At 37.6% G+C, this 72,089-nt stretch overlaps 2 protein-coding genes across 2 annotated transcripts; both read right to left on the bottom strand.

The window, feature by feature from the left end:
* Nucleotides 1-24,547: 24,547 nt before the first annotated feature.
* On the bottom strand, nt 24,548-43,037 carry LOC139733566 (carbohydrate sulfotransferase 15-like). Its single transcript, XM_071644376.1, has 8 exons — nt 42,656-43,037; nt 36,849-36,986; nt 36,199-36,374; nt 33,896-34,115; nt 28,358-28,453; nt 27,258-27,411; nt 25,843-26,005; nt 24,548-24,712 (listed from the first exon to the last, which is right to left on the bottom strand). The coding sequence occupies exons 2-8, from the start codon at nt 36,970-36,972 to the stop codon at nt 24,548-24,550; spliced, it is 1,098 nt and encodes a 365-aa protein (XP_071500477.1). The 5' UTR covers nt 36,973-36,986; nt 42,656-43,037.
* Nucleotides 43,038-52,429: 9,392 nt separating this feature from the next.
* On the bottom strand, nt 52,430-68,055 carry LOC139733564 (membrane-associated transporter protein-like). Its single transcript, XM_071644375.1, has 6 exons — nt 67,578-68,055; nt 62,298-62,453; nt 58,033-58,321; nt 57,302-57,477; nt 53,636-53,844; nt 52,430-52,642 (listed from the first exon to the last, which is right to left on the bottom strand). Exons 1-6 carry the CDS (start codon nt 68,053-68,055, stop codon nt 52,430-52,432), a joined length of 1,521 nt encoding a protein of 506 aa, XP_071500476.1.
* Nucleotides 68,056-72,089: the final 4,034 nt, after the last annotated feature.

The raw sequence follows: 72,089 nt of genomic DNA, 5'->3' as shown, positions 1-72,089 counted from the left end.
AGTTGTTGGAAAGCTGAAGGGTTGTGAGATCACAATTCCTGTTGGATATTTCCGTCTCGAATCAGGTGCTCAGGATGAGTTGTCCGTCCCGTCCCATTTATTCTTGGATATCTGTGCGCTGATAAATGAGGGCAGTTCTTTATTTTTCAATCTTAATTTTCAGGAAGGCGCTACCAATCATAACTTGAGATTTGAGTGGTGCCATCACCATCTCTTGTCAGAGGACTGCACGGTGTTGCTGCGCAAAAATGTAAAGATTATTTTCTTCAGGATCAGTATCCCATACAACATCAATAGGTGTTCAGTTTCCCTAGTCTTTTGCGCTTTCAGTAAAGAAACGGTTCCGTTTGATGAGAAGAGAATAAAAAGAGATGAGAAAAAACCTTCAGCTGAATTGTCTTCACCTACTCTGATGATATACTGCCATTAAAGGACTTTAATGATCGAATTTAGTGAACTGCCCCTAGAATACTGGTCTGACCTGGATTGAGGAGCTCGATTCCTTGGAAGCTTCGGCCATTGCTTCCTTCACTGAAGAAGCAGACGCTGTCTTGTCAAGGGAGAGCAGGCGTACACCAATTTCAGCAGGAGGAGAATCATATCGCTTGCCAGCTGGAAAGTTATGTAATTGACCATGAAAGGTGACGAGGTGGCTCAGTCGGTAGCGTATGGCTTGCGGTCCAATTGTGTTCCGGCGCGGGTTCGAATCCCACTTATCTCAAGTCTAGCTGAGCAATGGTGTGTGTAGTAGAGGCACAACACTTTGCACCTCATCACTTGGATATAAAAAGGTGGAAGTCCCTTGTGTGAAAGAATCACAAACCCAGACACATGAAAAGGTCCCGAATCGGCATTTCATTATTGGAAAACTCAAGGTGCATAAATCGGTAAAGTGGTCCACCCCATAATACATACAACTGACCAGCTAGTTGTATACGGGCTATCCAGCTATCTCGTCAGAAGGAAAAACGAAGACAAAATAAGATTAGGCATGCTATTACCCTCTTTACCATTGCACCTTGATTCGGCACCTTGGAATAGGGTGGCGACCGTATTTAAGCATGTATATATATATATATATATATATATATATATATATATATATATACTTCACGTACAAAACGAGAGAAGAGAATACGAGCGAGGAGAGGGAGAATGGGAGAGTGGGGAGAAACTGGTAAAAGATGACAGAACCCAACCTTAATATTTTAGTCCATTGACAATACTCCACACTTGAAGATGATTAAAGATTCGTTGTAGGCCCTAATATTCGCATTGCTCACCTTGACAGATATAATTTTAATCTCCGAACAAGATGCATGAAAATTCTTCTCATGTTGAGTTTGTATTACTGGCCATGCTTCCTTATGTCAACGCAGGCTAAACACCGATCTTCTTAACAATCCATACATCCTCTATTGAAATACGCCACCACCTCCAGATAACAGGTACCCTGCAGTTTGGTACCCGTGAAAAAACGGTCCAAGTAACCCTTAGCTGTGCCTCTCCCTTCATTGCCGTCTACGTGTGCAAACACAACAGCGCTATTAAGTTTCAGTGATGTGCTCTAGAATAATAAGTGTATGAACTTGCAATACAATTCCCTAGGAAAGACTCTGAGCTCGTTTGAAGCAAGGCTCACTATTACCAATTACGCATAGCCAGCTCTGTTATTTACGTTGAATCAGGAAATCCCTGCACCTCCTTGGTGTATACTAAACATAGTGCTCTGAAGGACTCAAAACTTATCTTCCACCATTTTTAATTCTTTAACTTTTTCGAAATGCTGCCTTGGCACGGCGATTTCCGTTAGTGCGCCCTCTATGCCAATACATGTCTGGGCTATACACCACGCGTTCAAAATGTTGAGACATTGACCTTAAAATTCTCACGTTGTCCCTTGCCATAACTACACTGAAGATTTCATATTTCCTGACGCAAAATTTCAGAAAACTGGCAACCACCTCCTGTCATAAAGTCATCAATCTTTCAAAATTTCCCACAGAAATCATAATGTTTCATTGCATCTTACGCTTTGCAAGTAGTAATAAAATGATAATAGATTTGGTAATGACAGAAATATGATTGGAATAATGGCCATTATAATAATGACGACGATGATGATGAAATGGTAAAAAGTGATGATAATAATAATGATAACAATAATAATGATGATGATAAAAAATCTGTATTCTACAAACCAACATTCTTGTACATAATCTTTACGCTGAAACTACAAATTAGATATACACAACCAGCAATATCTTTGTGAATTTGCAGCTTTCCCTAATGTCTTAAATTCTTCAGAAATATTCCAACTGAACAACTGTAAGTCTAAGCAATTGAACAGGGCTAGTTTTTTGTAAAGTTTAGCAGAATTATTTGCAATTCGACTGTACATGCGTTTGTACAGACACAACCACGACAACAGCGGGTTACAATAGCAGTGTGTTATACCAAGGAGGTTTTATACGGGGAGTTCCAACTGGCTGTAATTATCCAAACAGTTGTCAGATTTCTATTGATGTACAAAAGAATTCCACAGGTGCACTTGTGCCTTTGATGATCGATGTTCCACACCGCCGTCTAGCTGAGCAATCTGAAGATTTACTTTGAACGTTATCATAATGTTGGCCATATATTGCTTATTTGTCTATCAAATGAAATGAAATTTCATTTAATGATGAAGCATGTAAAACAAAAGTCAATCCCGTACAGAAATTTGTGCAAAAGTGTAAATCCGAGCTGTATATGGGGAAATGTTTAAAACTGTACCATCATGGAAAGCTGGTTTTATCATTTTTCCGCTTAATTTCCACAAATGAAACTAATATGGAATAATCTTCAAGTATAATTCTTTATTGATAGATATATCAGATTAGTGCCCGGGTATGCCCAGTCGAATAATTTTCATCTTTATTTCAGCATTTTTTGCTCAATTTCTATTCGAGCATCCTCGTGTCTGTACCACCTACCTTTTATAAAAAGGGATAGCGAAAAGTAATTACCATCACAAAGACATGTCTTCCTTTGAAAATGGCTGGCGATTATGAAATGAGACACGAGTGAATTGTCTTCCTATCTGCGTGGCAGATCCTGTTTGGCACATGCTTCAAATATTTTTGAGCGGCGGCATCGAACATCTAGCAAAGGAAACAAGACAGTTGTGACTCCATTCTATTGGACCTCCTTGGTTATACTAATCAGTAGCGCTGTCCGCAATCAAAACTTCGGGTAACAATAGTCTTGTAGATCAAGCCCTCAATCACCACTGTGACAGCCTGCATTCAAACATCATTTCAGAATTTAGCCCACCTATAGTATAAAGCTGGAATTGGTCGGAATTTATCTATACCAAGTACACAAAGGTGATCAATGAAATAGTACTATATCCCATGCACGGTTCCATAACACTTACTCCTGCAACAATTGCCTCCGTGCATGAAATATCTGCACGCTAATAAAGCCAAATATGAATTCTACCCAGCACAAACATAACCCTAGTCCTAATCCTTATCTTCATCCTCACATCAAACTAAATCTTAGACCTTGCCAATACCCTAACCCTAACACTAAGTCCTTGGAGAAAATAAGACCGGAGAGATTATTGTGTAACCACCATGTACATACGCCACAAGCACTTAACTTAGATTATGATGGAACGCAATGACTATAACATAGTACATGAATAACCATGGTCTTATTCCAGAATGGACTGAAAATATTGTGACTATACTATACGTACACAATCTATACATAACGTGAGTACAGGCAATCCTTTATGGCGTGGAAAATTTCCGAAATCCTCGCCTTTGATTTCCATATTTTAAGTAGATTACTAGTATACGCCTATACGGTAACATGTTATGCATTTTATTACCAAAATGGGATCTCTGAAGATTACAATCATTGTGTAGGAAGAACAGTCTTTACAATGTAAGAGTCCGATATCCAGTATAGACCAGTTCGAATTCCACTCTGCGCATGAGCAGAAAAAGGTCATTTGTACAAACAGGGCACATTGGTTTGTTAATTCACCTAGACCCCGTTTACAGTGCGGGGCTGGGCCGAGCCCCGCAATTTTGTCCGTTTATACTGCCGGGCTCAGCCCGCTTTTAATTCAAACCTTTCAATTTTGTCGTAGTGGCGCTCTGCTTGTAAACAAACGCAATTTGGTATAACCTGGTTTTCAGACCCTTTGCCAACTGGATTCCGTGGCGACGAAGTCGCCGTTCGGGCAAAGGCCTTTGCCGAAGGAAAAATCCTTTGCAGGACAAAACCACCTTAAACTATACTAGTTTTCGACGTTGAGGGGGTTAATATCGTGAATAGCGAAATAGTGCGGGCAGAGGGTCTGGAAGCCAGACTAAAATTGGCCGCGGATTTGGCCCAGTTTGCGTTTACACCAAGAAGAGGCCGGGCTCGGCCGCGGCCGAGCCGCGGCCGAGACCACCTCCAGAGCGTGGCCAAATGCGCGGCCAATTTGGGCCTCGCATTTGGCCTTTTGCGCGTTTACACTGAAATGAAGGAGGGCTCGGCCGCGGCCGAGCCTCGCACTGTAAACGGGGTCGGAGTTAAGCATCTGTGACGGGATGATTATTCATGTGATCCTTATCTAAATGGTGCTTGCCAGCGCATCCACCTGACTGGTATTTGGCAATATCAAAAGAAATGGGTCGTTGCTGTGTTAAATACAAAACAATGAAATGAATACCTGCTAAAATGTCAACTGAAGGGACATTCTAGTCACCTGGTCTAAACGTTAATTCAGTCTTTGTTTGAACACGAATTCCATAAATTGTTAATTACGGTGGGCAAGCTTATGTATTATGCCACTTTGATAACAAGTGAAGTGCCTAACCAACTGAGGAAAAAGAAAGGTCATTTGTACCAATAGGCGTTTTCACATCAGCCCGATAAAAATCCAAGCTCGAGATATTTTCCAATTTCCCAAGTCAGAAAATAGCGCGCTATTTCGAAACATCGGGCTTATGTGAAAACGCCTTTTGTGTACATGAGCTAATTACGAACTCAGGGCTGCCAACTCTCAGTCATTGAGAGTGAGACTCAATCATTTCGGTCCTTTGTCACTCTAAAACTTTATCTCATTGGTAATCGTGTAGAAATGCACACCATGCACACCTACCATTTCCTTCCTTAATTTGTCAATGAAAACTTCTTGTGGCTATCAGAAATGTCAAGATGGACCATATCTGACGGTTTCATGAAATTTCATAGTCAATTGCAGAAGAAACGTAGCTAATTTTGACTCAAAAGTACGCCGATCGACGGCCGTGTCAGCGTAGCATGATGGATGATCGATTATGTGGAAGAGCGATATAACGATGATAATCGATTGTTGTAGTCTGTAATACAGCCGCTTGTTTGGTGTTTAACCACAATAATTACGTCGGCTCGACAGTAAGATGTGGAAGAAAGAAAGTGATCTTGATGCGTCTGTTTTTTATCGTTTTATGTAATTTTCTCCTGCGTGTGACTGTATATCTGTCAACATTTTTTGCTGAGTAAATGTTGGACAGGTAATATGTGTACAAAACAGTAAAAGATATATGAAAAAATGGGAATTATCCATCATGAATATTGCACAATAAAATTGATTTTTACCACAAAACAAAAACAAGTACTGGGGTTGCAGTTTTTGTATACATAATTAAGAAAATGAAATGGAAAAATAAATACTATCATAAAAACAATTACTTTCTACTAGATCTATAAGTTGAACTTATCAATCAAAAACATATTACCATTTCAATTGATATTCTGTTTCTTTTTAGGTAAAATGAGCACTTAAAGAAGTCCACAATATCAATACATGATTGTATAACATACAGTTTTTGTAATACTATTCTCATTAATTTATTAATTTAATTAGGCCTATAAATTATGAGGATACTAGAAACAAACCCCCTTTGAATTCAACTTCCTTCTCATCTTCTTTTCTCTCTCTTTCTCTCTCCCTCGTAATAGCCTAACCTTTTTCTTCCACTTTCCCTTCAACCTCATTCTACTCCCTTCAACACTATTCAATTTGAATTATTATCAACTTTTGTCATGATAAAATCAATACATTTGTACTTGCCACAATTTTTAAAGAAAGGATCGAATCATATCAATAATTTGAATAGTGATAATCATGAAAGTGGCAATGAAAACAAACAACTATCACAATAGCTCACTTGAGCCTTTGACTCAGGTGAGCTAACAATAAGGAAAAAAATACGAAAAAGAAAGTAGGGGCTACACGTATTGCACGAGTCAAGTTCGATATTGTTAGTAAGCGGCTGATTAGAGACTACCAGAATCGATTATAATCGTTGACATCGTTCTCTGCGAAATCGGTGCACTACTTACGTTGGAGACTATGTTCGCGACCGACGTACTTTTCAACTCTGATTTCTCATTTTTCTTACCTTTTCGGCTTTCTAATTCCATGGAAACTCTCTGATATGGTTCAATTTAGCATCTCCAATAGCTGCACAAAATTTGATTGATAAACAGCGAAGCGAACGGTAGGTGTGCATTTCTACATGATTACCCGCCGATCGACGTCGGCGTAGCGTGATGGATGATCGATTATGTGGAAAAGCGATATAACGATGATAATCGATCCTTGTAGTCTGTGATACAGCCGCTTGCTTGGTGTTTAACCAAAATAATTACGTCGGCTCGACAGTAAAATGTGGAAGAAAGAAAGTGATCTTGATGCGTCTGTTTTTTATCGTTTTAGTTCATTTTCTCCTGCGTGTGACTGTATATCTGTCAACATTTTTTGCTGACTAAATGATGGATGGATAATATGTGTACAAAACAGTAAAAGATATATGAAAAAATGGGAATTCAAATATCCATCATGAATATTGCACAATAAAATGGATTTTTGATACAAAACAAAAGCAAATACTGGGGTTGCAGTTTTTGCGATGTATACATAATTAAAAGAAAATGAAATGGAAAAATAAACACTGTCATTAAAACAATTACTTTCTACTACAAGTTGAACTATCAATCAAAGGTATACGAATTATTACCATTTCAATTTCAATATTCTTTTTCTTTTTAGGTAAAATGAGCACTTTATGAGAAGTCCACAATTCTATTAAATACATGATTGTATAACATACGCTTTTTGTAATACTATTCTCATTAATTTATTAAATTTGGCCTATAGATTATGTAGATTACTAGAAACAAATCTCCTTTGAATTCAACTTCCTTCTCATCTTCTTTTCTCTCTCTTTCTCTCTCCCTCCTAATATAACCTAATTCACCATTTTCTTCCACTTTTCCTTCAACCTCATTCCATTCTCTTCGACACTATATTCAAATTATATTATTATTATCAACTTTTGTCATGATAAAATCAATACTTGCCACAATTTTTAAGGAAAGGACCGATGTCTTAATCCTGGTATGAATAATGGTATCAATAATTTGAATAGTGATAATCATGATAGAGGCAATGGAAACAAAGAACTATCACAATAGCTCGCTTGAGCCTTCGACTCAGGTGAGCTAACAATAAGAAAAAAAAAATACGAAAAAGAAAGTAGGGGCTACACGTATTGCACAAGTCAAGTTCGATATTGTTAGTAAGCGGCTAATTAGAGACTACCAGAATCGATTATAATCGTTGACATCGTTCTCTGCGAATCGGCGGTGCACTACTTACGTCGGAGACTATGTTCGCGACCGACGTACTTTTCAACTCCGATTTCTCATTTTTCTTACCTTTTCGGCTTTCTAATTCCATGAAAACTCTCTGATATGGTTCAATTTAGCATCTCCAATAGCTGCACAAAATTTGATTGACAAAGGGCGAAGCGAACGGTAGGTGCAATGTGCATTTCTACATGATTACCATTTCATTTGCATGCATTTCTATTGATCTCACTCATTTTGACTCCGAAATTATAGCATTGGCATATGGGAGTCTCACTCTCAAGTAGTTTCCAATGTTGGCAGCCCTGCGAACTGGCTTAATCATATCAATATGTGCAAACAGCTTGTCGTTTACAGTGATGTATACCAAGCCGTTTAATAATTGAGCTTATGTTATTGTGCACGCACGAGTGTAGTGGCGAAACTGCAGAATGATCCCTATATACATCACTGAAACATTGTCAGAGGTAGAATCAAGAATAATACGTATAGAACGTATACTCACCTTGTACTTAGTCGTGCTTTGCCAGAGTACAAAGTGGTCCAACTGGTGATAGCTGTCAAACCCAGTCCGTGTACTAAAATGTCTCGCAATGCTATTGCGATTAGGAGACAGAGGTACCGGTTGGATAGTTGGTCGCGAGGTTGGGGAATTCCAAGGAGTGGTATGTAGGCATTCAGCAGTCTTCAGTTTGTCGATCCAGGTGGGGAATCCCCGAACATCTGCGCTGCACATACAGTGCAGTGTGTTTCTCGTGTCTGTGTATATCATTCATAAAATTACAGTAATGCAAGCAACGATGATTCTCACTTATTATACTATGTAGTGTTTCAAAAAAATTCCCAATTTTTATCCTTAATATTTCAAAAAACTATATATCAGATAACACTGGCATTGATATGAGCAATAGTTGAATAGTGTACAATTTTGTTGAAGGCAATTTCAAAATGACAGCATAATTCAGTCTCATTAAATTAACCATTAACTTTTCAGTTAGGTTTCAGATTTGGCTCTATTTTCAACCTTCTGTACAAACTTTAACTTTGCACAGAAGTCAGTTGGTGTGTATGGGAGTGTGTAGTTGACACCCAGACAGTGGTCCTGGGCAATGCCCAAGTTTTGAATGCTCATTGTTTATTCATGAGAAATTCCTCTATCACAGTTAGTCTTTGTTCATTCTGAAGTGTGGTGTATGCAAGGACGTCGAAACATGTGTTTACTTTTTTTCATGTGCATGCATTTCACCCTTTAATTGCTATAGGAATTCAGACTAACAGTGCCCAGGCAATCCATCATGAATGATCAATAAAATATTCATGTGCCTTGGAGCAGAGCTCCGAACAGGTGGTATCAAGGTCCATTGTTCAGGGTCATTGTAAGTACGCACTCATTATACACACCATAAGTTCCTGTGTAAAGTTCAGGTTTTGTACAGAGGATTAAGATTTGATTAAAATCTGGAACCTAACTTTGAAATTAATCATGGATTTCATTAAACTGATCTATAGGTTCATATCACCTCCAACTACAAAGTTGTACACTATTCAGCTGTTACTCATATGTAAATATATATGGGTGAGAATTTTGAACAATGTACAATTGCCAATTTTCGCACCTTATGACATTGTTTCCCTTCGAACACGCCAGAATGATCTAAGAAACCAGATTTTTTCGTGTCATCTCAAAGATTGGTAAATTTCCTTTCAGGAAATGTATGGTTTGGTTGACTTTTGACTGATATTTTTCATTTGACAAGGACTTAAATCGCAAAAATACGGTAAAAACGCTATTTTCACAATAATTTTTGTTTTTGAAACTAATGATGTGCCTTTTTTATGGTACGTAACATGTAATATCTAACCATGTTCTGGATCTGACATATCATGGGAACGTACCACAAAATTATAAGAACTTTATGAGCACGTATGAAATTACAGAGAACAATTGAAATATCAAAGCCCTAAACAGACGAACGTCCGGGATGCTTTTATTTCTATCGCTGCTGCAAATTCTACTTTGTTGTCCCAACTGTAATATATACGAAAATTTGGTGTTCCACGTAATGAACATATCCTGCAAAAATTGCACGTCTGCTGCCTGTACATGGAACGTAACATTCTTTTATGCAAAATTATACTCAGTTTTCGTCACGGACGTGCTTCCGCTATTTCTTCTAATAAAGATCGTAGCCCATTAAACGTTCTTGGCGATATTGTTCTGAGTCGTAATCAACTAAGATCTAGCCACACGATAATATGTTTGTTTTGAGTTTCTGTCCATCCTTTGTCAAATAGGAACCGAAATTATATTTTTAATCGAACCTCCGAGAAAAACAGAACGTCCGTGATGATGTAAACGTTTTCGAGTGGGACACCATCTTGCTTTGATGGCGGAGGTACATTTTACCTTTGGCTCTCCAGCCGAGGAGCTGCATATCATTTCTTGGAGCGGACTGAGGCTCGTCCGCAGTTTTTGGACCATGCAATTCACCGAAAACCAAGCAAATAATCTACATCTTCTCTGAAAATTCACCTCCTGATCCCCCTCTGAGCAATACATATGTTGTAAGGATGTCAAATTTCTTATTATTTTGCATTGACAGTACCTTTTCAAAATTTTGAAAGAGTTGGGAAGGCTAGGTACTCTATGCCGATTAGTTATCCGTCCTGGAACATGACCCTTGTAGTACAACGAACGTCCGAGACAATTCCAGCGAACGTCCGTGACGTATGCAATCCCATCGATAGGAATAACTTGTCCCGAAAGTGTCCTGTATTCTTTAAAACTTTTGGCTCCAATAGCGACAAATAAAGTTTTACAAAGCAAACAATGAGTTTAGAGCAGTAGTTTCAGAATTTTTAAGGCGTTATGTAATTATGATGAACAAATAGTTTAAAATTTACTCACAATTTTACGCTTGTTTTACATCTAATTATACAAAAACAGCTTAACACTGAACAAAGTTATAGAAAAATGGAATGTTGCGAATCTGTAATTTCTGTGCATTTAAATTTCTTTCTAATGAGGTTCTGGAGACAATTTGTACTGTTAAAGGTTCTGAACGTTTCGCTCACGGACGTTCTGTCCGAGAAAGGAAATTTCTGATCATTACAAATACTGTATATCACTGCACATTAAGTTAATGTTACTTGAAAATATTTCCAAATCACCTAATCGCTCATTCCCAAAAGTGAATAAAGTTCAACACTCAATTTACCTGTAATAACAAACGGAGAACGTTTTGGTCACGGATTTTCGTTGGTAGAATAAATCAATGGATTACACAGTAGGAGAAAGAAGAACAGTGCCACTTTTTAGTGACAGATGCTCCAAGTGTTTATCTTTTGAGTATAATTGATGGTATAGCTGCCGTCTCAAACAGATCTCAAATCTAGTTTTGGTCTCCACAGCGGACGTTCGCTGTAATTGTCATGATATTAAATGCCTTAATTTATTCTTATTCTTCTCTTTACGACGATTTTTCTCTCATTCCCTAAGTAGCCTGAGCATGAACATGCTGCGACCAAACAGAAAACAAAAATAAAACAAAACAAAACAAAACAAATTAGAAAAGTGCTAAGCAATCACATTCAGGATTATGACGGAAGGACTCTGTAATGGGCATGTGTTGAAGAAGAAACGGAAAACTTTTAAAAGGACGTGGAGGCAGTTGAATGAAAATGAGAAGAAACAGAGAAGGGATCGAGCTCCAACACACAGAATTGCCAGTGCACTCCCGTTATACCAAATTCCTCTGCAGAAGTGTTTTTTTTTTTTATTCATCGAAATGCCGTCACAAGCGAACAAAAATGAAGCAGTATACAATTATTGTCTAATGAAAACACGCAAATCCTCCGTTTATCATGACATGGTGCTTTATCATACTCATCAATGAAAAGCAATGTTAATTTGTAATTCTTTCCAAGATTTTTTTTTCATTTTACATTTAAGAGACAGAGAGATCGTCAATTTGTTTGTGCTTTTATGCTTACTTTGAAAATACATGCTAAAAAGTAATGATTAAGAATAGGTTTAAGGTTGCACTTTGATACGTTCGCTCTTCCAAAGATTCGTTACTCCGAATGTCAAAGGTTTGTTATTCCGAAAATGAAAAAAAAAATCGTAGTTAATTCAGGAGGTTTCTTATTAAAAATGTTCTTATTCCGAAAGTTTATTAGTCCGAAAATTAAATATCAAGGTTCATTATTTTTAGGTCCGTTCTTCTAAAAGTGGAATGGGCCTGATATTCGTTTAGGTGAAAACGGTTATCATGAGGTTTTGAAATTTGGAGGATTTGGTTGTTAACTTATTTCTCCACATTTGGATAAGCGAACCTGATTTTTCATGTTCCAATTAATAAACTTTTCGATTAACCTTCGGAGATTCCTATCATTTAACGAATAAAACAGCTTCATGATTATACGAACTCTATCAATTTTCGGATTGACAAACTGTATGAATAACGAGCCTCCGAAATGACGCGCTACGAAATGTTTGTTATAACAAACCATGTTGTATAATATCGAAGTCACAAACATCCATCCAAGTTATATGGACTTATTGTGTCTTGTTATGACGAAACTTCGCAGTATCGAACCTAATATCATTTCGGACTAATATATATTAACACAAATTCTCCTCGGTAACAGTGTGTAACACAAGGAGCAAATGCAGAGGGATTTCTTCCTAACGTATTCGTTTGCCCTCCCCAGCTAAACTTCGTATTTCTATAAGGGAGCACATTTATTTTGTTTTTCCATGTTAATTCTTTGTCATATTTAGCTGTGACCATTTTCGTTATAAGCAAATTTTGCATTGTAGACTTTAAATAACAAATTTAGGACCTGAATCTTTACTTCGTGACAACGAAATTTTGATAACAAGTCGAAGAAATGTGCACTTTATTCAAAAAGTAAAGTTTTTTGAAATTCTCTTTTTATTTTCTTTATATGGTTCTACGCATATGTCATCATACACTGTAGTAGTCTTTTCATTCAGCAGTGACTACGCAGATACTTTAAAAATTCATAACTTTTGAACGCATTGTCCAATTTTTCCCCAAACTTTCACTGATGTGTTCTACTAATATTGCTGCATTCACTCAATCCACATGTATATGAAGGTGGACTTGTCCTTTAAGATTGTACACTCTTTAACATCATTTATAAAGTGGTTCCTAAGTATCTTGCAAAAAAGTTAAAGGCTGAATCCTCATCTCAACCAATAAGCCAGTTCGGAGTTCCACTTTGCGCATGAGCAGAAACAAGGTTATTCGGACCAACAGGCATAATGGTTTTTAAATTCACTGGGATAAGCATCTGTAATGTAATGATTATTCATGAGATACTTATAAATGCTGATTGCCAGCACATCCACCTGACAGCAAAAGTGGTATTTGGCAATATCAATAGAAAGAGATTGTCAATACATTCAATGCAAAATAATGAAATGGATGCTTTCCCAAGTGTAAATTGACGGATCGTTTTGCTCATCTGGTCTACGCAACTCTATTCTTTGTTCGAACAGGATTGTGAATCCCATAAATTGTTATGTAAAGCTTATGCATTATGTCGCTCTAAAACGAGTGAAGTGCCCTTAACCGACTGAGAAAAGAGAAAGGACATTCGTATCAATGCGCCCATGAGCTAATTCCGAACTAGCTTATACTATAAGCCAGTTCGCAGTTCCACTTAGCGCGTGAGCAGAAGAAAGTCATTTAGTCAAGGCGCAGGGACCCAGAAAAAATGACTTCGTTCAACCCACCAAGCAGAAAAGGTTTGACTGCATGGGGTGGTCGGTTGGACCCTCTGGAACACCCCTAGGTATGTGCAAATTGTGGTATCAATAAAATTTTACAGGCCACTTTAGTTGCGACAAGACCTTATTCTTTGAAAAAGAGTCTGCGCGCGCTAAGACTACTACACGCACCACTAGCACTTCTACAGGCGCCAGTGCCAGTGGTGCATGTAGTAGTCTTAGCGCACGCAGACTTGTTCTTCGACAAACAAGGGTTTTTGACTGCAAACTAACTTTTCATGCCAAGCTGGGGTCGGTGTAGTGTAGTTTCTAGCCGTTTTTATTTCGTCTTTATTTCTCCGAGTTGCAGCAAGCCGAGTGAGAGCGCATACCCAGTGATTGCGACGCCAGAACCGTTTTTTGTCGCAATCACTGGGTATGCGCCCTCACTCGGCTTAGCGTAATACAGCGGGCTTCTGCACAATACACAAGCTGCAACTCAGAGAAATAAAGACGAAATAAAAACGGCTAGAAACTAGACTAGGGTCGGTGACGCTTGTCGCTATTGGGGCACTGAAAATGACAAAATTATCACAGTTTTTGCATTTATTTCATGAAGAATTCATCAAAACGCCATAATTATGTACATGTTGCTAGAGATGTCAGCAATACAATGGGATACATAGTAAGGTATAATATTGTGCATGGTTACCATGGTAACCGGATGCCTACAGGGGATTGGTAACCCCCTCCCCCCCCCCCCCCAAAAAAAAAAAAAATATCTGGAATCTAGACAGGTTTGTTTCTTTTGCCTTTCGTGCACATCACCCATTGTATATCGGATCTTAAAGTACTTATCTCAACACTATAAAATTAGCCTGGATAAAAGGGAAAGGACGCCCAAGATTTTTCCTTCATTCTCTCCCTAGCATGAATTCCTTACTGCACGTTTTAATACAAATTTACATATCATGATTTTTCATTTTAGTCTATTATTTTTTTTTACAATAGCTAACGAACACAAAAGTATGCTTAATTCTTTGATGGATAATACAGCGTGCGTGCTTATTCCTTCTTTAGAAAGGAATTTATCTGCATTCTTGAATAAACTTCCTTTAAAGGGGATGGCTAGTAACTGATCAGTGGGAATCAGTGGAAATGCTGAGGGATGATTGTTCCAATCCTTGTGGGATTCATTTAACAGTACATTATATATCTATTCTTGTGTGAAAATAATTTGCTTCAGAATGGTCTCATATTCAAGTAATGTGCAGTTTAATGTTTCCTGGTAAGCGTCCCTGGTCAGTGACGGGGCATTAATCTGCACATTACTTGAATATGAGACAGTTCTGAAGCAAATAATTTTCACAAACAGTAGATATATAATGTACTCTTAAATGAATCCTACAAGGATTGGAACAATCATCCCTCAGCATACCCACTGATTCCCACTGATCGGTTACTAGCCATCCCCTTTAAGAACATGAACAATCAATTGTTTTCCTCTGCTCTTTTCCAGGATTGATTCGAATAATCATCGCTCTGTAAATACTCAAAAGAGCTAACATTAGAATATAATTGGCTTTGCTTTCTGTATTCACCTATATTTTTAAGGGAAATTTGTGTCCGTACATTACTAAAAACTACATTTGCCTATACTTTGAAGTCAAATTTGTGTTGAAAGTACGACGGATGCAACTTTTTCATGCATTTTACTATTCAAAAATGATATCTTTCTTTCAATGGCCGTTTATCATGCCTTTGTTTACAAATTTTGCTGTAACTTGAGAATGTTTCAATATATTCTTCACATACTTATGTGGTACACTTATGCAGAAGGAAGGACATGCTTATTGAGCTTTTTGAAATTATGGGCTTTAGTTTTTAAGTTATTGACAGCTGAATCCTGATTGGATAATACTGGTTGCCATGGTAACAGGACAAACCTTTTCTTACGATGATCAATAAAAATATTTTTTTTATTGCATCTATAAAGTAAAAAAATATCAAAGTTTGCAGCAGTAGGAGGCATTTTCTTTTTTTTTTGGGGGGGGGTTACCAATCACCTGTAGGCATCCAGTTACCATGGTAACCATGCACAATTTTATACCTTACAATGTATCCCACTGTATTGCTGACATCTCTAGCAACATGTACATATATAGTTTTATGGAGTTTTGATGAATTTTCGGTGAAATAAATGCAAAAACTGTGATAATTTTGTCATTTTCAGTTCCCCAATAGCGACAAGCGTCACCGACCCTAGTCTAATTTCTAGCCGTTTTTATTTCGTCTCTATTTCTCTGAGTTGCAGCTTGTGTATTGTGCAGAAGCCCGCTGTATTACGCTAAGCCGAGTGAGGGCACATACCCAGTGATTGCGGCAAAAAACGGTTCGGGCGTCGCAATCACTGGGTGTGCGCTCTCACTCGTTTTGCTGCAACTTGGAGAAATAAAGACAAAATAAAAACGGCTACAAACTACACTACACCGACCCCAGTTTGGCGTGAAAAGTTAGTTTGCGGGCAAAAACCCTTGTTTGTCGAAGAAAAAGTCTGCGTGTGCTAAGACTACTATACGCAACGCACCACTGGCACTGGCGCGCCAGTGCCAGGGGCGCCTGTAAGTCCCGCAGAGCTAGTGGTGCGTGTAGTAGTCTTGGCACGCGCAGACTCTTTTACGTTTGTTCCAACAAATAATGATGAAAAGTGGCCTCTAAAATTCTGATACTACTGATACCACAATTGGAAGCACATACTACATGGGGATGTTCATGGAGGTCCCATCTACCACCCTGTCTGGTCAAACCTTTTCTGCGGGATGGATTGAACGAACTCCTTAATTAAGCCCTTTACAGGAATTAGCGCCTTGACTAATTCGGTAAAGGCCGTGTCACACCTTTCCCGATAGATTTTTAGTTTCCCCAATCTGTGCCGTCTAAAAAAAAACACGCATCCGGGGCGATACGACACCTTCTCTGAACGCGACTCGAAGTTTCGCGTCCACCCGAACCGACGTATAGCGATACGTCGGTTCGGATGAACGCCTTCAGCCAATTCGCGTTCAGGCAAAATGACGTATATCAAATTTCTCTGTTAAAAACACAAAATCCGGTTCCAAAATTTTGTGAGTAGAAAGAGTGTGTGCTGGGCTTTCTTAAAACGGCAAAATCTGAAATTCGAAAAATTTACCGAATTTTGACATATACGACGGTTCGGATGGTCGTCGACGATATGTATACATATATATATATATATATATATATATATATATATATATATACATATATATATATATATATATATATATATATATATATACATACAGCTGTATATAAAGTTATAGCATTACGTATGTATATTACATGATTATGATAGCCGATCGGTGTCTGTAGAAATGAAGTTGAAATTAATAGTTGCTGCCCTCTCTGGCCAGAATGATAAAGAGTTGAAACATGGGAATTTATTTTGCCATCCTACCAGCTGTTTATTATTGCATTTCGTTTACTGCATAAACAAGTAATCTGCCGACTGTCTGATACCAACGCTCTTATTTTTGTGGTTGCATATTAGGTGACCATGCATCACAAAACGAACAAAAAGTCGCACTCCTTGATTTTACACGAGGACTCAAAAAAGGTGAAATTGGTCAACCGAGTCAATTTTGAATTTTTCATATTTTCTGAAAGCGCTATCCTTCTACATTATTATTAAATTTGGGATCATGACATGAGTGGGAAAGTGTGTTTTGAGCAGTTTTTCTACAACTCTTTTTGAGGGGAAAGTAGAATGATCAGATATGTTTTAGAGGCCCCCTTTCATTTCTTGAAATCCTTTGCATACTCTTCATTTTCAAGTCAAATAACTTTTGAAAGGATAACGCTACTGCTTTGAAAGTATGCATTTATTATGGACAGAATATGTCAATAGAGCATGCGTAATTTCAGCTTAATTTGAGAATTCCATCATTGTTGTTGATCTGGTTGTTAACATCCTGTTTTTTGTCCCATTCATCGCACAGCCAGCACGGCTTTGTAAAGATTAAGCGCTTGAATAGACACTGTATTTCAGAGCCTCTTTTCTCAGTTCACACTTTTTCAGAGTGTGTGCCTACTTTCCAGTATTTACATAGGTTAGAGGAGTCAATTTAAATTGAGTTATGCATTATTTTAAAGCTTAGAATCTGGTCTTTTAGAATCTGCCTTTAACTAAAAATCCATGTCTGGCCACTTTTTGTGGTTTTGTGATGCAGGGTTACATATGATAATCCAACCGTAATTTTCTTTAATGAAGAACTTTGAATACGCTCTGGTTGAGTTTCTGTGATGTAACCTCCGTTTAAAGACGTCAGGCACATACTTTCATTTTTATTGTTTATGCAAAACTAATTTAGTGCTCCATAAACTTATTTGCCTGATATATAAATATAAATATATATATATATATATATATATATATATATAATTATGATGTAATCTTGATATTGCTGTCGGATTTGTTTTTGTTTTTATTATTTCTTCATTTGGATAGATTTGTTATTTGCTAAGGACGTTTATGAAAGGCACATTAACCAGTTCAATGGATTGTGAAAGACTCATTATCAAGTCAAGAAGATAGAAATAGCTATTTCGTTGTTTATTTCTTATTCATATGTTAGAAGAAGAATTCTCATTTACAAGGGAGATGTACTGAAATTCCGTCGTGTTGTCAACATTATATAATGAAATGTTGCTAGCATATTAAATTATATTTTTTCTTCTTGATTTAATAATGAAATGAGGGACGAATACTTTTTCAATATTTTCTTCGGCATCTTGAACTTGTATCAACAAAATGTGATATGGGTGATAAAATATTTGAATTTGAATTTTAATCTTATGACTCTTAAACACTGAATATCTCAGTTCAGTTGCAGTCATTGAGAATGGTGGAAGACGAGAGATTCATTAAATTCTGCTTCATTCTACATCCTTTTTCATTCTATTTGGGTTTCTTGTTGTTGTTGTTCAACCTGACATGGGTAATAGGCCCTATTTTCAAAAAATGATAAAAATATTAATGTCAATATCCATTTCCGTTCAAGACTGACTAAATATACTAGGTGTTACAAAAAAAAAAACCATTTCCCACTTTTGATCCTAACTAGTTCAAAAGCGATACATCAGATAACACTGATATGAGCAATAGCTGAATAGTGTACAATTTCGTTGGAGGTAATTTAAGAATGTTAGCATAAACTAGTTTCATTAAATTCAAGATTTATTTTGAAGTTAGGTTTGACATTTTGCTGTGTTTTCAACCCTCTGTACAAAATCTTAATTTTGCGCAGGGGTCAATTGGTGTGTATGACAGTGTGTGGCTAACACCCTGACAATGGTCCTGAACAATGACCACGATTGGAATGCTCTATACCTATTCATGACATGAAAAATTCCACCATCACATCCAGTCTTTATTCATCCTGAAATGTAGTGTATGCAAGCACATGAAAACATGTCTTTATTTTTTTATACATGCAATTTACCCTTTACAATGAATTCAGACTAGCAGTGCCCTGGACAATCCATCATGAATTATTAATAAAGCATTCATGTGTCTTTGAGCAAGAGTCCAGAAGCCTAGTCAGCAGAGCTCTGAAAAGGATGTATTCGTGGTATCCATGTCTATTGTTCAGGGTCATTGTATGCACACACTCAAATACACATCATTGGCTCTTGCGTAAAGTTCAATTTTGTACAGAGTGTTCAAATTTGACCAAAATCTGGAACTTAACTTTAAAAGTAATCATGAATTTAAAGAAAATGATTCAGGCTCTCATATTTAAATAACCCCCAACTGAATTGTACACTATTCAGCTATTACTCATATCAATGACAGTGTTATCTGATGTATAGTTTTTGAAAATTAAGGATCAAAAGTGGGATTTTTTTTGTAATATCTAGTACTATAGGCCTAGATTGATCCACCTTAGAAGAAAATCCATCATTAACTGCCGTGTCCTCAGCGCTCACGTGTATGCTGAATGCATGATTATAATTGGTGGCGTACGAAAGCCGGTCGCCGTAATTATCATCAGATCATGCAGTAGTTACGTGGCACATTTTCTTAGTACGTGTATCTTGTCACGATCAGCTCGATAATTAACCTCACATCTACAAATGTAGTCAAATATTTTCATCGGACTGCTACAACTTGAGTATCAGCAGACGACCTAATTCCTTTCGCTTTACAAAGCAGGATTTTCTTTGTTTTGCTAAACTCCTGTTTCTTTGTTTACGCGGGAGGTTGACATTTTTTACCTCGACTTAACACTCCTCGCGCTCCAATTTAACATCGCGGTGAGTTTTTAGCATTCCACATTTCACATGTTTGCTCCACCTTACCCTGGATTTTTAAGCCTACAATCAGAGCTCACCTTTTCTCACCTTCTTAATCAAACCAGGGAGGTGTTACAGAGATGGAGTGGCAACTCTTCGTAATTCAGGCAAACACATGTTTGGGTTCAAGGCGTTACAACGGCATGTCTAGCATTCCATTACGCTTTGAAGTAATGCTCGGCACCGCTCTAGCATGTGTGTAGTTGCAAGACGAAGTTCGGAGAAGAAGAACGCATTTCACCTTTCATTGAATTACAATCTTTATTTCACCGCAAAATTTTATATGAAATACTCAAATTGATTTAGAATAGTTTAGAAAAGAATGCAGTATTATTAACATGTATTTCTAGATTCTTCGTAATTCGCAAATCGAAAGGAAATGAAAATTAGGCCCTCTTAAAAACCTAATTTTTTCTATAATGCGCACATTTCCGCATGTTAATTTTCTATCTTTTAATAAGGGATATTTTGATCTTTCAAATAAAGTACTCCGTTAAAGCGTGTTCCTGCGTGTTTTTAAACTATTTGCTGTTACAATTGTGAGTTTTACACTGCATTTAGATTCGCTGCTCCAATTCAAGGTACACAAATTCATTGTTGCCATCACATTGAAAGAGAGATCGAACTGCAGTAGGAACAAATATTTCTAGATGTGAGAGCGCTAGTCCCGATTATTGATGCTCTCTTTTGTCAAAGCACATGGGTAACACCTGTAGTTGAACGCATAACTTCTTGGCGGTGCCGCACATGACTTCAAAGGAGAGCTTTAGTTGCCTCTCCTTCTCTAGCACCTGCCTGGTGGAAGGAAAAAGCGCCATTCTGCATTGTTTACTCAGTATATTACCGGGGTTGTGCAATAACCATGGACACAGCCTTCGTAGTTATTTAGCAAGAGTCGCGACTCTAATCCTGAGGACACTTGGCTACCTCAGCGGTAACCCAGCGGTTCGCTCCTCGGGACTTTCGGCGGATAGCTTCCGACATTTAGCATTCGTTCTAGCAGTCCTGTATACCTGATATTTTGACATCATTTCTAGCTACACCGAGATACATTTTTGGTAAGTACAAGTAAGTTAACTCTACCTACAGAGTATAATTATAGTCATGCATTCAAAATTGCGTGCGCGCATGGGACACGGCGGTAATGGCGGATTTTGTACTAGAAAGGTCGGATAGGTCTAGAATCTATAATTATATAAGTTGTCATCCAATGTGATAAAAAAAAATTCTGCGGTCTGTCTATGGAATTGTTGCACATATGTCTAACTCGTGTTAATCAACATGACCGGATCAATGGCCATGATGACAGGCTAGGAAAGAGTTCCATTCTTTCTTTTTTTTTACATGATACATGCGCATCTCAAATGGGTGTCTAGAACTATACGTTCTAAATAAAACACGTCAAGAGAGGACTCACGATAATGAATAATAATAGCACTATAAATATATTATCAAAATCACTAATAACTAGATTCAATTCAGCCCAAATAACCACATCAAATAATGCTCAAGATGGATTCCTCTGCCATGAGGCAATTGAAATACGTCCCGTTGAAAATAGTTGTTAGTTTTTCAGGATTTTAACGTTCGTACATATAAAGTAAAATACCCTGTCGTGTTTGTGGCAGGCTTTGTACAGGGTGCCTATTTGCGGCAAGGGCCATTTCATTCATTGATGAAAAGGCCCAATCACGTGTCACTTTCCATAACACTTGCGAGTAACTCCTGCTTGTGTTCTAAAGTGGGACTAAGCACACATGATGTTCATTAGCTGTTTTATTGATGATGATGAAAGTGCCCATGCCAGAAATAGGCACCCTGCCGCATATTGAGTATTTTACTCTACACCTCTGCAACTTCTCCAGTCATCGGGTTGGGTGGGCTAAGGTGGTCCATGGACGTACTTACTACACATGGCCATTCGTCATTTCGTTGATTAATGCATGCCTCTGTCTACGTCAAAAGTGTCACAAAGGACATTCTTCGCTGCGTTTGATCTTATAATCTCCCCCGCCAGCAAGCCAGAGCAAAACACAACGCAGCTTTAAAAATCTATAAACTAAATGCACAGAAGATAACTGTCTTAAATCAGGAAAAATGCATGTGCAGTTGAGGTGTTGGGATATTACTGCTCCGACACTTATTAGCGAAGTGCAGGTACTTTCAAATAGAAAGCCGACCTTTAAGTTTACTGATTATGATTTGTTATCTCGTTTTCCGCACATTTTTTCCAGAGTAAAAAAAGATAGCAAGGGAAAGGGCTATATAATATGTTAACCCCGGGGCGCTCCTTGTACATAGTTCGCGTTCGGCGTTTGGGCTGTGTTTCGCAGTTATGGCTATGTATGTCTTACTGATTAGGCTAGGTCATACAATGATGATAATAATAATAAGGTCATATTTACCCAGGGTAGCCTCTCCACTATTACCACTGCTCTACCAGAGGCCCCTGCTATTATCATTACCCTAGCGTTGCCAAGTACCCACCCATTCATACACCTGGGTCGAGAGGGACATGGTGGGTAAAACATCTTGTCCAAGGACGTTTAAGCGCTGGGCGGGATTCGAACTCGGGTCCTCCGATCGGGAGTCGGGAGTCTTATCCACTCTGCCAAAGCGCCCCCACATGATATGATTGTGAGCGATAGCCAGCAAATCGGTAATTTCGCATCCAATGACACGAATAAATTCATGTTCTGACTGTGTCTGTGGTTTGCTGCTTCTCATCATTGGCGTTTATTCAAAAGCATTTCCATCTAAAAAGGCGCATCAGCCAACTAAGACTGAGATTAGAGAAACTGTTCCTTTGTCAGTGGCATTGCATGATAATAATCGTTATTTTTATACATCTGTATGTACTCATGAAGATGCGCATAGTCCGGTGGCGGTTAATCTCGTACTTCAAAATGGTTGAATTTGTTGAAAATCCATCGTTAAGTATATGGGTCCATTTATGGTCGTATCGTTTTCCACATAAAGAGAGTAATATGGAATATGTGTCGCTCAGTTCCATGTTCCAGTACTCATAGAAATCCCTCAGCACACGGTCTGTCTTTGGTAGTTTAAAGTTATTCTCTCTGCAGCTTCATCTTCGGTCTTGTAATTGGTTTTGACAATTCCAACGCGCATATTGCCTATTTGAGTGTTTTAAACACCCATACACCTCCGCAACCTCTCCCCAGTGTGGGTGGGGAGTGCTGAGAAGTTTGTATCATTACCACATAGAGAGATTGTTATTGAGTAACTCGCTTAGTTCCCTGTTCCAAATACTCATAGGAAATCCCTCAGCACACAAGTTTATCTTTGCTGCTTTAATACTTCAACTTTGTTCTTGTTGTTTTATTCATCTTGGCTTCGACATGTTCGACACGCAGAGTTCCTATCGGAGTGTTTTAAACACCCGCACCTCTCCGTAAGCTCTTCTTCAGCCTGGGTTGGAAAGGTTGAGAAGACGGTATCATTGCCACATATAGAGATTGTTATCGAGTAACTGGCTTAGTTCCCTGTTCCAGTTCGCATAGAAATCCCTCAATATTCGCTCTGTCTTTGGGAACATTGGCCCTACAGCTTCGACCTTCTTCTTGTTCGAGTTTCTTGGCTTCGATGCGCAGATTTCTTGCACACGACGACTGGACAAACGCTCTATTAGAGAGAGAGAAAAAATACTGACACCATAGTGTATATTCAACCAGGGGGATGTTCTCTTCCCACCTCCCTGTTTCAACCAAAACGGTACTACATTGCACTCCCGTAATAACGAACGCGTTATAACGAAATCCGGTTACAACGAAATGAATATCCAATATAATTTTTTTTTTAACTGTTTATTTGTTCGGTTACACAGAAGAAAACTTCCGGTCCCGAGGACTTCGTTATAACGGGAGTCTACTGTAGAACCTCCTTACTTCAACATGTTTTGTTTGTGTGTGTGTGTGTGTGTGTGTGTTTGTTTTTTTACTCTTCGATACAATGTAATCATTGTTTTGTGGGGACATGGGTCACCCGTGATGTTAAAACCTTTTTCAACCTGGAACAAATATAACAATTATGATAACATTCTACCGTGACTCCTTTCCGCAGACCTGTCATCGCATAATAAATACGTTCTGCTTACGAGGAATGTGGCGCATCCTTGTTTAGTTATTCGATTTAAAGGTTCAAAGGGAACTGCTTGAAATAGGCAGGTTGTATATTACATTAAGTAGTCTACCGAGGAGCTTTTTTGGTGTTACTCATGCATATCAATACTATAACTTCATCACTCATAATGTGAGAAATCGTGGCTAGAACGTATGGAGCACATATATCGAAAATAACATATGAAAATGAAATCATGCGTCGAGCAATTTTGAACATTGTCATAAGCTCATTTGCGCAAAACAAATAAACAAAAAAATAAAACAAGAAAGAACGTATTACTGCGGTTGTAATTGTATTTTGCCTTTGCCTTTCTCTTCGTCTAGCCATTACATGAGATTTTAAGAGAGTATTGACGACACCATGCTGAGGAATAATTAGTCTCTACATGTGAGAAGTCTAACGTCATTACATTCTTTACAAATTAGAAATTTCAGTATGTAATTTGTAATATTGACTATTCATCAGGGCTCTCACCGTGTAGTAAACAAAAAATGTATAGGCCTATGTTTTCTCTCCTTTGAAAATTCGTGCTTATTACTATCATTATCATCTTACAGCGACTTATTCTATCATCTTGGATGTAAACGATGATAAATGTGACGATTTTATAAAATCTCAGGGAATGAAGCACGCACCTAACTGAAGAAATTCAAAGATGTCGGGTAAAAGGTTCGTGCAGTTGACATGCCAGTCATCGAGGCGTAGGATCATCAGCTGGTGTTGGGGGAACACCCGCAACCAATCTCGGATGTATACAACGTAGATTCCTAAAAGAAGTCGCTGTTACAATATGGAAGGAAAAATAAAAATAGGAACATAGCTAAGAGGCGGGCCGATGAAGTGATGAGTGCTTTAAAGACCACATTCCAAGCTTAAGATAAAGAGCAGTGTGAAAAGTATTAATTGGATAATGGAATCAAATCAAATATCTTAAAGTTAAGGCGGATCTCTTTTTTTTTTTTTTTTTTTTTTTTTGGGGGGGGGGGTCATCTTCTCCGAAGCAGTCTATGAAATATGACTTCTTCCGAAACTTCTATGATTTCCCCTGACAAAATATCATACAATAAAGAATAAAACTCTCACTGCGATCCACTTTCGACAAGTTTGCGAATTGTGCGCGGTTAAGAAGGAAGAAACAGGCACAAGTTTCCGAAGAAAGAGTTGTTTTATCAAAACAACAATATCTACGGTTGAATGTATTTTCTTTTGGATAGTGGAAGGCGTTATAACGATTCGATGAGTCACAATCAGATCTTGTTCACAGAGGACGACTCATTTTCAAAACGACGATACAGTCCCCTTTCTCTGTGGTTTTGCTATAAACTGTTTTACTGGATGCAATACACTTTCCCTTTTATACTCCTTTCTTAGCTCTTTTGTCATGGACCGAGAACAATGGTTATAAACACACAGGGAATAAAATCAATCGGTTGTGCAAAATTCAATCAATGTCGCTTGGATTATCATGTCTTTTTAAGGTGTTATTTTGTTCATTATCAACACCATCACTCATAACAAGTAAATCACGTAGGATATGTCACAAAAATAATTTGTTCATTACATATAGGCCTACTATTGCAAGATTAACATAATTGGTATTTATTACACGACCTTCACTGTTTTCGTTATAGTGCAGGGTTGTGAATTGTAGTAAGGATTCTTTCCTAAGGAAATCAATGTGATAAGTGCCCTACAAAACACCTCCTGCACGCCAGTCTTGCATGATTTCAGACAAGGTATTATGTACCCCACATGCAGAAATAGCCTCCGTTTCGTTCTTCTCATTTAAACTATGAGATATTGCTGCGAGTGCGACAGTAAACGTATGCGTTAGCTGTATCTCAACTACAATGCATTCAAAGTCACGCCCACTGTAATACTAGCACATTCTCATTGGCTGAAAGTATTACCACGTGGATTTGTTTTCTCCAAGACAACTGCCCATCGTACACACATGCTCGCGCACTCGCGTACGTCGTACAGTTTCGGAATAACGAAACCGCCGTCACTATGCAGTGATGAAATTCTTCGGGACTGGTGTGGCGATTGAAGAACAAATAGTCGGAATATAATCTAGAAATAGGGGGAAAAACATAACAAAAAAATGACTTCTTGTTGCAAAAGATTTAAGTTAATAAAACGTAGTTCAAATTGTCTTTTTCCACAGAAAGTTAGGATTGTTATACAATCATCGATTAAATTGAAAAGTGCACATTCATGCGCACACGCACAGACAGAAGGGCACACACACACACAAATACACGCGCGCGCGCATGCACACACACTCAAACGCACCCAACAACTAAAGCAGTAAACTGTAAGATTTCAAATGCACATTCCAAGGACATATAAAACAAGTAGGCCTACATCGCAATTGGTTATGTCAGCGTTTAGCTTTCATCGAACACAATAAATCACCTTGACTTAATGATCGTTTCATCATCACCATGTTCAGAACTGGTTTACCATTTTTTTTTTTTCAGACGCGTCGCCATCGGCTGGAAGAGATTTAGCGCGCCTAAGACTACGATGCACCACCTCGAACTGGATGAGGATGTAAGACCTATATACAGCTCACTTAGTAGCATCGTGTTAAGACGCCACTGACATTACAATAAACTGATTGATTGATTGATTGATTGATTGATTGATTGATTGACTGAGGCCAATTAGGTCATTTATTCGGCAAATAAAACACAAAAGCATATAGTAGTGGCGTTATACAATATGGCAACGCTGGGGTAATAATAATGTCAGGGCCCTCTGGTAGAGCAGTGGCAACACTGAAGAGGCTACCCTGGATGAATGAGACCTTATTATTATCATTATAATATGATAATATACAAATATACTATAATGATATACAAATTCGCATACTTAAAGGGGAAGACCACGTTTGAAATAAGATTGTTGAATAGAACCAGAAAAAAAAAAGAATGAGAGGTAAAAGAGAATGAAAGTTTGGCCAATAGAGTCTGATAAAATACAAGACAATACTTGCATGTTTGCATAATGCATAGGAACATGGGGTCTAACTACCCCCCCCCCCCCCCCCACACACACACACACACTTTCTTGCACCAGAAAATGCTGTTAAGCCTTTTTTTTGGGGGGGAGGGGGGTGATTATCAGCTGATTGAACTCAGAAGTAACATTAGAAACGTGCGTTAAGCCTTGTCTTGTGCATGTCAGCTGATTAAACCCGGAAGTGCCACCAGAAATATAAACTGCCCACCCCCCTTAAAAAAAACAAAAAAAACAAAAAAAAAAACCGCAACGCCAGTCATGCTTTAATACAGTAAACGGCTCAATTGTGATGCACAACCTCGACACTGGGTCGCGGAGAATCGCAATCAGTCGAGCCTCAGGCTGCACTGCCCGTATGACGTCAGCCATCACATGTGGCGGTCCTTCATACAGGTCCCCGAACAGCGCCCTCCATTTTCTATTGTCCCACATGGTTGAGGCGGACCCATCACCTGTTAGGTCCAAAAGCGAGAACAAATTTGTCACACGTGACCGACCACATAATATCCTGACACTGTTGGATGTGATTTGGGTTGCTGGCCAAACGTCAAAAATCCAATGCGTGTCGCAATTGTTTGACTCCAATTGTTTAATATCTAACTCTGATATCACAAAAATTAGGCCTGATTATTGTTTCACACGCAGCTTTCTGCGAAAGGATTCAGGGCCAGTATTCAATTAACCAATTAAAGCAAGGTATGTCAATGTATGTTGGGAAATATAAATTCTTTGTAGGGTACACCAACCTGTCATTATATATTCAGAACTTTAAGTAAAGTTGGGTTAAAAGGACCACTTGAGTAAGACATACCCACCCATCTCCTTGAATAGCCTAGCTGCACTGTATCTATTGTGCAATTCGTCTTTTATTCTTTTTCAATTTTTATTTTAGCAAAACGTTCATCTCCAGGTGAGAAAAATGTGTTGTTTTTGCAGTGGCAATAGCAAAATGAAGGGTACTTGATGTTATTTCATTGTCTGTATACCTCGAGGATTGTGTGTGTGTGTGTGTGTGTGTGTGTGTGAATCATGCACCCTTCTCACGCGTTGTGTGATGAATGGCTTCGCGGCAAGGAAAATTTAAAAAGGGTACGTAAAGTTTTAAAGACTTGTTAGTAGGGGTTACGCACCTTTCTTTCATTTTCAGATCTACGAACCTTCATGATAATGCCACAAATCTTCGGATTAACAGACCTATGTCATCGTCGGATTACGGACATTTAGGCATTCGAAATTGGTGTGTTTCGGCATGACGAACCTCCGGAAAAAGAAATTAACTTATTTGCATTTTTCTGATGTACGAAACTTCGGAAGAAGGAACATCACCCAGCCATCAATATTGTTCATACAAAATTTGTTGTCAAACCTGTTGTTGCATGTAACCTTACTAATTCTCACCTATCATTAGTTCGCCTTTCAGAGACTGGTTTTTCAGAATCCGGGTTACCATTTCTCTGGACCGTTCTAGATATCGTTCAAATGGGATTCCGTCATCTGTCGAAAGAAAAAACTGTGCATTCACAACATCAAATATTTCTCATAAGCTGTTGTTGGCATTGTTATAAAATGGGCTTTAGAATCTCTGCAGTCTTATTGATCAAATATCATGCATCGATTTTCACTGATCCACACTTAGCCATGCGTCCGGTAAAATCCGAATGCAAAAGCGTTCCGGAGGCATTATTTGAGGGGGGGGGGTTGAATTTCATGAATTTACGGGCCCATTATACAACCAAGACCCCGTTTACAGTGCGAGGCGAGGCCGCGGCTCGGCCCAGCCCCGCTTCAGTGTAAACGCGCAAAAGGCCAAAATTGGCCTCGCATTTGGCTCGCTCTGGAGGTGGTCTCGGCAGCGGCCCAGCCGCGGCCGGGCCCGGCCTTTTCTCAAGGTAAACGCAAACTGGGCCAAATACGCGGCCAATTTTAGTCTATAGCTTCCAAACCCTCTGCCCGTACTATTTCGCTATTCAGGATATTAACCCCCTCAACGTCGAAAGCTAGTATAGTTTAAGGTGGTTTTGTCCTGCAAAGGATTTTTCCTTCGGCAAAGGCCTTTGCCCGAACGGCGACTTCCTAGCCACGGAATCCAGATGGCAAAGGGTCTGAAAACTAGACTATACCAAATTGCGTTTGTTTACAAGCAGAGCGCCACTACGACAAAATATGGAAAGGTTTGAATTAAAAGCGCGGCCGAGCCAGGCAGTGTAAACGGACAAAATTGCGGGGCTCGGCCCCGCAATTGAAGCTGGGTTCGGCCCAGCCCCACACTGTAAACGGGGTCCAATGATGCACAGGTCTATTTCGTGGAACGAAGAGCGTTGGATGCTCTTGTTTAACTTTGGAACAATCTAAATCCCACTTGCTGCGCTCGTAGGTTTAGCAGTTCAAAAGTTGAACTCGTGCATCCAGTATTGCCACCGAACCACTCTGTCCTGTGCATCATTTTGTATAATATTATCATCACACGACTGAATATAACGCATAGCAGAATGACGAGCTAGAATTGTCATCCAAAGTCAGAAAAATGCAAGATTTTAACCATTAGAATTCTAATGGACCATTAAAAACTATGAGGCCAGTGGTCTCTATGTGACAAGTGACACACTGGACCACTAGAAAACCATTAGAAAACGATCTAGTTAATGGACCATTACAAATCATTTGTAATGGAGAATAAGAAACCCGCAGAGCAATTACACAGTACAAAATTAATGTGTAATACATTCTACATAATGACTTATATTATCAGATTCCAATAAGAGTGTTTAGAGTCACATGCAAACCTAATGACATTAGTAATGGTAACGATATTTCGATTGATATTAATGAGCATATTAATAACGATGATAATGTATTAGTAATATGTACATGAAAAAATATCTCTCGTTACATAATGTACAATATAATATGAATGAATATGTATACATGTATGTATGTAATATATAGTATAATGATTGTGTACGCGCATGTGTGTATGTGTGTGTGTGTGTATGAACATTATGCATTCCTGCGTTTATATTGTTTTTGTGCAATGTTCTGTTTTGTGGGGTTTTTTGCGTGTGTGAATGTGAATTTTGTGGCATTAAACGAAATTCGAATAAAGAATTAATATATATATATATATATATATATGTCTTATATATATACATATTATATATATATTATATATATGATATATCGTGTCCATCTAGCCACCTCTGTATCTTATCTATCTTCATAATCTTATCTCCCTCTCTCTCTAATAATAATAATAATAACCAATATTTATATAGCGCTTTTTCTAAACAGACACAAAGCGCTTCAACAATTGTAACAAAATGCAAAAAAATCAACAGTATTTACAAAACAAAACAGAGAAAGTACAAAGCAAATCAAATAAACAATGATCACTAGCAGTGAAGGCCTTACTTCTGGAACAAACAAGTTTTCAACAGTTTTTTGAATTAATCTGTGTTAACTGCTGATTGGACATTTGTAGGGAGACTGTTCCAGGATTTAGGTGCTGCAGTACTGAAGGCGCGACTTCCGGCTTTAGTTCGGGTTCTTGGGGTAGTTAGCACAATACGTGTGGTGGACCTAAGGTTATAAGTTGACTGGCGGATGTGGAGGAGCTCAGAAAGATACACTGGTACTTCATTATGGAGGGCTTTGTATGCAAGTGTAGCAGTCTTGAATTCAATTCTCTTAGAGATAGAAAGCCAATGCAGATCATTCATGAGGGGTGTCACACGGGCAAACTAGGACTTATTGTACACTAATTTAGCAGCATGATTTTGGAGAAGCTGTAAACGTTGGATATTTTGTGATGTAGTGCCATAAGATAAACTATTACAGTAATCTAGTCTGGAGAGTACGAGTGCTCTCACTGCGTCATGAGCAGAAGACTTATCAAGGTATTTTCAAATGCGACCCAGGTTGCTCAAACGATATCTGATATTGCACGACATATTGGTGACCTGGTCATCGGCAGTCACAACACCCAGTATGCGAACTGATGGCGAGGGCTTTAGCACTATCTCATCCAGTGAAATTCTCACATTTTGCAGATGTTTTTGGTATGATCTAGAAGATATGACACAGAACTGCGTCTTCTCTTGGTTCAATTTCAACTTATTCGGCAGCATCCACTTCCTAACCTCAGACATATCAGTTGACATCTTCCTTGATGTCTGGTTTACATCGTCTCTTTGAGATGGGTCACAAGTCGGGTAGATTTGTATGTCATCTGCATACATGTGATAACGAACGTTATGCCTATCATAAATATCAGCTACGGGTTTGAGATACAACGTAAACAGGAGAGGACCCATCACCGAGCCCTGTGGGACTCCAAATTCAAGTGGAACATCTACTGATGACTCGCCATCAATTCGCACGTGGGACCTTCTATGAGCGAGATACGTCTTGAGCCAATTCAAAGCAAGGTCTGTTACACCATAAACTTCTTCCATTCTGGACAACAACAATGAATGATCCAGCGTGTCGAAGGCTGACGACAGGTCATGGGAGAGAACAAATACTGCCTTCCGGTTGTCAAGTGCCTGTAAGAAGTCATTTTGGAGATACAGGAGCGCTGTCTCCGTGCTATGATTTAACTTATATGCTGACTGCAAGGGAAGGTTGAGATTGTGTTCATCAATGTACCCTGTCAATTGCTTGGACACTGCTTTCTCGATTAGCTTCGCCAGAAACCGAATATTGAGGAGAGGCCTGTAGTTCTTTAGCTCATTTTTGTCCAAGTTTGGTTTCTTCAGAATTGGGGTGATAGATGCTGATCCAAGACATGATGGAAATAGTCCTGATGTCAGCGACTCATTGATGATTTCTGTCAGTCTTGGTAGTAGAATCTCGAGATGATGCTTCAGGAGTCAAGTTGGTATAGGATCAAGATGGCAAGTCTTGTTCGAGGAGTTGGTGGCGAACTTCTTGACTTCATCCGGCGTTACAGGATGAAACTGTGGTAGACTCACATCAGGTGAACGCAGACCTGACATATCAGATTGATCAGACGATATATTCAGGTCATCAATGTAATTCTGAATGTGTTTGATTTTGTTTGAGCAGAATATTGCAAATGATCTAGCCAACTGTTCAGAAGAGTCAACATCAGGAAGAAAGCGTTGTTCCTTATTCAAAAGGCCTTGAAGTGTTCTAAATACCTCCTCAGGGGAACTGCTTCCAAACACACTTCTGTAGTATGATACCTTTGCCTCCAGGAGTGTTTTTGCCATATGTGATTTAGCTTCCAAATATGGTGTCTTATCACAATGTGGATTAGACTTTAATGATTTGCGGAGTTTCCTTTCTTGTCTCCTCTGTTCTCTCTTAGCCTGCTGCACATCAACATTGTACCACTTTGGCTTGTGACGGACAGTAACTTTACTCTCACAAACAGGAGCATGAGCATCCAGAACAGAGACAAGGATCTTATCGAATGACTGGATGTTGTCATTGAGGTCTTTGATGTCACTTGACCCCTCTAATCCTGAGCTTAAGTCTTGCGCAAAAGACATCTGATCTATACGAGCGAATTTGCGATACTGTTTTGTCTTTTGTTGCACAGGCGGTTTGTCGCAATTTATTTTGCAACTGATTGCCGCATGGTCGGACATGAGATCTGGATCAACAGAAAGAGACTTTATGAGGTTATCATCATCTCTAGCAATCACTATATCAAGAATGTGTCCTCGTCTGTGTGTTGCTTTGGTAACATACTGTCTTAGTCAAGTTGACTGCAGAGAGCGTTTGATGCGAAGAACATCAGATCTTGATGGGCAGTCAAAGTGAACATTCATGTCGCCAAGCAGCAACGATTTTCCTGGGAGATGGTCAAATATGTCAATGAAATCGTCAAGATCAGCCAGAAATTCAGAAGTGTTTAGACCATTTTGGCGGGAAGGGGAAGGTCGATAGACAACTATGAAATTCATAGATCTGCATTTATTTGTTATTATGCAGCATTCCAGAGTGTCATACTCCTTTTCCAAAGGGACACGACGAAGTCCGAGTTGTGACCTACAAATAGCACCAACTCCACCTCCTCTACCAACCTGACGCGGAACATTGAAGTATACGTATCCTGGTGGTGTTATCTCCTGTATTATGGCATCGTCTTCATCTGTCAGCCACGTTTTAGTGAGGAGCATAATATCTACGTCATGACTAATAACATAGTCAGCCAGGATTAGTGATTTGTTTTTCAGCGACCGTGCATTCCAGTGGCATACTGTCAGCAACTTTGTGTCATCACAGTTTTCATCAATAATCACTCGCAATGGCTCAACTCCAGTGGAACATGCAAATTTCTTTCGTCGAGTAACTTCTTTGTCCCGCACGCCGCCCTCGGCATTTAAAAATGCCATATTCCTTCAACACAGACACCACACTGGGTAGCAGTGCAAGTTTAGAGTCATTATGTCTCAAAGCGATGAGGCTTGACCTTGAGTACTGTAGCCCACAGCCATGATCATCAGCCATTGTGAGGGGGCAATGAAGTACAGCATACCTCCTGCAGCAAACAAAAGTTCCTGGGTACAGCTCTTTGTTGAGATGGTCAGTCAAGTTGTATACTCCTATTGTTGCTTGTGACTGCTGTCCCAGAGAAGCTGCTGAGCTACTGCCATGCAGCACTTGCAAGCCAAGTAGGCAAGTGAAGAAATGCACCAAAAACTTTGCGAAGATACAACATTATCCACTCATGAAAATGTCTGAATTCGGTCTAGCAGGTTGACAACCTCACCACAACAACCTTGGTAGTGAAACAGTCCAAGTACAAGTACATAAAACACATAATCAGGAGGCAAGGTGAGAGCCCCCTGATACAGTGGCAGCAGCTAATGACAGCGCTCTAAAAAAAAAATGCAAAAATAATCCAATCTTGCTTTGGCACTGCATGAGGTTGCTGCCTCAAATATTGAGCTCCATAATTTAACTTACATCGCCTTCTTGTCCACCAATGAGGCTCCTTGACTACTCTGTATGACACGACTTGGGGATGATGGACTATCTTCATCCAAAGGTCGCTTGTCCCACACTTGGGCATGCCCACAATGTAGAAATAGGGCAAGCATCTGATAGTATTCTGTCTAGCGCCCTCTACCTTCCAGCAGGAACTCTTGTAACCAGGCAGGTACTCGTCTGGCAATTTATCGAACACCTTCGTTTTCAGAGAAAAAGGAAGGAGAGAAAAAAAACCCTGAAAATTTCATCCAAAACTGAAAGTGAAAGAAAAAAACATTCGTGTCATTCTTCGTGTTCGATCTCTCCCAAAGTTTTGAAATTACAGTCGTGTATCCACTGTGCGGGATGTTGAATGGATTTGAATTGAATTGAATTGTATTCAATTGAATTGAATTGAATTGAATTGAATTGAATTGAATTGAATTGAAGTGGTTTATTGATAAGGAAACACACACAGTAAATCATAGCAGCCAGCCGGCTGAATTGCTGTTTATACTTCACAATTATTTAAAATTACACTGGATAACTCACTGAAAACTTTGAGGTATATGAAACAATTGATGGACTTACCCGTAAGTACAAGCTAAAATTAATCAATAAATAAATTATGTCAAAACATCAGATACACAGAAAAATGAAACATAAATCTGGCTTCTGACTTCCTTTAATGTTTCAAAACAGAAAAAAAAATATTCACTCTCATTGTGATAAGAACCAAAAAGTAAACAAAATCTCATTCACTTCATCCTAACATTTCCCATTCTACATTAGTTGTATAACGACAACAACAAAAAAGCAAAAATAGCAACAAACAATGAGAACGACGAAGGGAGAGTAAAAGAATAGACAATAGAAGTGTGAGAGCAGTAGAGAGGAGAGAGAAGGGAGAGAGAGAGAAAGTAGAAAACTTATTGACAGATATAGAAGGAGCGATGAATGAAAGTGCGAGAAGAGAGAAAGAGGGATACAAAATGAAAAAAAAAAAACCAAACAAACATTGAATTAAAAGTAGACTCTCAATTTCTGGTTATAGCACAAAAGTACATTAACTCCTGCCTCCAGTTTATTTAGGTATCAATAAACAATGCATGAAGTAAGAAAAGCAAATAAAATATCAAAATGAATAATGTGGTATGTGCTATTTCATAATATGCCTATGCTTACTAGTAAAAAATATATCAATATAAACATCGATAATAATAATATCATACGTATTAAATGAAGATCAAAATCGCTATACATCGTAATTGCTTGATTGTTGCGAAAACATCACACTATGTTATTGCAAATATTACTATCATATTTGTTTTGACCAAAAAAAAAAAATTAATCACCATGTGAGAGGGAGGAGATAAAGCGAGAGGAAGTCTGGCAGAAAGAGGGGATAAAAGAGTGAGGTTGCATCATTGGTATAACAATCAGTCATGGCTGTTGAAATACAAAAAACATCAATATATCAGAGAGTTAAAATATGAGAGGGGGTGAATGGCGATTACCCTCCCCCCCCCCCCCAAAAAAAAAAAAAAAAAAAAAAAACTCAACAAAAGAAACAGAAAAGGGGGAGATTGAAAGCTAAAACAATGTATAAATTACATTCACACATTCTATCTTCACATTATATCACATTAGAAATAATGAAACATATCAATTGCAGGTACTAATAAAAGGACCCTCACAAAAACATAAATATACGTGCCTTTATGACAACAATTTCAACACGATAGAATTCAGAATAGAAATGCACATAGTATTTTCTTCACAGATGTATTCAGATTTGTTTCAAGTTGCCCCAACGACTACAAACCAGCATCTCTTCTACAGGGTTGTCACTCAAATTGATATTATGATAAAATATGATATGATATATGACATGACATGACTATGGGGTGATATACATGATATGATATGATATGATATGACTATAATATATGATTGATATGAAATATGAATGATATGCTTTCAACGAGACCTGATGTAAACATTTTGAAATACAGCCGTCTATCCACTGTCCGGTATGTTGTCATTCAAGCTTATGTACTTTGATTTGATTTGATTTGATTTGATTTATTGAAAGTTTCAAAGTGTGAGAGACCTGACGTATATTTTGTGAAAAACGAAAACACAACACGACTTGTGTTTCATGACAGTTGAAAAGAGTGCAGTGAGCTTTGGTTAACCCGAACTTTAGCCACTGTCTGTTAACTGTACAAACATTCCCTCCAGTAGGTAGACACAATGAATTCATCATTGATTAATGCGATGGATATTTCAAAACTTACTGGTTTCGCCATCTTGTAGACGGCAGGGGACAATGAAGTGACGTTTGGTTTCCTTCGAACCACTCGATTCGTACGCCCTAGAGAGTCCCGCGGGAACGGGATTCTTTTTGTGCTTACGTCAGTCTGAAAATCACTGCCATCAACTTCGTCTGTTCTAACCAAAGGACGGTAATCAACTGTGTGTAGGGGGAGAGAGAAACATGAAGAAAACGCATATTTTACAGTGGATGAGTGGTTATGAAGGGTATGAAATGAATGGACTGACACACCACATTCATAGACCGCTGGTTTGTTTTTTTTTTTTTGTTTTTTATTGTCATTATCATTGGGGGGGGGGGGGGGGAGTACTGAGTGAAGGGTCAATGTACAAGTATACGTAACCGCCCCGCTGTAATTCACAATGCATTCAATGTCTTTAAACCACACAGTAAACTGCATGTCTTGTTAAGACTAGAGTGTGAAAAGAATGTCGTAGAGGATGTCAACAATTCTCAGCAAGTTGGAAATTCATCTCTATCTCCAGGTATTTCTAAATCAATTTGTTAATAATTCTGTTGACAATCTATATGTCTAACTAATGTGGAAATGCAGAAAATCTGGAGTAAAGACAACAGAGATCAATGTATACATGTAACTTCATGTCAACTTACATTTAAATTTAGGTTGTTCTTGTTTGAAATCATAGCTCTTGGGTACAAACGCGCTGTAGAAGATGATCGCGACTATAAAAACACAGCCAACTCTCAGTGCGATGTCCCTGGCACTATCGGCCATGATGACGTCACGACCTGTAAGGGTGAGATGGAAATTATTATTATTATTATTATCATATTATTATTATTACTATTAATATCATCATCATTATCATTATCATTTATTTGCATTTCAACATAAAACTCAAGAAGAAAATCATGATATAAAGAATGTGGTGATTTTTAGGTGCATATACTTTTGGTTGCAAGGGAAGGGAAAGGCAAACTTGATCACCGAGGCTCGAGGCCTTTTTCCCCGACAAGTGCATGCTCCCAGAATCAGCTATCAATGTGAAACAGTTACACACAAAAAACAATGCACAAACAAAAACAACTAAGGAAAAAGATTCTGTGGTCAGGTCGACGTGTCAGTCATTATAGTTACCGTCAAAAAGAAATAGATGGCGAATGATGACCTTCTAATTCTAGATGATATTTTTTTCTAACAGTATTCATGTAAATAATTTCATCAGTGGTATACTTTATCATGATATGTTGTCATAATTTATGCGCACCCTTGCCAGCTCACAACATTTAGAATCAAAGCAGAACGATAAAAAAAAATATAACAACGAGGTTATACAGGAAGGAAACGAATGACAATATTAAATTATTAAAATCCTATTTAATTCAGGAAGGTTTTGGTAAGGATTTCGTAAATTGTATGAGATGCACATAAGGCAAACCATGATGTATTTTATAATATTAAGAATGTTTACTAATACATTCAAGAATACCATTAGCTAAAAATGAATTTCGTAGAAGGTCACAAAGTGAATCGTGCGTTCAATAAAAATAGGCAATGAAATGTAAAGAATAGCAGTCAACACTCAGCATGTTCCAAATTTTGACAAGTTTAAATGATACAGAAATAAATGGAATAGTTTAATTCGTTTGCCATAAAAATGTATCATTCTCAAATATTTCAGAACAATACAAATAACGTGAATAGTTATGTCAAACCGTGAATATAACCACATAGAAAAATGACAGTAAACCACTTTTTATAGTATATTCTATAATAAAAACAAAGAACACAATGGTACATCTAACGCATTAAACACTTAACACGTTACCGATATAGACCCTGAATTACCATGGAAAAGGTAAACAATTCTAAAACAGATTTCACAAAGTCTCTTCCACCACACTTTTACAAAATAATCATTCTGTTTTCTTGTTTTCTTTACGTACAACAAAAGGTGATGGAGACAGATCAGTAGAAGGCTGAAGTATAGTAAATCAACCTGCTATAAAGGACCGATAGAATGTATTTTTAGAGAAAATTATTGCTAGTTTAATCGCACCTCTTACATATATTTACAGTTATTTATTTCTACATGTAAATGTTCCAATTCCTTTGAAATAGCTAAAGTGATTCCAACTGAAAAAAGACGACCCTTCACTGCTTTCAATTTACCGACCGTTATCTATATCAAACAGATTTTCTAAGTCCGTGGAGAAACATGTTCATATATTTTCATCTTACCCTTTATAATTGGTTTGTTCCTAATCAATTCGATTTTTAGATGCAAACATTCTGCTGAGTATGGTATTGTTCAAGTGTTAGATAAGGTGACAGAATATTGTCGGATCTTGCGGTCTGTCGTGGAGAAACATTTTCATATATTTTTTATCTTACCCTTATAATTGGTTTGTTCCTAATCGATTTGATTTTTAGAAGCAAAATTCTGCTGAGTACTATGCTTTTGTTCAAGTATTAGATAAGGTGACAGAATGTTGTCGGATCTTGCGGTCTGTCGGGGCAATTGCGTTACTATAAGTAATCGTTATAGACAAGTTTTGGACGTTTCAAAAGTTGTCTACGATCAACGTGATTGCCACGACTGACCTTAAGATCTGATAAGATCACCACGACTACTCCACGATTAAGACCACGATTTCAAATGTGGAGCAAATTGTGACAGACATACACTAAAATTCTGCAATGAACTAATAATGGTCTGTCATAGCATTCATAGCGGATCGCCCAAAATAGTGGGAACGTCGCATTAAATAGACATCGCAGCCCATCAGATTCCAGATCTGTTTGATCTACAAGCACACCAGCGCTTCATGCGCTTATATTGACATAAAAATATGCCTCAGTAAATGTTAGTCCTCTGCATAATTTACAATTTAAGTGCAATTAAACACCAGAAAGGGCACTTGAATGTTTGATTTTTGTAGAGATTTACAAAGCTGTAGGCCTACACACTTCACTTTAGTGATGTTGATGAATAATATACCATGCTTAAGTGTAGATTCGAGGTAAACAATAAACTTTAGCAAATACAACGCTTATTATATGAATGATTCTTCACCCTGCAGCTTAAAGGTCGTGTATTCCCTATTGCAAACTTCACGAAATTTGCATGGTTGAGGAATAATGTCTATCGACGTCATGTATGAAATCTTACAATATTTCACCTCAGAGTGTGTTAAAAAGATTAGAGAAGCTATATAACCTCACATCAATCCCTTCCCCTTTGTACCGAGAACAACGGTTGGAATTTTGATTTTTTTTTTCTTGGTCGAATAGATTCAGGGGAAATCAATAGAATTGTTTTCCCTTACTCTCTAAAAAAAAAATCGAGTGAAAATATTCACTCTTAAAGGAGTGAATACAAAAAAGAGAGAATTTAGAGTGAAATTGGAGTGAATTTTGAGTGAAAATGCTCATTTTCACTCATTCTGGAGTGACCTCAGGGATCACTCAAAGATTTTGGAGGTACACCTGATCACGGCAATCGCGAATCTTGAGCTGATTACGGTAGGTTTTGTGCTTTTCAAACGTCGTATTTCCGTAAATTTATGGGTGTAAAAATGATTTCCAATCACTTACAGCTCTTTGACTTAGTTATCATCCTTCATGAGTATGTAAGATTACCTCAGCTATACGCAATTCCCCCACAATGTTCGATTTGTTGTGTCAATAATAACAGCAAGTTGTGGTTGTACGAAGGAGCAGCTGATCACGGCAATCGTGAATCTTGAGCTGACGATAGGCTTTGTGCTTATAAAACTTTGTTTTTCCGTAAATTTATGGGTGGAAAATATGATTCCAATGAACACAAACAAACAAACATTTCACGACGTGAATATATAGTTTTGGCGGACGATTTATTCTAGATTGACAACAAATTACACACCAATTTCCTGAAAAGTACACACAGTTTGCCTATAGATACGTAAATCCCACTGGGTTGCATACACACGTGGTGACGTCACAGATTTGGCACTTTTCGTAGCCGCATCGAACTTCTTCCAGGGCTCAAATCTGATGAAAATAAAGATTCTTATATTCACAGCAGAGACAACTTTATTGCATGATTTATGTCAGAAATTAATCAAAATAACATTGAATGTTGGAAAACAGTCAATTTATATGATATTATTTCCTATGAATTTCTTCTTTAAGTCTCTACAGTAGTACTCTTTCACTTTCATTCAGTTGTCATTCATGTCTCTATACGTTCCTTTTTATCAGCAATTATTCTTGACGATGATCATATAGGATTACTGGACATTTTATTAATCAAGTAAGTTTTTGTTTTTCTAATGACCCATTGAATTTGTGGCTATTTATTTACGTAAACGTGTATACTACATATTGAATAAGTATACGTTGGCAGAGATGGTTTTAATAACATGGATTTGAATCTGAATAGGATTACATCGACTTCCATGTCAGGTGCCAAAACAAAACGGTACCACATAAGAAGTGCCGATCACTTGTGCCTGGCGAACAAACCAAAGTACATGGATAGGCAACATAACGTCAATGCATGGTGAAATACACATAAAAACGTTGTAGAATTAGATGAAGGGGAATGAAAATCACGACTTTCAATATTTATTCATGATCGCGATGATGGTCTTGTAGTATCTTGAATTATCGTAGAATTTACGTAGATTCACAACCCATCCAGTTATCAAATTGTGTGTTTTTGCAAAGGAAAACCACCCTATCCTCAAATTGACTTTAATAACATCACAGAGCAGAATCAAGCAAGCAAGCAAGCAAAATAGAATATACATAGGTCTGTGCATTTTTTTTTGAAAATACCTACAATCTTTAAAACCTTTTCTATCCTACTTTGCAATTACCCATGTAAATTATATTGGGAAAAATTTCATCAGCTATCAAATCCTCTTATTATTTCAGACAAGCAATGAAATGCGCTAGCTTGAAAAAAAGCAAGGAATTGTACTTTGGTTGTTAAGAACGCTAAAATACAGGTGGATTTACTCATTCTAAACAATTCTGATACTGGGTCGATCGAACTCTATCCATCAATATCCCTTTAACCGTTCTGTAATCATGATCAAACACATATATTTACTCTATCCATCAAAATCACTTTGAGTGCTGGAGTGACCTATATTTAAAGGGGAAGGCTAGTAACTGATCAGTGGGAATCAGTGGAAATGCTGGGAGATGATTGTTCCAATTCTTATGGGATTCATTCAAGAGTTCATTGTATATCTATTGTTGTGTGAAAATGATTTGCTTCAGAATGGTCTCATGTTCAAGTAATGTGCAGTTTAATGCTTCCAGGTTAGCGTCCCTGGTCAGTGACGGAGCATTAATCTGCACATTACTTGAATATGAGATCGTTCTGAAGCAAATCATTTTCACACAACAATACATATACAATGAACTCTTGAATGAATCCCATAAGGATTGGAACAATCATCTCCCAGCATTTCCACTGATTCCCACTGATCAGTTACTAGCCTTCCCCTTTAAGAATGTTCCATGATAATAGCAGCATTAATGGCGGTTTTGCTGCAACGCTACACTGCAAAAAGTCCGGTGTTAAATAGTGAACACCGAGCTGGTGCTAAATTTTCGGTGCTCATTTATGGTGTTAAATTAACACCTCCGGGTGTCATTTCCTAACATAAAACTATTTTTGAAGAGTTTCTTAGTAACTGCACTCCTTGTTGATTTTTAATTTAAACAAGACGATCAAGAATTTTACATTAAAATAGTAGATTTTTGAAAAAATGTGAAAATAAATTTACACCACAGTAACACCAGCTGGTGTGGTCTCTTATTGAAGCTGGACGGGTGTTAAACCATTGATATTAACACCAACAAATATCAAATCAACACCAAGTGGTGTCAGTTTTGAATTAACACCAGTACAGTGTCAAAATAACACCAGGTACAGTGTCAAATTAACACCACGAAGTGTCAGGTGAACACTTTTCAACACCATCACAGTGCATTTTCTACACCTGTGGGTGTAGTCCTCTATTGAAGTTTGATCGGTGTTAGATTTAACACCCATGGTGTTAAATCTAACACCGATGTTTTTACAGTGTATATTTCCCATATGTTTACGAAGCTACACTAAGATTTGAACAATAATGTGTTGCGTATCGATCATATCGATTTTTAGTTTAATAAAGATACATTAATGAGTCCGCCTTCTGTATGGTCTTACGTGACATGTAAAGCCATATTGCAAAACGTAATCTGGCTTCAGTAATAAGTGGCATCGAGTAGTCTATGTCACTATTGCCTTCAGAATTCGTTATCGAATAGTCTAGACTATGTCTCATTGTACCAATCTGATAAACTCTTGTATCGAACGATATCTAAAATCGCACGCAAGCTTTATGGAGTGTCTTCCTGATCACTTTATGTTTTAAAACTTAGCCAAGTATCTGCGTCTGGTGTACAAATTACTTACAATCTGATAGCAGGTCTACTTATTGGCCAGACACACATAGATTTCGCGTTGATATCTTCTTAGTTGCTCTTCTGTCCTTTCTCTGCTGGGTCTGACGCAGGCAGGGACGATAAAAACTTCAATCTTGAATGGAGGAAATATGAAGAGCATCAGGCCTATCCGATCGTAACACTGCAGTGCGAAGCCCCCGAGAAATCCATGAACGAAATTTGCGCAAAATAACACTCCGTCTATTTGAGGTATCCAAGAGTTTGTCCGGCGAGAGCGTCTGCGCTGTAGAATTCAATTAGGGTCGTAATATCTAGTGTTCATACCGCATTTCAGCACCACCATTTCAAACACTCCTTTGAAGTAATTACGTCCGCCAGCTCTGTTACGCTTGCTATGAATGAAGTGCCTATACTAAAGATGAAAACGCCATCAGAGCACTGTAACTTATGGCGGTCATAAGGGGGGGGGGGGGGGGGGGGGCTTCCAGAGAAGAACAAAAGCACTTTCAATGGGTTATGCAATGAGCTAGATTCGTTGCTATGTCTGCGCATAAATTATCTTTAGTTAGAAATTACTATAATTAACAGCACCCAAACCGAATTGGTCTATAAAAACTCTCCCCTTTATAATACACCTGCGCAGGTGCCCCAATGGTAACTATCGTGGACTGGCATTCATTTCAGTTTCTTTCGCCGCCTGCGATAACTATCTTTTCGCTTTTGTTGTGAACAGATATAAAGTTCTTTGTGTACGTGTCAAAATGTTATTGGCAATGATCACATCATAAAGGAGACAATGATTTTACAGTTCAAACCACATTGTATCCTATAGGAGATAGGCTGTCTGTGGGGAAATTTGGTTGTTCAATCCTCCAAAAAAAAGTTATATCAAAGAGATGTTCTGAAATTCGACGTCCTACAAACACAAACACAATAAAGAAAAAAATAGCAGCAATTATAGAGGGCTGTGAAATTATCACTCCTACACTTGTGAGAGCTGCAAGCTTGTACCTAATTCATGACTTTTTTAAATTGTCATTTAACGAAGTATAGGTTCTATATTCGCTATATAATTCCCAGTAACTTTGGACAGTTGAAATATTGGTCATAAAAATCGCAACTTAACAAGCAATCAGCACTTGAAAGCTAAGAGCAGAGCAACCATTGATCAACGTCGCAGCTGATGCCTTCATAGAATTCACTCGTTCTTGTGGTACAACCTGGGAGGTGAACCTCCCTGTTACTAACAAGAAATTGCGGTTTTCACCCACTGCAGAAACACGTCCGTCGTCAAGAAAACCCATGCTGTAATTACTACACTGCGAGCAGCTGTCAACACGAAATGTAAACACAATTACCAATAGGCCCTAAGTGCAAGCGTAACTGTAACGCCGTTTGATGCAATGTCTAAACAAAACGCACACGTCGCAAGTGTTGGTAGTTCGACAGCTATGTCAACATGTGCCATTTGTCAACAGCAGTTGCTATTGAATGTAACAGGGAATGTGCTAATTTTGATACCGATAATATATATTCAAATGAATGGCTATGTACTTTCCTCCGAAATCCCACTTATGTCAATGGCTGAAATCCGATTGTAGTTGTTTTGTCAGGAAAGCCTCTGACAAGTTTTCTCATTGTTTTTGGTCATTGAATTACAATAATAACAGTCTCCTTGATCACCTCCTTTAACTTGCTCATACTGTTGCGACTAATCTGTCAGTGTTTTGTAGCAGCAAAAGCGTTTGGAAGTTTCTAATATATTTTGATTTGATGAAACCTCTACCATGTTAATACTATCAAATTTTACTCTATTTCTTTTTTAAGCCAAATTGAACAAGGTCTGAAATGATACCTGAGTGTTAGTATCCCCTTAGCTATTATAACCTTGCCTGTGGTGAGTTTGGATGAATCTTCTTACAATAACTGTACTGTATCGAATCCCTAAATTGTGTGTCCTTCCCATGTGTCCAACTCATTCCACAATGACTGACAATGATCATTAAAGTGAGAATACAGTGCACAATCTGTTGCAGACACACCCGTGGCGCCACCATGCCCAAAGATCCAACGACCATCAATCTCCAGACTATAAAAGTGGGTTCAAAGCTCGAGTGAGGAGGACATGATTGACTTCGGGTCAAAACACTCATTTTGTGTATCCAAGCAGAGTTGAATGTGTATCCTGCTGTCTCGGCCACAAACTGGTCAGCATGTGTGTGTTCAAGACTGGAGTAAGTGCCCTCATCACGATGGCTATGGGGATATTTTTTTTAAAGTACAATGTATCGGAAAAGACAAGATGAGAAGAAGATATAAGAATAAACTATGAGAGGATATACGTTACAAACCTAAGCTTGAGCATTATCGAGGCAAAATCGTTTTGTTCAACAGCGACAGCAACAACAAAACCAACATAATTTCTTACTCTGCCTCTTCTTTTTTCCGTAGCCGTATTCATCGCCCCTTCAAGAGATCTGCGCTTTCCAAGCGCCGGGTTGGTACCTTCCAGTCTTCCTTCAAACCAGGGACGACTTCAGCCGAATGCAAGGTGTGATTAAACTCATCATGGCGAGCAAGCTTGTCTACTATGATTCTACCTGTTCTGTGGATCGCGTGAACATCAAGCAGTCACGAATTTCCGCAGAGGGAAATGACGCACTTTTCTTTTCTTTAGTTTTCTTTTTTTTTTTTATTTCTGCCTGTGACATTTTCGCGTTGAGTCGACTGTTAATAAATTGCCGGACCTAAGCTCTGGAACTAATTTCCGCAAATATCCCGGAAGTTTGGCCTTAATTTTTATCAAACTTTTGGATGTACTGCTGTAGCTATAAGTCCACTCTTCCTCTCGCAAAGGGTACAATTTTTTTTTTCTCTCTCTCTCCTTTTGACATGTTGGTTCTTGTGTCTGTGTATGTGTGTGTTTGTGAATGAATGTTATTAGTGCTGCTAATATATCCACTGCACATAATATATGCACATATACATCTAAATGCCCATTTTGCGTCTGGTTTACAAAATTTATGTTGTTTAGAAATTAGAGACGGACATCAGAAAATTGATATTCCCGAAAAAAAAAGTTTGAGAGCTATTTTCATGATGCCTAGAAGTTCAAAGCTTATTGGAGAGCTCAGAGAATTTCGAGCAATTTCAATTACTTCATGGAGGTATATATGCTGAAGAGCACTTTTTAAGAATTGGTTTTGTTGCTGATAACTTATGTTCTTTTTGTAGTCAAATTTCAGAAACTTACCCGCATTTATTTTGGAATTGCGTTAAAATTAAAGAATTTTGGCAGGATATGATTGAGTATTTTGACATAGCAGAATTAAGAAGCGTAGATTGGCAAAATATATACACATGGGCATAGAAGGAAATAATCATAAAGTAAAATGCTGTAATACGGTTATTTTGATAACCAAAATTATTATATATAAGGCAAGGTCGCAATTAAGTTTACCGTCATTGGTGGAATTAAAGAATATATTAGGTACATATTGTGAGGAAGAAAAAAATATCTCCATTACAAAAAAAAATAAATAAATTGGGTTTACATGTATTGAAATGGGAGCGTTTTGAACATTACACATAATTTCATTCTCCAGGTGTTTTTGTGTCCCCCTTTACGGCGATACCTTATATCTCTTTCTGACGGGTAGACTTGTATAAAGTAGTTTCATAATTTCTCTTTGTCTATTATAACAAGGGCGATAATTGAGCGGTAAAATAGCAAAATTGTAGTAATGGGTAGGTTGGGAAGGAAAGGATAGATAATTATATATGGGCGGACTGGGGTTTCCTTTTCTTTCTTTTTTATTACTTTTTCTTCTTGGGGGGAGGAGGTAGTGTACAGTAAAGAAGTATGTGGTTAGGAAGGGTAGTGAGGTTAGTTAAGGGGATGGGTTTTATTAAGATAATATACCTCCATTTTTTCGGTCATTGCTGTACTATTCCAATTTTAGTTATATTGAAACATGAAAATGTATAATTATGTCAGTTATCTTTAACAGAATTATTCCCTTATCTTGGTACAGTAATACCAAAGAAAATTGATGCATTTTGTTTCATTTGATTAGAACTGAATAAATATCATTTGAAAAAAAAAAAATATATATATATAATTATATACACCGGAAGTGCAAACAAGTCTAGTTTCATAGAGCTAAACTGCGGCTTAGTTGACTTTCACGTTCAAACGGAGGTCCCGAGTTCGAATCCAGTTAAGCGCCCAAGTCCTTGGACAAGATGTTTTTGACCACCATGCCACAATATTCCTCTCGATCCAGATGCATAGATAATTGGTCCCTGGCTACGATAGGGTAATAATAATGGCAAGCAGTGGCAACACTGAAGGGGTTACACTGCAAAAAGTCCGGTGTTAAATAGTGAACACCGAGCTGGTGTTAAATTTTCGGTGCTCATTTATGGTGTTAAATTAACACCCCCGGGTGTCATTTCCAAATTTTAAACTGTTTTTTGAAGAGTTTCTTAGTAGCTGCACTTCTTGTTGATTTTTAATTTAAACAAGACGATCAAGAATTTTACATTAAAATACTAGATTTTTGAAAAAATGTGAAAATAAATTTACACCAAAGTAACACCAGCTGGTGTGGTCTCTTATTGAAGCTGGACGGGTGTTAAACCATTGATATTAACACCAACAAATGTCAAATCAACACCATGTGGTGTCATTTTTGAATTAACACCAGTACAGTGTCAAAATAACACCAGGTACAGTGTCAAATTAACACCACGAAGTGTCAGGTGAACACTTTTCAACACCATCACAGTGCATTTTTAACACCTGTGGGTGTGGTCCTTTATTGAAGTTTGATCGGTGTTAGATTTAACACCCGTGGTGTTAAATCTAACACCGATGTTTTTACAGTGTACCCTGGTAAGCAAAAGAAAGTGTCAACATTTCAAATTATACGTGACGGACAAACACTCTGTAATAATCCTAGAGATGTGGCGTGCTGTTTTAATGAGTACTTTGTCAATATAGGTCCTAGTCAAGCTTCAAAATTAGATCCCACACAAACAGATTTCTCGCAGTATTTAGGTATGACAAATGATAATTCAATATTTTTTAAACCAACAGATTATAGTGAGATCTTTGACATTGTACATTCATTGAAATCAAGTTATACAGTTGGTCACGATGAAATGAGTTCGTCCTTTTTAAAGCAAATTGTTGGTAGTATATTGACACCTTTAGTACATATTTGTAACTTGCCCCTCTCAACTGGTATATTTCCGAACGCATGTAAAATCACAAAAGTTATTCCAATATACAAAAAAAGATGACTCCTCTCTTGTATCCAATTACCGTCCTATCTCTTTTCTTCCTAGTCTTTCGAAGGTAATAGAAAGGCTTATTCATAACAGACTGTATAAATTGATCCAGAATGATATACTTAATTAAGAACAATATGGTTTCAGGAAAGTTCATTCTACAGATATGGCACTAGCCCAATTGTACGATAGAGTGTCGACTGCCTTAGCTAAACAATAACATGTCATTGGTGTTTTCATGGACCTAAGCAAGCCATTCGACACTCTTGACCACTCTATCCTTATACGTAAATTGCATTGCTGTGGAGTTCGTGGCATTCCACTAGAATGGTTCAAAGGTTACTTATCAAATAGAAAGCAATATGTGTACTATGAATCTGTTAACTCTGAAGTATTACCTATACGATGGGGCGTCCCACAAGGATCCATATTGGAACCGCTACTATTTCTAGTGTATATTAATGATATTTCAAACTCATCTATGTTACTGCAATATATTATGTTTGCCGGTGACACCAACGTATTCTGTTCCAATTCTGATTTTCATTCCCTCCTAAGAATTCTTAATACTGAATTACCGAAATTATAAATCTACATGGTTTAAGAGTAATAGATTATCACTCAACTTAAAAAAGACAAATGTCATTTATTTTCATAATCAGAAGCATAAAAATGAAATGCAACATTTGAATATTGTGGATGGTGTACCGTTAAAACAAAAAGTATCAAATTTCTCAAAATTTACATAAATGAAAATATGAAATGGAACACTCATGTGCAATACATCTCTGATAAAGTGTCTCGTAACGTTGGTATACTCCATAAGCTTAAGTATTATGTTCCTATACGTAGCATAAGAATATTTCATTTATGTTATATAACTCGTTGATATTATCGTACATTTCATATTGCAACATTGTATGGGCAACTTCAAAAAGTCACATTGATAATAGTTATATTACTTCTACAAAAGAAAGCTATACGTATATGTACCAACTCGGGTTATCGAGACCATTCAGATCCTTTATTCGCAGAATAAAAAACACTCAAGGTAAATGATGTCAATTTCTAGCAAAACTCACTCTTTGTGCTTCGCTTATATAATGGTCAGTTGCCATCTTCTTTCTTCTCACTATTTAAATTAAACAAGGACATACATTCTTATTCCAAAGGAAAGCTGTAAAAACAATGTCACTTTTTCGATATCAGTAATATCGTTGTCATTGTTAGTGTATAATGCACGAAATTCCTTCGTAGAAGTATCGCCGCATTTCATCTATTATGTAATCATGTAACCAAACATGAACAGTAACTGATCACCTGTACCTCGGTGAGAAATATTTTGTCATGCCTTACTGATCGGTGATCCAGGTGAACTAACTTTGTGAAAGCCTTTAGTGAAAGCAGATAAACTTCTCCTTTCCCTTTCTCCTTTCAACTATCCTATCTCTACGCAAGTCACCCCTCCCCCTATTTTTTCTATGTGTATTATGTACGAGGACTGCTTATACACATACACATTATACACATTACACACACACACACACACACATGCTCACAGACACACCTCTCGAGCGCCTCAACACATGTTCGAGATACAGTAAGAGGTTGTTTCCTCGTGGTAAGAATGGGAATTTTATATGCAAGGAAGTATTTTTGTGGCTTTATTTGTAGTATCCATAGTAATAGACAGTTTTGTTATGTTTTCTGTATGCATGTTCTTTGATCACAAGTGGGGGTAATTCAGCATGAACAAATACGCAAAATCATTAATACTCTTGAATACACACACGCTTAATGCACACACATATAACCGCATACACATAAATTTATACACACATGCTCAACGACACATCCTTCAGGAACCTCAGCAGATGTTTGAAATGCGCCAAGAGGCATTTTACTCGTAGCAAAGTATCGGAATTATATGTATATTTTTATGCATTTTATCTGCATGTGTAAAGGATTGTGTGATTACATGATTATATTAATGCAGTACAGGTATCAGACAGTTTTGTTGTAATTTATCTATATGTATGCATCATGTCTTTTATGTACAATTGTGAGCAATTCAGCAATCTCATTGCTGCGAGTCACGATTTCAATAAACCAAGAATAATGATAATAATAATAACAATAATGACAATAATAATAATAATAATAAGGCTCTCAAATGAAAGAAGTTTTCATGATACCAGCTGAAAACTAACGATAAATTGTTACGAATTAATTTAGTAAAAAAGATACGTCATCAATATCACAAAAGTGCATTTTTCTTCTCTGCCGTCAGAAAGAACATAGAGTTCCACAGTGTGAAACACAACGTGAAACACAGTGTGGACACATTCTAAACACACTTTGAAATCTGTTCACATTGTTAAATTCCAACGTTTTAACTATGTGAGCACATTTTGAATCATCAATTCAAAGTGTGGAACACAACATCACCATGTGAACACTGTGAAATCATCTTGTTCATCACTGTTAATTTTGAGCGTTTCTTATACATAGCCAACTATGACTGTGAACACACTTTTTGACCCTGTGTTCTTTCCAGCAGGTGTGAATAAGAAAGAGAGATATGACGTTACTTAAACTGCTGAAAAAAATCTACATATACGCAAGCGTGAATACAGTACACGCACACTGACAGTCACGCACACACGCACACACGCACACACGCACGCGCGCGCACACAACCAACATGCACCCAATATTTTGATAGAGGTAATAATAATTATGTCTGACTGTGACAATGAAAAAAAACCCAACACTATTACGCAAAGTGTCTCTTCCATCAATAATGCTTTGTATTTTTGCATCAAAGTGCTGGAATCATCGTTAAGATTATTCCAGAGTATACAAAATAAAATGGTTAGTGATAGAGAGCTCTCATCGAAAGATGATGATAACCTAGAAAAGTTCGTCTATCATGTACTCGGTTGTTTGTAGGGGATATGTCATAACTATTCATTCCAGAATTTAATTGGAAACTCAATAAAAAGTCACGAGAAGCGTTATTCTTGCTTCAAGAGATAGGCCTACATGTTAATTCTGGTGTTGTTGTATACAGACCGTCGAAAACATAAAAGTTTGGCAAAGAATGGTTACATGCGTGGGTACGGTGTCAAGACTTCAAACAGCATTGTGATGCAACATGGCCATTCCATTATGCAATTAGATAGAATACACATGGAACACGCATAAAATGCATTCACTTAATTACACACTGTACCTATACCATAAATTCACCATCAATGGCAACAAAGATGTTGAACTGAGTTGCCCCCTAACTGTAAAAGCGTATTAGTAAACAAGTTTCTAACATATTATTCATTTTATTATTACAATAATACGTAAAGAGTTCTACAGAACACGAATAGAATAGATATACACTGTATAATTATGTCTTAATTAATTCACCTTCAGTATAAAGGTTATGTGTGTTTGTGTGTGTGTGTGTGTGTGTGAGAGAGAGAGAGAGAGAGAGAGAAGGTGAGTTTGCGTGTTTTAATCTTTAGATATGCCCCTTTTGTATCTAAAGGTACGTTGTATTCTTATTTAGCGGATAAGTTTGCTCAAACATGCTTTGTATCGGTTATAGAATAAATAATGATCTCTTTAAGCCATAACCTATTTACTATGTCGTACGCGAACTAATCAAAATACTTTCAATCCTTTCCCTCCGTCATATAAGTTATGTAGTAGTAACGCTTTATCAGCTATCAAACTGCTGTACATAATAAATATACACTCTTAATATTTGTAATCTTTGTATAATTATATACATTACAGATTATGGAAATTGCACCAAAGAATGTATTGTCCTGATTTTTATGAGCGTCCCTTTCAATTATCGTTAATAAGAAGGATAACCATTCCAAACAACTCCAGTTGGAAAAGAAAAGAAAAGAAAGTAGATTTGCTTTGTTTGAGGGGTATCTGGCGTATTTATGCTGCGTCAACCTGTGCGACGTACGAACAGTACAATTTGAATTCAAATTGTTCTATGAACTGACCAATACTGCCGTGAACATTTCCAGAAAATTTTCAAAATTTCGCATCATTGGTACATTAATCGATAGTGTTATGTATAGATTTTTGAAATTTATTGTGGTCCTTGTACAAGTAAATTAAAAAAAACCCTGAAAATCCAAGACATACACTAACCAATGATGATGGCAAAGGAAGCCTGCGTATTCCAGTAATGTTGCAATGTAATTCCATTGCATTGCCACTTGCTTAACAACTCACCACTAATATGTATGCATTCTTCTTTTGTTTTGTTCATTGAGCACCCAATCATGCATTCTTATGTGAAGCTGCAATGCAATCGTCCTCGTTCATTATGATTTGTAATGAATTTTGTAAACATTCTTATTTCTCAAAGTAATCACTGTGAATTCCGGAACCTTGTATGTATCCACCATAACCAATCTATAGATGTTCAAATGCAAAGTCTGAAAATTATCTGGAATCTCCCTAAAGTTCATAATTTGTACTTGACGACGAATGCCGCGCACAGGGAAGCAGCCAACGCGCAGGCTGCGGCGGAGATGACGACAGTGGACTGGGTGCCGGTGATACTGACCAGTGGACCCATCAACACGGACACGAGCACTTGAGCTGAAAATGTCGTTGTGTTGAGAATACCAACGTCAGTGCCCTGCCCCCGCCGCAAGCCGCCCAGTGGGTGTGTAAACTGCAAGAGGAATGAGTAAACTTTGTCAAGATTTTACAAACGAGTGGGAGACGGCAGTCCCATCATCAACAAGTGCCTGGGTTTGGCTCAGGATAGGAAATATGTATATATACACTGTATGTATATAGGCCTTTATATTTATATTTATATGCACATACATTGCATTGCGCTAATATAATAATTACAGTAGACTCCCGTTGTAACGAAGTTCTCGGGACTTGCATATGATAAAATTACGTAGAGTAGATAATGTTGCGACCTGAATGTTTAATTCTTTGTAACCGGAGTTTCGTTATGACCGTGTTCGTTTAACAGGAGTGCACTGTATAATCTTTCTCCAATTCAGCACACTGAATTCCTTCAATGAGCTCGAAAACCTAAGGAAATAAGACAAATTCATCTCGTAGTGATCAAGCATTTTTTTTTTTCGTTGAAAGTGCATGCAGCTAAGAACTGAAAATAGATATGTGAGTTTCACCGGGGAGCCGGGATGAATGAATAATAATGATAATGATAATAACAATAATAAAGGATATTTGTATTTACATACATAATTCAAACATAACATACATTGTTCAATAGATGACTTTTTAACCTGAACTCAAACTCATTAATTGTAGCTGCTTACCTTATAGGCGACGTGAATAACACTATTTGGGCTATATCCGAAAATATATTTGTTGTCCTAGGGCAGGGTAGATGATCGTATGGCAAGCCATTTTAACATTTATTCCTATTTCTTGATATCAAGAATTCGACTTCTTGATATCATCGTGTTTACTGTTTGGTATGATAAGGTCCCGCTCAGGCAATGAGAGAAAACTTTCACATTCACAGCTGCAGAAACGCATTGTTATAGTCAGATTGGACGGTGAGTTATAATGTTTTGACTTTGCATCTTCTTATGTTAAATCTTTCCCTCCTCAAGGTTTTTTTTTTCTTTTAATGAACAAAAGTAAATAAATACAGTCTTAAGACGAGGAGTAAGCCTACCTCTTTATCCGTATGGTAAATTGCCAGAATGTCGTACGGGATAGTTGTTATGGCAACGAAAATGAAAGAAGTTGAACCACACAGGATGAGCACGGCAACGTAGAACTTGGTTAGAATAGCCATGCTGCCCATACACACCGCAAAGATAGCGGGCCACGAGACGTACATGGTTTTCATACTCATGAACTTGGACGCCGGAATCGAGAAGACTGAGGTGAGAATGAAAAAAAAAATCATGTGCATTAGAACATTTTAGGCAGAGAAAAATTTTGATTTGAATTTATGATGACAAGCTACATAATTAGTTCAAAAGTTGATTGCAAAATGTAGTATAGCTAGCCCAAATATTGTTTTTTTTTTTCTTTAATCAGGAGTATTCACTGTGTTTGGACTTGGGCATATTGGACGTCTTTCGTCACCTTGGTTCAGCAAGATTTCGGATTGATCCCTTCATTTGACATCTATGTTCCTACATTGCACTTCTGAGATCTAATACACGTGCTAGTGTTGATCTGTGTGGTGCTGAACTTTGATTTCATTAATTTTATACATTTGAAAAACTCTTGGTGTTATACACGAAAGGATGTTATCTCAATACATTCATAATCCGATTAATCTGATCAGTTTGTTGCTCACATGACTTAACTTGTCACTCTTGGTATACAAGCAGGAATACTAGCATTCAGGAGAATAAGTTGCACGCGAAAATGTTCTTCTCGTTATCAAACACTCTCTCCTACTTCTTTGATTTGTTTTACACCTTATTCCACAAAATAAACTCCTCGGAAGCTTTTTTCCCTCTTTATTCCTGTCAGATTTAACCCGTTGAAGACTAGTCCCGAGTACTCTCAGGCAGGTGTCTATGGGAAATGCGTGTTATGTCAAAATCAGCCCGTTCTCAAGGTGTTAATGTAAATCGCGGTATTATTACATGTACTATGATGAGATGATTTTGCGGTTAAAATTCAGTTTGTTTGTTTTTTTCAGTCTTCTAGAGTTCCATCAGTCTACACTTGCCTCTTAAGCGAGCCACTGCGAGTCTTTCACAAAAAAAAATTATACCTTAATCAATTTTTCCCCGACAAAAGCTGCTGTTTACTTGTATACTGCTTTGTGATATATATATATATATATATATATATATATATATATATATATATATATATATATATATAGTTATTGCTCATGATTCTTACTCACTTGAAAGCAATGCTGTGCCGAATCCGAAGAAACAGAGCCCCCAGCAAGCTGTGCGGATTCCTCCCTCATACTGTTCGTTGAGAGTCTTGTTTGTAGACTGCAGTATTATAGGATGCCCTGTATTGTGTTACATATTGAATCAATCAATTTCTTTATTTTTTTTTTCATAAATGAGCTCAGACAGTTGTGACGTCAGAATGCACTTTACAAGCAGACGCATCTCACTATCAAGGTATGGAAATGGTGGCCGGTTCAACAACAAAAAAAAAGAGAAGAAGACACAAAAAAAAAGATATAAAAAGTTTTGGAGCAAGCACGTGCAATGCTCTCACGGAAGTAAAGCACGTAGTGCAAAAATGGTTCCCCAAAATGGGTATAGTTGGGAAGAGTTTTATATTAGATAGGGATATGTTATTAGTTATCATTTGATATATCCCAAACGCAATTATAGCAAAGTGATAATATATGGTGATGATAATTTTTGACTGACCAATGGTGTAGCGACGATAATGATAATAAGTACAGGACTTGTAATGCGCAGAGGGGCATAATCATAAAGCGAATGACATACAGTTGTATATATGAAAGCGGAGAGGAAAGGGGAGGGATAGAAATATTATATAGAAACAATCCAACAAATATCCAGCTAAAACAAGATGCGAACATAATTATCAAGATGACTTCAGAATGCATTTCAAATATTTCTATGGATTCCGCTGATCGGATTCTTTATAGTGGAAGAGCATTCCAGAGAGATGGGGTTACAAAAATGAAAGGTCTTTATCCTAAAGTTGAATACTGAACAGTACTGCCGATACTGAACCGATTATATACAAGTATACGTTAGCATGATTCGACTATGAAATGTATAATTTTTCAATGCTCTGTACATCTCAAAGTATTTGTGAATCAGTGACTCAGCCATCAGCGATCACACACATTTTCTGAAATATTGTTTTATATCATTTATTTTATATTATACCGTGTATATTATGCAGTGCTTAGTTGACATTACACTAAAATGTGGGAAGCAGACTTGGAATTATTCATTTGAATCAAGCTCGTAAAGGAAAGATTACACAATATAAATCAATAAAAAATTACATAAAGCAACGACATGCAATCACTGATATTAGTAATTTCTCACTGGACAATCGCACGACTGAAATAAGTGATTACCTTTCAAGAAAAGAATCCATTAGAGATAATTGTTCGAAAAAGTAACATTTCAACATTTTTTTTTTTCAGGTACGGGTATGTACAATTTGAAATGTAAACAGTCATAAAATGATTATCTGTATCTAGGGCATGGTCACACGTGCAAGAACTGGTCTCTTACTGGGGACCATCGTCAACCAATCGACGACCAAAATCCCCCTAATATTTCATCGGCGACAGCTAGGGCAACAGCTTGTCTATCGCTTTCCGATGATTTGCACACCCGTCCGTTACGCGACCGGCTGGCGAGCGCCTTCCGAACGCTGTGCGAACAGCGAAAATCATGGTGAAGAATATGCGACTTCTCCCAGAGAAATTATATTAAAAATGACAGTATCCGTAACCGCACCTTCCCTATAGCATACTCTACGTTCATGCCATCTTCTGCTCAAATGCTTCGCTTGTAGTGTAACATTTTAACCCTTAAACTCTTTGTGAGCAATAAATGACAAATCTCACTCAAGTCTCACATGAAATATGTAAACTATCAGTCTGATTTCAAGTCCGTAATTGTATAAACTTGTACGTGTAGTTGCAGTTTCTTGTTCTAGTTTCACTCGTCCGTCAAATGAGAGAAAAGAAAATCGTTCGTTAAAAGGTTCGTTATATTACAAACATTATATTATTTCGGACTATCAAACCTCAGGAATATCAAACCTTATTGATAATGTCGGGTTAACGAACCTTCAGGATAACGAACCGTATTTCATTCTTGGACAAACGAACATCTAAGTATCCGGAGTGTGTTTGTTTCGGAATAACAAGTATCACGTGGTAAAAAGGATGTTATAGTGTCGGCTGAGATGGAGCTTCAGGTTTCCAATTTTTGTGAGATGATGAGAAAACTCTTTAATGAAATATGAAACAGCTTGTAGTTCTAAGAGGGATTCAAAATTTATTTGGTGAAACATGTTTTTGAAATAGCTGAAATATCCAAAATAAAGCAAACCTAATAAAAGGTGGGACACACCTTTTATGGGGATCGCTTTGTTATACTTTGTTTTTGGATAACTCTGCCATTTTAAAACCGACTTTCATCAAGTTAACTTTGAATTTCTCTTACATATGTTCTGTAACATTTCATGAGTGATTTCCTAGGATCTCGCAAAAAGTTCGAAGCTCAAACATCATCCCAACCAATACTATACCAGTGCGTATACCGTCCCTTAAACATATCATATCCTCATTCCATCCCGCCCCTCTCCTCCCCGCCCCTCCCCCCGCTGCTGAGGAGGTATCGAGGCTCACCGTGGGACACGGCCTGGGCGAAGAAGTTGGTAAAGAAGAGGGAGATGATGGTGAAAGCCATCCAGCCGAAGAAATGTGAAATGCACAGGTAGAGCAAGGCACTTGGCATGTTTAAGATCGACTTGAGCCCGTGGACCAGCCGGGATGGTTCCTCTCTCATGTTAATCGTCACAGAACTGTGTATGATAAACAAGGTCTACTATAATAATAATGATAATTATAATAATAACAATAATAGGGACAATGCTGCAAGGTAGTAAACGCTCTTTTACCGTGATATGATGAGGAACCGAGAAAGGTATAGGGGCTGGAGGCCGTACAGACGATATTAAATTACATACTGCACAAGACCAAGAAAAAATGAAAAGGTATGAAAAAGAGGATTTGAAAGTTTGAGGACGGGGTATGCCGACAACTGGAACGAAAGGATAAATGAAAAACATGATGTGTGCCAAAGGAAACAGAACAATGTCTCAGATATTATGGTACCGTTCTATTAAAACATGTCGGCAACTACGCACATCGATGTCAAGATGTAAAAAAATAAATTTTGCTACTGTTGAAAACGTCAAAATACACGCAAATAGAATTCATCCCAAATTCAATGGAATCTAGATTATAAACGCTACTACACTTGACGCACAACAAATACCATAATCCACAAAGTTCAAACCTCCCTGAAAACGCCATTTTTATTGTCCCAGTTCATTCTTGTCCTACTTGCCACTCACCATGGTATTGTACTTTGGGTACCGTTGTCATTCGATCCGTACGTATGCAGGAGCGTCTCCTCTCCTTGCTTGAGCGTGTGCGACTCCTCGTCCGTAATCGACTTCGAGGGCAATTTCGTCGTCGTCGTCGGCTCTTCTGGAATGCTCGTGATGGTGAGCACGATGCAGATGAGGCATACGAGGATGTTGATTACTAGAAGAACGTCGTAGTCGCTTCCGAATATGTCGCCTAGAGCGGTGTTCATCCAATCTACGGCACAGGCCAGATAGCCGAAGCCACATCCAAGACCTTGACACATCAATAAAAAAGACCTCTGGATGATTTTCAGACTTTTACACATGAACAACTATAAATTGGTTATACTGGGTACAAAGTTTCAAAATTTATAGTGATTGGGAAGAGGAGTGAGAATGTTGTCAAAATCAATAACAAATCACAGTGAACAAGGATTATGACATGGCAGCCTCACTAAGAGTTCATGAGTATAGAGGCTCAAGGAAGCAGAACAAGAGAAGAGAACATGCATAAATTCTACAAAGGGGGAAGAGGAGTGAGAATGTTGTCAAAATCAATAACAAATCACAGTGAACAAGGATTATGACATGGCAGCCTCACTAAGAGTTCATGAGTATAGAGGCTCAAGGAAGCAGAACAAGAGAAGAGAACATGCATAAATTCTACAAAGGTGAACTTGAGCACGTGGTATTGTAATGGCATATAACAGAGGCTCCTAACTATGTCATCATTCCTGTTCATTGTAATTCGTTTCGAATTTATTCAGAATATTGATTTCTCTCCTCACGGACAACAATAAATTCCACAAATCTACACATGAATCCGTTGATTTATACATGATGTGAAATTATGAAAATTGTCTGGAAAGCCTCTTTAACAATCAGTACATAATCACCGAAGCTTACACCATATACTGTTAAAAGAGATGGTATAGTCTTTGTTGAGATGAGATTGTTTTATCTTTTTTCGAGGTAATTAAAGACCTTTAGCTCTAATATGAAATATTAAAGAGCATACCATTCTTAAAGGAAATAAAAGTTTATTTGATGAAACTCGGTTTTGAATGGGTGATATATACGCAAAACCAATATAAACCACAGTGGTCCTAATAAAAGGTGTGTCCCACCTTTTATTAGGACATCGTTGTCTTTGGATGTTTCAGCCATTTCAAAACAATCATACAGTGTTACACACAACTGCAAGCTTACACACCACACAGTGTTATACTCATCGGAAGCTTTTTATACACCAAAAGGGAATTCCAGACCAGGTTAAAATTAGTCTGAAAAGAAAGGATATAAAGTGATTATGGAAAGCACGACAGTGGAAATTTCATCAAAAGATGAGTATTAAAGTGAAGAAAATGAATTTCAAAGATTTACTCATTCTTTAAGAATGAGTAAATCTTTGAAAATCATTTTATATACAACAGTTCTTGAAAAGTTGATATGAATATGTAAATCAGTAAACTGATGATGTCATCAACTCACAATTTTCCATCCATCGTGTATCCATAAAGTTTATATTTCTGGTCTTAGAGTATAAACATAATGTTATTCCTGGTTGAAAAACAAGTGATGATCAGTCAGATTGATCAGGATTTGATCAGGGATCATAATTGCTTTTGATTTAAAAAAAAATGGAAATTTCATGATTTTTATGTGTATGTACTGCATGGCAAATCGTGAGGATGACATCTTTACTTTACTCTGCATATTTTCATAATCTAATATGTTCAGACTGATATTTCAAGAACCTTTTTGTTAAAATTAGTAAAACGTCATAATTTCGCAATTTCCTGAATTTTTATTCAATTTCGATCAAATAATGTATTGGTATTGTTAATTGTTCAGAGGCACTAATTTGCTGTTCTGCAAGGAGTGTAATTCAAAGATGTAAATTTCTCGATAAAACATAATCAGTGTGAAATATTTTCATAAAGTGTTTGTACAATAAAAACGTGCAATAATTAATGTGCAATGTCGTAACTCACTTGACCGGTGGTTTTGCAGACGCAGACTGTTTTATGATAAGAATAGTGCCTCATTCATGCACTACTACAATGGAAAGTCAAGCAAATAAAATTATTACGTTGTTCTCCTCCACTTAAATATGTGATAAGTAACTTCCTAAGTGTCCTTAAATGTTCTAAAAATCAAGTGGTAATGACTTTAATCAACTAATATGTAGTTACACAATTATTATAACTTTAAATACTCTACTTGTTGGATAAGAATAATAATTTGTCATAGCTGCATGTCAGATACTTATGTTAGTTTTTGAAGATGAATGCTCGTTAGTCTATTTTTCTTGAATTGTGTGTAGGCCTACTTTAAAATGATGTCTTTCTAAGATAATGATAATTACTGACGCATTTTGATTTATTATGGCATTTGTCAACGGTTACATAAGCTAGCAATGTGAAGTGATCATTATAGTTTGATATAAAAGGTACAAATAAGCAGACAAACGTTATAAATAGCACTTATAATAGTGAAAGGTCAGAGTACATGTTCAAAAGTTATAAGGTTGAAGAAATATGCGATTACTTCAGCTATTATTTCATGATGCTGTGTATTTCTCGGACGGCTTCTTAGAGTTCAATGCGCAACTAATTGCATCAAATGTCACAGAGTAAGGTCAAAGGTTCGAGGTCAAAAGTCACTGTGCGTCGGCCGCTTCTGGCCATGAAAGTTATAATTTCGACATGTGAAGAGTCAAAGTTAAAGCTTAGTGCTCTGATTGACAGACAGTGTATTTACACGTAAGGAAAGATCGTCCCAAGTCATTTCCAGGTCACACTTGCTTGAGTAACATCTCCTCCAACTGTGTAATAAAACAGAAAATATGCATACGTATTCCTACGGACGAACAGACATATACACATGCAGATAGTTGTATATACAAGATCGATACCACAGATGTAATGTAGTAAAAAAAAAACAGAAATGCTCGCTTTCAGCTTCCCCTTTACACAGGTAGACTCAAGTAAAACATATCTCAGTGACATCTTAACCATAACAAAATTCAGCTCCTCGTTGGAAATTGCGGTCAACATGGTGAAGAGCCATGCAGTTTCCGTTCTATTGGGTAAAAATACTGATACTGAATAATTCGATAAAAATCTAAAGAAATCTCAAACGTTATTTTATGTAATGGAAAGGTCATGAATATGTCATACTCGTAGCGGTACATGAGAGGGCACAGAAGTGGAGGCATACAGATTCTCTACGCATGGCAATCAGTGAGCTCTAGTTTACAAACACACACGCAAACACACACATGTGTGTATGTGTGTGTGTGTTACTTGTATATGTTCCGTTTTTATATCCTACTTTACTGAAACTGTTGAATTTGTTTTATTGACAATCCATTATTTCAGGGAAAGGTGAAAAGCTACGAGTAGTTCATGAAAATCGCCACATTGCTTACCACAGCCTCGCATTTTAAAGGGTGTGTATACTAGTTCTGGTCGAGGTGTAGATTTAGCTTTTAACATTTTGCACGATATTCAGAAACCACTCTATGAGATGTCAAAGAGCATGCAGTTCTAAGGGGTATCAAAAGTTTATTCGATGAAAATCGGTTTTGAAATGGTTGAGATATCCAAAAACAAAGTGAAACAAAGAGATCCTAATAAAGTTGGGGCATGTCGCCTTTTATTATTAGTACTTTTTTGGATATCTCAGCCATTTGAAAACCAATTTTCATCAAATAAACGTTGAATCCTTCTTAAAATTACATGCTCTTTCATATTTCATAAGAGGCTTTTCATTATCTCACTTAGGAATGTTCAAAACATGAATCCCTACCTCAACCAGTACTGTACAGTCCCTTTCAAGGGGATGGCTGGTAACTGATCAGTGTGAATCAAGGGAATGCTGGGGGATGATTGTTCCAATCCTTGTGGGATTCATGTAAGAGTACATTATATATCTACAGTGACGGGGCGATCGTCACGAACGGCAGGCCAGTTAACGATCGCCCCGTCACTCTACAGGCATGCTAACCTGGAAACATTAAACTGCACATTGCTTGAATATGAGACCATTCTGAAGCAAATAATTTTCACACAACAATAGATATATAATGTACTCTCAAATGAATCCCACAAGGATTGGAACAATCATCCCTCAGCATTCCCTTGATTCACACTGATCAGTTACTAGCCATCCCCTTTAAAGGTTTTCCAAGCACCCACTCCTCCCCCTTCATCCAAACCAAACCGAACCCTAAATAGAAAGCGTACCTCCGATCACGGCCCTGATAAGATTACCACGCTCGACGTCCTCCAGATTGCAGACATCGAGGAGGTAGGCTCGAGACACTGTCCCTGTCAGAAAAGCGGATAGGTCGACGAGGATGATGCCGATGAGCGTAAAGGCCAGGGCGAGTCCATTGTTTTCTAAAGAGGAGAGAAAATGGTTCGGATGACGATGTGATTTGATTTGATTTGATTTGATTTGATTTATTTCCGCATTCAATCAGATACAAATTGAATACAAATTTCAAAAGCACACAGACAAAGAATAACTGCAGTGAAATAATACCATAGCAGTACACAAATCGATACACATTGCATTGAGCAGTATATATACACAGAGGGGAAGATATACAGTATTTTTTCCAGTAAATAACAGAGATGATTGAATGCAGGAGACCGTCATCGTAAGAGATTAAAAAGCTTAGAATGGATGGGGCCTCCGATAAATGACTGGCGCTTTCTCAATATTCAGGATTAACTGAGAATTGATGCATTCCTCATCCCTGTCTAATACCAGGGAACTTTCTGGCCGTCATAGTAATATGCTCTGCCCAACTTGTTAATGGTATTAGCAAACTCGAGCAAGGAAAACTTTACCTAATAATAGGCTAAGGTGCTTCATTGGTCATTTATACAAGACTTGACACTATTAGTGTTCATCTATTCGAAGTTAATTGGCAAGATGATCAACCTTCTCACTTCAGGAACAACAGCAACAAAACAACAACACAAACAACCTGAACAGACTGAATTTGAAGAAATTAATTCAATTCAACTCAACTCGATTCAATTCAAATCAATTCAAAACACCCCTTGTAGAACATTATCTTGTGTGTTTAATGTACATACTGTTGACATTATGTCTAACTTTGTTATAATTTGCTTTCGTGTGTGTGTGTGTGCGTGTGCGTGTGTGTGTTTGTGTCTATTTGAGAGAGAGTGAAAATATCTTGCTTGTATGGCTTTCTTCTTTTCCTTCTTTCTTTTTTTTTTTTACTTTTGTCGTGACGGAGTTCAGAAGCTTCACATCACCAGTACACCATGCACTATTTTCTACGGTTCAAACAAAATGTTCCTGTATCCTACATTACAGTGCGTTGAGGTAGTGTTAGATTTAAGCACAAAGGTTTCTATTCGTTTGTTTCTTTGTTTGTATGTTTGTTTGTTTGTTTGTTTGTTTGTTTGTATGTTATCCCCAGCTTGTAGCGACAGAAGAAGCATCGCATGGACCAGCATGTTTCAAGCAGAAGGTTCTGTCCATTAGCTTCGGCCGATACCCGACCAGATTTCTGCTTGATTAGACTCGCAGTGTAAAAAGCATTTAATTACAGGAGGGTACTCAGTCAGTTTGCTGGTACATCGTAAGCTTTCCAGCTGTCTTAAGAGCAGAAGGTGGTAACACTCGACCAGCAAAAATACAACCAAATAAGTCTCATCGGGTTCGGAGACGAGATAAAGGAAGTTTAAGGGTGCTGAAGTTTCACAGCAGTGATGTTGACAGCTACCACTATACTATGCAAATTGGTTGTGGGATGTCACTCTAGTTACGTTCAGACGGTGACTCAGTCATTTCATCGATGAAACGACTCATTTCATATTGAAATTTAAACCCTTATATCTTTGGAACCTACATCCTACAAGCTTGCTTTTTAGTAGATTCTTCATCGTCACTCATATATCCTTATACATTTGTGTAATTTTATTTCAACTTGACTGTTGCGTTGTTGTGTTCAACACATTTTTTTAAATCAAATGGAATACAAACTTATATGAAATGTGGAATTTGGAGCATGAATTAAAAAAAAAAAAAATGACCGTGCAGCAATTGGCGCCCCATAGAGCTTATCCTGGACATTAGCTTATCGTAGAGCTTAAAGGTACTGTTTACCACTGGGAGCAGTGATTTTAAAAAAAATCAAAGATATTATATTTATAGGTCAGTTACATCACATAACATCCTACCATGTAAAAATTTCGCAGTAAAGCCTAAAATATGAGGAGATATCATTTTTCTCAATAAAACATAACTGAAGACAATGAATTAGTCTAGAAACATTTTTATCATAATCATTGTTCATATTTTGCACATTTAACGATACTTAATTGTTTTTTATCCTAAATCACATTCATAGAACTATTGTGAAGCATAAAGCTGGGTTTTTGTTTCATCTGCAAATGGTAAATACAAGCTGTAATGCCTTTAAGGATCACCGTCTGACGTGACTTCTACTATACTATCATCTACTGTAGTCAATTTGTATTATAGTGGATTTGTACTGTGAGGGATTGAGTTACCAGAGGTCCCCCGTTTAACCAACTAGGTATTTGCTAGATCCAGCACATCAAATGTGAAGTGTAATCAAGGTAGACTTGACAAGAGCATTGCACATATTATTGTAACAATGATATGCAACCGTGCATCATAAAACCAACATAAAGTCGCACCCCTTGATTTTACGTGAGGACTCAAAAAAAGTGAAATGGGTCAACCGAATCAATCTTGAGTTCTTTATATTTTATGAAAGAGCTATAGATACTTCTTCTACATCAGTCTTAACTTATAGGGATCATAACATGGTCAGGAAAGTGTGTTTGCAGCAATTTTTTTTTTTTGTTAAGTAGTGAGATTAGGTATGTCTTGGAGTCCCCTTTTCATTTCTTGAAAATCCTTTGCATACTCTACACTTTCAACTCTAATAACTTTTGAATAAAATAATGACACTGCTTTGGGAGTTAGCTTTTGTCATGGACAATATGTGTTAATGGAGCATGCTTAATTTCAGCTTAATCTGATAATCCTTCATCATTAATTCATTGTTGTTGCTTCAGTGGTTTACATACTTTTTTGCCCCATTCATCGCCCAGGTTTAGCGCAGTTTGATAAAGATTAAGCGCTTGAATGGACTGCACTTAAGAGCCTCTTTCCTCCGTTCACACTTTTCCAGAGCGTACGTGTTCTTTCCAATGTTAGATAGCTTAGGAGAGTCCGCTTGAATTAAGTTATACATCACTTTAAAGCTAAGAGTCTGCTCTTTCAGAATCTGCCCTTAACTTCAAAAAAGAAAGAAGAAGGAATCCATATTTGGCGACTTTTTGTTGGGTTTGTGATGCTGGGTCACATTTAAAGTATTTGAATACAAGTTGGAGAAGAGATTTATAAACGGGCATCACCCCTTTAAAGAATTTGAGTCACACACGTGTTTGATATCAATTTTAAAGGAAATCAAGCACATCGAATATTATCAAGTAAATATATAAGAGCATTTTGCAAGTGAAGATCCTGGAAAAGTGCTAAGTTAAGGTTTGGGTACCATCGTCGTTGGATTTAATAAGACCAATGTCAAAGTTGGACCATGATAAAAAAAAAAATGAAAATTCAATTCCACAAGTTTTCTTTCTTTATTTCAACAAAAAATAAGCCTTTAATCCTTCCACCTCCAACTAATAGAAAAGTGAAGGGTAAAGTTATCACTCTCGTATGCAGCCTGCAGAGTAAGCCGACTGATCTTTCACTATGCTCAAAATTAAAATGTGTTGAATTTGAGTTCCGTTTATGTTCCAGTTGGAAAGACGTTTCCTGTGCGAAATTTTGACTCGAGGGACTTCTAGTGCTAACAAACAATACTATCAGATTTTGTTGTTGTTGCTGTTGTTGTTGTTGCTTTGGTCTGTTTTATCTGTTTCTTTCTGGGGGTGGATGGTGGATGGCTGCTTTTTTAAACAATTAGATTGAGATCAAGGGAACGCAAGCACGGATAGTATCATACCAGTGATAACATTTACTGGTACCATCATCCTAAACCCGCCATTCCTCCGCTGTTCGCTGGTAGGTAAGCAATGTAAACCTATCAACCGTAGTAAATGACTATAGTGACTATAAAAGCTGTTAACTGTTGTAATGCTCTTAGATGACCGAAATCAATAAGTGTCAGAATTGCACTGTCATCCATCTGCTGATATCTATGTCTTGTTTATCTTTCTCTCTCTCTCTCTCTCTCTCTCCATCTTCCCCCCTCCCCTCTCTCTCTCTCTCTCTCTCTCTTTCTGTCACCTTCATCTCTCTCCCTCTAATATACAAATACTTTGTATGAATATACATATGATATTCTCCTCATTCTATTGCTTAAGAAACTTTGGTCCGATGAATTGAGGAGGTCAAAATAAAAGTTTTGGCGAGCACATTGACAGCTCTGCCTGTCAATTTGAACTTCAGAGGTAATGGATTCCACTGCATTACATTGTATTCCATTACATTTCAATCCCATCACTACATTCTGCCATAATACAGTCAGACATAAGTCATATAACCAACGTTTTTATCTTTCCATTCGAACATTAGGCTATTGTAACCTATATGATATTCTTGTTAGGGTTATCACAACTAAACGCAAAAACGCACAAAAAAGAACGCAAATAAAAATGGCTGAATTTTATTTGTGATAACTATGCGCAATACAGAAAACTCTAAATTGAATTTCATCTGAAATTTTGTATTTGAATTTAAAATTGAAAAAAAAATCTGAACTTGAATTCGAATTTGACATTAATATATAATTTTGTCATTTCCATAGTACTAAGTATTCTGCTCTTCCTATGTCCTCTTGACTATAAGATTATCACACACTCGCGCGTAATCCCCTCCTTTATTTCACACACATACACACATGCACACACAAACATACATATCACAGATTCCCACATAATAAGTAAATGTAATTAAGAATTACTCTATTCCCTCCTTTATTTTACGCAAGCATATGCACACACGCACACACGTACACACATGAACACATTCACACACAAATCTGTCGAAATACCCCTCCATGGACCACCTCTAAAAATACCGTTAATATAAACGGTACAGATTACTGGCTTTTGGCGATATTGGGAGAGTTGCGCCAATTAATTCAACTCGCAGAAGATTATGTATTATAAATCATACTGATAGGTGTGCCATGGCAGGTGAATGAGAGAGGAAGATCTAATGTCTCTATATCCTCAGCGACTAAACATTAGCAACATTCGAAATTCAGAAAATAAAGTGATAATGTCAATACAAAGAAAATTAAAAGTAATCTTCGTGATTGTATAAGATACACAGGGACTCCAGAACTCACCTAAAGTTATATGTATTGTCATTCTATCATTCTTTTCTAACCCGACTTTAGCAAACAAACGAATAAATGAATGAATGAATGAATAGATAAACAAATAAATAAATAAATAAATAAATAAATAAATAAATAAACAAATAAAGAGGTTTACCAATGTGTTTAACCGTTAGATACAGTGCGCATCCCACTAGTATCAAGATGTTGAAGACGAAGAGAAATGGTCTTCTTTTGCCCCAGGAGCTGATGAAATTGTCGCTCGCCGATCCGATCGGCGTGCTGATGAGGCTGCCGAGAATCGGCCCCACGGTCCACACGATGCCGTAGAGCTCGAAGGGCAGGCCGAGGAGGAGGAGAAGCGGGGACCCCAACGCCGTCTCGCAGCTGAAAGCGAAGTCGACGGCGAACTGCTGACTGCTCAGTTTGATTAGTTGGAGGAAAGTTCGAGGTGGTCTCTGATCAGCGGACGTTGGTCGGGAGTCCTCCCGGTTGGGCCTGGCGTCGTCTTCCCCCCTGTCCGTCGAGTCCGGACGAATCTCTTCGGGTTTTTCGTCTGGTTCCGAGAAATTCTCCTCTGTATCCGTCGGTATTGGCACTTCCTCTTCTTCGATCAGACGCAGTTTTCCCTCCATGCTCGGCGGGAGATGACGTGAACATAATTCACATCAAGTGAGAAACTTTACCAGACTCTTATCGAGATATTTCTGACCTCGAAGCACCTAATCACTCCGTATAGAGTGCTAGTCAGACGTTATTGTCCGTCCCGGTCCATGGGGCATCCTTCTCCTTCATCTGAACGTTATAATTTGCCAGCAGGACGCTCTAATAAGCAGCCTTCCTATGTCCCTGCAAATTAAGGTCCAAGCAAAATATCAATCTTATTGTTTAACAATATGCGAAGGATACTACGACAATGCCAAAGCAAGTGTGTCCATCAAATCCTGTGTCAATGTTATATGGGAATGACATGGGCAGATATCACGACCCCTCCTGTTGTTGCTGTTGCCAAGTACCCGCTCCTGGGGGAAAAAAAATTCTGACGGACGGCCATATCGATGTCAAATGGTCAAGCTTATATTCTACAACCCTGGTCACGGGCATACGATAAACACAAACACGTAATATAGCAGAATACTCACGCACACCATACAAGGACATCACTGGACGCATCGGTCATTAAATAGATCATAGAAAGTATACTACTAATAACATGAACAATATTTGGATATTTGTAACACGCATACACACATGATGCGTCTGTATACTCACACGCAGTGTATACCAGTACCAATACAACTGGGCTTATGTATAATGTCTAGCAGATGAAAAAGCATACATAAACATTTTTGAATTCAGCTTTTATCATGAATAGGTCCACTTCTAGGTTGTCAGCCTGCATAAGATCCAGCAAACAATGCAAAATAAATTTAGCCCAGTATATCATTCTATCTATGTGTCTCTCTATCTATCTGCCTTTATATATCAATATGGGGGAAGAGGATAGTATATAGTTTTGGTTGAGATGGGGATTCAGATTTTAACTTTGAGCGAGATAGTTAGAAACCCCTCATGAAATTTTAGAGAGCATGCAAGTCTTAGAGGAATTCAAAGTTTTGCTTGATAAAATTGGGTTTGAAATGCCTGAAATATCCAAATACAAAGTGAAACAAAGTAGTTCAATAAAAGGTTCCATGAGAGGACAGTGGCCCGTTGCATAAAACTTACCGTTGAATTTCAATGGTAACTACCGTCAAAATTAGGCGTCTCAGCCAATCAGCATCAAGGATTATAAAATTTACCGCTGATTTGAAGACTTACCGCTAGAAAGGAGCGGTAAGTCCAGTGGTAAGGGTTTTATGCAACAGGGCCCTGGTTTCTCATTATCTCATCAAAAAAAAAAGAAAAAGAAAAAGGCTGGAGACCAGAAGCCCCATCTCAACCAAAACTATTATACCACCTTTTCTAGTGTAAAAACAGATATATCCATTTGTATCAAGTTGAGATATGTGGGATTGAAAGTGCTATAAAAACATAGAAAAGAAGATCATTGAAAAATGCGATGATTCTCGAATTACCTTCCAAAGTATATATTGTCATGTAATGAGCGAATATCATTTAAAATATCTTCTTTATATTTTGACGACTTTTTGATGGCGTTCATCTGTTTTTGAATTCAAACTCTTTAGTTTTGTTTTATGATAATTTCATTCTTTATTTCAATTTCATTCGACATCAGGCCCATCTCAACAATGAAATTGATATGGACGAAAATAAGCAGCTGTACTCTCTCTTGTGCTGCTAAATCATATTTTTTTCAACATACAGCACAACATATTTTGGCTGTTGTTGTTTTTTTTTTTTTTTGCAAATCATACCATGTATAAGGAAAATGATATAAAATTCTGCATGACTCTCAGCTATACCTTGATCAACTTCATCAAACCAATCCATATCTTCCTTATAATTACTCAAACACTTGTGCTCCTGAATCACCCTTTTTTAGATACATTCACTTTAGTTTTTTTTTTTCAGAGCATACCCTACATACAAAAATCATATTAAATTCTGCATAACTCTTAGAGAAAAAAAAACGGTCTTGATCAACTTGATCAAATTAATCAATATCTGCTTCATATACGTAAACTCTTTCACACTCCCTTGAGAATACAGCGTTTCCCAAAACCTATGATACAGTATACTAAAAAAACAACAACAAACAAACCGCATAGTACCCTACTTAAATTAACCGAACGAAATTTATTATTCTTTAAACCTATTTTTAACATATTTTTGAACCTATGTCTAATCTCTTTGATTTATACACACACGCACGGGCGCGCACACACACACACATACATATATGAACAAATATACATGTATACTGATGTCCGTATTTACTTTAGTACAGTATGGATCTGTATGTAATTAGGCCCAAATTGGCCGAGTGGGGCAATATCCGAATATTTGTAAATTTCCAACATTCCTATCTACAGGAGTTGGTGGCCACCTCGTAGTGTGTGAAGGGGTTGTTTTGACTATGTGGGTATAACATTATAGCCACATTATAGCCTGGAAGGGGGGGGGGTGGGATAGAGCTCCCATGTAGGGCCCCACGTGGAGACGCTTTAAAGGGGAAATCCAGTCCAATAACAAGTTAGTTTGACAAAAAAGAGTAAAATCTTACGAATTCAATGGTAAACATTTGACTGAAATCGGATGAAAAATAAGGAAGTTATGAAATTTTGATATTTTGCTTATTTCTGCAAAACAGTTCTTGTACAGTGGATATGAATATGCAAATGAGTGAGCTGACCATGTCATAACCTCACAATTTTGCATTGATCATGTATATACGAAAAAAAAATGACGAAAATTCAATGTTTCTGTCATTGAAGTCTAAAACATGATGTTATTCCTTATAGAATAACTTCAGAATAGTGATCAGTTAGATAAATCAGGATTTGAGCCTCGGGTATATTTGCGTTTGAATGAAAAAAACTGGAAATTTCAAAATTTTATGTACAAACTATATGGCAAGTTGTGAGGGTATGACATGCTGACTTTGCCATTTGCATATTCATATTGACCGTTCAAGAACTGTTTCCTGAAAAATTAGCGAAACTTCAAAATGTCATAACTTCCTTATTTTTCACCCGATTTCAATCAGAATTTACCGTTGATGTGTATGCCTGTCATTGATATTGACTTTTTTTTTCTTTTAAGGAGAGATAATACGTTTTGATTAGAGAAAGTATCCCTATATCTGATTACTAGGTCACAATTTGTTCTCATTAAGTAAAAACAACAAAAGTATAGCAGGGGCTGATCCAGGAATTCCGTAAAGGGGAGGGGGGAGCCTTTACAAAATTAAAGGGGCCGCACGAGCCCCCTTTTTCCTTTGTATTTCTTTTGTTTTAACCAAAATAAGGGGGGGGGGGAGGACCCGGTGCGCCCCCGCCTGGATCCGCCACCATATTGGTAAAGAGATTGCTATGATGTGGCGAAACTCTTTGAACACTATATCCGGGTTCCACAAACAGCGAAATTGTAGTCAAAATATCTGATGAATGGCTTTTTTTTTATATATCGAGTATCAAAATCAAATTTAAAGCATCTTAGCACTTGAGTATGTTCGAAAGCGCTAGAGGCTACGTAGAGCGCAGGGGCGGATTCAGGAATTCCGTAAAAGGGAGGCGCCTTTACAAAATCACGCCCCCCCCATTTCTTTCTTTTTTATTTAGTTTTGACAAAAATAAAGACTGGACGCACACCCAGTGCCCCCCCCCCCCCAGTTCCGCCACTGGGGTGAACTTACTCTGGGAAATTGAAAATTGAACATTTTTTGGCAATTTCTCCAGGGGAAGGTTGCAAAGTAAACACACAAACCGTCACCCGTGGTCCTGGCCTGTTCGTCAAGAGAGGGCGCTAGTAATGTCTGGTCTATGAAGGAACACTGTTACTCTGACTGTAAGACGCCATGGAAGCACACGCTATTAACCCTTTCTGTGCTAATCTATGAGTCAAACCTATGGGCCGGAAATTCATGTGGGAAGCGAAGAGTTAAAAGAATGCAACAAACAACAGCTGGTGGCTGCAATAGCACTTTAAGTAGCCCAATAAGCGCGCGGTTTCTATACACGCGACTTTCTTTCTTTCATGTGCACCA

This window comes from Diadema antillarum, unplaced genomic scaffold, assembly GCF_040938485.1.
Source record: "Diadema antillarum isolate AM-2024a unplaced genomic scaffold, OU_Dant_1.0 seq00000483_RagTag, whole genome shotgun sequence".
Classification (NCBI taxonomy): Eukaryota; Metazoa; Echinodermata; class Echinoidea; order Diadematoida; family Diadematidae; genus Diadema; species Diadema antillarum.
The sequence above is the reverse complement of the archived record's forward strand: the minus strand, read 5'-3'. Positions and strand labels throughout refer to the sequence as shown.

Coding starts and splice junctions, on each gene's coding strand:
- LOC139733566 (XM_071644376.1), bottom strand. CDS start 36,972: ATGGCCGATAGTGCCAGGGACATCGCACTGAGAGTTGGCTGTGTTTTT. Junction 26,006..27,257: donor CTCCGCGACCCAGTGTCGAG/GTTGTGCATCAC, acceptor CCCTATTTCTAG/ATTATATTCCGACTATTTGT. Junction 24,713..25,842: donor GGAGAAAACAAATCCACGTG/GTAATACTTTCA, acceptor ATATTGTAACAG/CGACTTCTTTTAGGAATCTA.
- LOC139733564 (XM_071644375.1), bottom strand. CDS start 68,055: ATGGAGGGAAAACTGCGTCTGATCGAAGAAGAGGAAGTGCCAATACCG. Junction 58,322..62,297: donor TATCAGGGCCGTGATCGGAG/GTACGCTTTCTA, acceptor TGATGTGTCAAG/GTCTTGGATGTGGCTTCGGC. Junction 57,478..58,032: donor ACCCAAAGTACAATACCATG/GTGAGTGGCAAG, acceptor TATCATACACAG/TTCTGTGACGATTAACATGA.